The sequence below is a fragment of the Lissotriton vulgaris genome, chromosome 4_1, assembly GCF_964263255.1.
Source record: "Lissotriton vulgaris chromosome 4_1, aLisVul1.2, whole genome shotgun sequence".
NCBI classification, from domain to species: Eukaryota; Metazoa; Chordata; class Amphibia; order Caudata; family Salamandridae; genus Lissotriton; species Lissotriton vulgaris.
In genome coordinates, this window is record NC_141691.1 from 1,959,995,676 (window position 1) to 1,960,067,764 (window position 72,089).

Below are 72,089 nucleotides of genomic sequence, written 5' to 3' on the forward strand. Positions count from 1 at the left end.
GTTGTAAAGATTGTTTACCGGAAGGATTAATGGGTGATTGGATGATGATAGAACAAAGGCAAAAAATAATATATTTAAAGAGAACTACAGGTCGCTTTAATATGTAGTAAAACATTTTTATAGTCATGAGGTCACACATGATCACTCCGGACATACCCGTAATTATCCATCAAGTCACAGAGGCTTAACAATTGCAGACAATATGTATGCGTTTTATGTGGTCAGGGGGTAAAGCATGAAGGGCTCGGCGCTTTATGATTTTGCCAAGAAACTTGGGGGGCTGGTCGGTACCAGACTTCACACTATACTACTACGCCTGTATGTTGCAAGGTATGGGGATTTTACTAACCGGTAAAGGCCCAGCTAGACTAGCGGACTGCCCTTCGATTTATCAAATGATAATGGGGGTAAAAGTTAAAAACTGTCTATTCATGTACCTAGAACAAAGCTACTACAAACGCACATTTTTTAAGATAATGGAGGCGGTATATAAGGTTTGGCGAACAGTTAGGATGCTATTGGGCCTTAAGAAAATAACGTGGTACACTCTACTGTCATCGTCGTTTTTTTTACCTGTAGATGTTTCAGATAGAGTAGTATATAATTGGAGGGAGAAAGGTATCAGTGTGGTGGGTGATTTGTATGATGTTAGCTATTTTAAATCTTTTGAACAACTACGTGAACAATATCTTCTCCCTAGACAACATTTTGTGAAATATCTACAGATTCGAAACTACCTAATGTGTACGGGGAACAACTTCAAACCAAATCTTTTGATTGAGGACATCATGAAAGGGGCAAAGATTGGTGCTCTATACAATCATTTGTTAAACACTAAAAAGGATGATCTAGAACAACAGAATAGTAAATGGGGCGCTAAACTCGGCAGACAGGATATTCAAATAGAAATTTCATTAGGTATGGCTAAAGACTTATTCCTGTCTGCAGAGTTGGCGGCTCAACATTTTAAATCTATTTACAATTTATATTACACCCCAGACAAAGTGTCCAAATGGCCGGGCGATGCAGTTGGGAAATGTTTTCGCTATGGGCTTGTTTCAGCGGATGATGTCCACATTTTCTGTACATGTACTACAGTAGCACCCCTGTTGGTCCAGATAGAAAAATGTATATCGGCAATTGTGGGCGCTCAGATACAGTTATCAGTAACACAGATATTATTTGGGGTTGAAATGGGTATACCGAGTACCAACATTCTGAAGAAGCATGTCAAACTAATCTTTTTAGTGACTGCAGTTTATAGGCTGTGTATTGCTTCTGCATGGCTGCAACAGGAACCGCCTACCTTTGAAGCATGGCGGTCTCGGTTATTCGCAGTACATAACATGGAGCATAGCTTGTATGTTCTAAAGGGCTCCCGTAGGAGGAAAATTGGGGAACAGATATGGGGGTTAGTCACAAATTATTTGGAGATGTAAGGATGGACGTGCGGGAAATGTCTATAATTTACTGTGGTCTTTATTGTGGTTGCCCTGATGTAATGTATAAAATAGTTGGCTGTACTCATATTTTTTTTTGTATGTGTCTAACGTTATGCTTTGAATTTGTATGTGCCCGACAAAAGGTTTTTTTCTCTCTTTTTTTTTTGATGTTGTCCTAACCGACTCATGTGTTTCTGTATAAATAAATAAAAAATAAAAAAAAGTCACAGAGGCTTCACTATATGGTAACAGTTTCAAAGTAATTCTGCATTGTTTATAAACAAGTTGCTCATCGTATGCATGTGGCAATTTCTTACACAAATAATCACATGCATCAACCAATTTTCCCATTCATCCATCGGACGGATCAATGGATGGGAAATCGGTCTGTCCGTCCATACAACCGTCGGTCCATCCTTCTATCGATCATCCATCCTTCCATCTGTCTGTCCATCTATCCATCTGTCCGTCCATCTGTCCGTCCATCCATCCATCCCCCATCCTTACCTAGCAATGCAACAATTACCTCTTTACATGAAGAGCCTACTCACCCACCCACCTTCGGCTGCCTGCTCATTCCTCTGTGGTTCTGTCTTTCTATCCTTATATGTCTATACATTGACTTTGTATTGTCTTAGTACTACCATGAACATTAGTATTCATGTCCTTCTCGGTTGCAGAGAATAGTCTTCCTTATTAATATGGTAATGTGTTCTTCCATATGGGAATTCTCATTGGAATAAATCAGTTTTACTGCTCATTATCGTCTATGTCAGTTTCCATAATCCTATTTCTAGGTAAGGGTTTCTTCACATTTTATGAACTTTCATTTTTAGAAAGAAGTTTCTTTTTTCTATCCAAAGCAATGCTCTGTTCGTTAAACCTGAATCTTTTAAACCCTCCAAAACCATTACAACACATTCATTTTTGACTTTCCTGATAATAAAAGCAAATACTTGCAGGCTAATTTTGCTTCTAGTAGTACTTTCTGAGATATATAACACTGTTTTAAGTGTTTGTTGTGGTACTTATTACACTTACAGAGAGTCACTGTACATCAGATGAAGGGTGAAAACGGAAGGAATCACGTCTGTTTATCATCTGTGAGGATCATTCTGTATCCTTTTTCCAGCTTGATCAGAAATTGGTTTCTGATATGATTAGGCTAATTACTATACTAGGCCAGTGGGATTGGAAGGGGAATATCCTTTACTCTGATTTAATGTTGCATAATTTCATGAATTGTTATGCGAACTATCAGAAAGTATGTCATTTTGTTGTGGCAACATTTTATCTTGGATTAACAGGAACAATGCGAACTACCAGACTGTGAGCAGCTATTGTTTCTGGCACTTGTGTTTTTGCGCTATTTCTTAAACCGAAAAGGCTTCTTTGCCTATAAAGTAGACATGAGGATGCATTTCAAAGTGTACCAGTTTTGCATTTTACATAATTTTACTTAATTTCACATAACTGAAATCAGGTTCCGGGGAAAACTTAAAACTTTTCTCTTTCCACGTATATAATCCCTACTCCTTCTCCTGCCCTTTTTTGGCTCTCCCCTGTTCTTTCCTTTGAGCTATTTTGCAGTATTTAGCGCGAGGACACACTGTTTTTGGGTAACCAGGCGCTTTATAAATGGTTTTATTATTATTATTATTATTAATGACATCTACTCACCCACAAACACAAATGATGTGAACTTCGCACACACTTACTAATTATAAGGGCATTTTTAGTTCGAAATAAATATTATTAGCAGTATCCCGTCTGCCTGATGACATTTTCTATTGGTGCTCCAGGGCTAGGATATTGATGCTCTCTGATTAGCCAGTCAAGTTCCACATTTTGAGGCACTTGACTGCTTGAAACTCAAAAATCAGAACGGCATAGTAAATAGCAATAACATCAATGTTCAGTCTTTCCTTTCAAAGGACTTGTTGTAACTGCTGAGTGTGTGGTTGAAGCAAAAACATGAGTTACACAAAAACAAAAAAGGGCTATCGCCTTATGGGACCTAGAGACATTTCCAAACATTATTTTAGCATCATAGCGATAGATGCTAGGTTTCTAATAACATTGGCTCTGTGGAAATGTTACTCTATGAGGCATAGTTTGTCCCAACTCAGGAGACTTACAGAACATTTGGGTCTTGAGGTTTTATCGTGAGCTAAACTCTTGCAGAGGTCTGTGATTCTATGTGGGGAAGAGTTACAGGTTCAGGGAATCTAAACCAGTCTCTGATCTTGGTGTATCCTTGGATTACGGGTGAGCAATAAATTCCGCTCCCGCCGGCAGAGCTGGGGCAGATTTGGCCACTCCATGTTACCCATGTACAGCGAAGTTCCGGCTAAATTCCACCAACCACTGTGTAGCAGGGTTTTTTCTCGTGCGCAGCCCATCAATGGTAAGTTTGCAAGTGCAAATGAGATTTGGCGTCCCCTAGTGTAAACCTCGGTCGTTAGGGGGGCATCTGGTGAGATTTCCCCAAAGCAGGAGGTTGCAACCCTTGGCAGTCAGAAAGCTGCCACTAGAGTATAAAATCTGCTCAAGAGGCAGCAAAATCAACTTGCGAAGCAGGCAGCCTCTGGCATGCAGTTCACACACTTTTTTCAGCAAGGAATGAACTCCTGATGGTAAAAATCAGCGCAGCGTACCAAATTTTGCCCATTTGTGGAACTCCCTGAAATCTTGCAGAGTTTTCATTTAATTCCGTGCAGTGAAACTCCACATGTTGCTCCTACCCCTAAATTGGATGGCAAACTGATACCAGGGACAAACTAACAGGTATTCCCCCTTTAAACAAGAAGAGAGGAAAATGGACTAAAAATGAGTCATCCAGTTTTGGCCCAATTGCGTCTTAACCCCTGCCTCGCGGGGTTAATTCCCCAGCTGTGCTGGAGGATAGGGGGCGCGCACAGCACCGCTGTGCTCGTGACGAACTCAGCTCGTCATGCAGCACGATGGCGCTGTGCTCATGACGAGCTGATCTTGTCATGACCACGCCCGTTTCTATAGAACGCTCAGCACAGCGGGGAAATTAGCCCTGCGCGAGAGTGCTGTGCATGTCATGACAAGCTCAGCTCGTCATGAGCACAGCATGACTGTGCCTCATGACGAGCTAGCACGGAAGGGTGTTATATTTATATGTTATGTGGTTCATCACTTTATGATTATCTGGCATGAAGATGTTCAGGTCTTCCTTTGAAGAATAAATCCATTTGGAAATATTACCAGATCTACTTTATTTATATATCATAACAAAGGGGTTAATGAGTACTGATGCATCCAACGAGCTATAGGGGCTAGACAGGCGTCAGTTAGCTGCTGTTGCAGACTACTCCTCCACCAAGATGACATGGAGTGTCATTTGCATAGGACATTAGACAAAAGCCAAGAACTTTGGATCAATTTAGCCAGTGGGGATATGGAAACTTTAAAAGGAGTAGGGTTAAAAGCTGACCCTTGCGTTTAGAGTTCAAATGAGGAAGAATGACTGGTTTTCCCTATCAGTCAAGAAAGATGTTAGCTAGTTTATTGCTCTCCCTGAACACCGCCTTCTATGAAGAAAGACAGAGGCTGTGCTTGAATCCAGTAGCTATAAAGCAGCACTACTACCCTTGTCAAGCATCATCTGGACATCATCAAGGACCACCAGAAAGGCAGCCTCGGAGCGGCACATTGGGCAGAAGCTTGCCTAAAAAGTTACCCAAAATGTTGTTTACTTCAATAAAAGCAGAAAGTTGAATATTAACTTATATTTCCAGGACTTTCAATGGAAAGTAAATTAAGGAAATAAGATGGCACTTTTCATACCAAGAGGACATGTAGTTACGAAGCTTGTACCCAAGCACTGGGCTGCAGCCAGGTGGTCATAAAAGCATATATAGCAGCGAGAATGGTTTTAGGAGAGACTACTAGATGAAGTATCATAGTTTCAGCAGAATAAAAGGAGTGACATTGCAGCATCTGGGTTTGAAAGAGGGAATGGAACATCATTACAGTGCCACTCCACAAGTGACTAACTCTATCCTGCCTGAGGAAGCTAGTTCCTGAAGTATTCACAATGTCAGTCTCAGTACTACAGCTGTCATTTAAACAGGTTTCAGTTAAAGAAAATCCTCTCTTGTCACATGCAAGTGTTATATAAATCTGTTAAATACATTCTAAAATTCAAAACCCCACCTATGATCCTAGTTGATATATTGTACAATATTTAAAAATGAGTCTCTACCGCAATATTCTGCTACTTATTTTAACATTTGGATTTCAAAGAAATGCGGGCCAAAACCTTGCACTAATGTTCAGCCACAGCCCACACATCTGATTTGGTTTATCTTTTTTTTTTTTTTTTTAATTTTTACACCAGACTTGATTTTATTTGGACTTTCATCAGATACATTAATATTGGAACAATAACATTTGATTTTCATTATGTTAGCTGAATATCGAGCATGTATAACTCAGGAATGGATTAACTCAATTCCACCATCGTTCTCTATGTGGAGAGCCCGTTTTTTAGCAAAGTTTAATTTTGAATCAGCTATATATGCAACTAAGGGAAGGAAGAAGAGACAATTAGGAATGAAAATATGGGCTCCGGTACAACAATGGATTCATTTTTTATTTTTTTTAAGTATTTTTTTTTTTTTTTTTGGTTTATCTTTAGTAACATCTGGAGATGGTTTTGATGAAGTGTGAGGGGCAATGTTAGGTCAGATCAGTGTTATCTGTACTGATTGTGTTTGTGGTTCTGCTGTTCAGCTGCGTGTTGGAGATGTGGCTGTGTTGTAGTTCCGGTTGAACGACTCCTATAGGGAAGTGCTGATCATTAATGAGTAATCTGACTGAGGGAAGGCCTTTCAGCGGCGTTGAGGTGAGTTGCAGTCTATTGGGCAAAGAGACTGTGTTACTAAGGTAGATGACGGTTTCCACTGAACTACTTTGATGAGGGATAGCTTCTTGGGGGATCTGTGAGGCTTGATTGGGAATAGACATGAAGTTATACAAGCCAATGCAAGGACAGTGAAGTTAAGAGATGAGATTTAGAAAACTCGGGGGCATATTATCAAGGGGGTTTATCTCCGCTTTTTTGGCTTTAAAAGCCAAGAAAGCGGAGATGAAATTATCTCCCTATTACCTAGCTGTCGCTAACACCACTTAGCGACAGCTAGTAGGAGATAGCGACCATCTTGGGCCCAGCTTTGAATGTCAGTGATATTTATCACTAATGACATGCAAAGTGGGCGTGCCAAGATGTTAGCGACTGGAAACAGTCGCTAACATCGCTATCTCCTATTACCAACTTTTGGAGATACTCGCGCTAAGCGTGAATATCTCCAAAAGGTAACACCTGCCCTGAGCAGTTCTTAGCCATGTTATCCAATGGGAGGTGGATAACATGGCTAAGAGCATTAGCTCGGTAATGCATGAATATCGCTGACTTTTCAGCGATATTCATGCATTTCGGCCGATTTTTATCGCTTAGGAGATAAACCTTGATAATAGCAAGGTTCCTAAGCGATAAAAATCGCCGCAGCTCTGCGATAAAAAAATTGCCGCTAAACCAACATAGCGATAATTATCGCTAGTTGTTGGTAATATGCCCCTGGGTACTTCAGAGACATTATTTTAAATACTGCTATGTTATGTTATAAGAACTTGTACCGCGCATGGCTGCCCCAGCAACAGGGCGTCCCGGTGCTTGCAGAGCGGAAGGCAAGAAGGGGTTTAGCTAGATGGTTGTAAAAAGCCAGGTTTTAATCAGCCTCCAAAATGTTCAGTGATGGCAGGTGTTGCGAGCAGTCACAGGTATGGAGTTCCATAGTGCGGGGGCCTGAGCTTTAAAAAAGCATCCCCCAGCTCTGCAACGGCGAACTGATGGAGTGCACTGCAAATGTTAATCAGCGGAGCATAATGCACGCCTAGGAATATAGGCTGTGCAGATCTCCTGCAGGATTTGGGGACCCTGACCATGCAAAATCTTGTGACTGGTACAAAAGGTTTTACATTGAATTATTCTTTGTCTTATGGGCAGCCAATGGAGACGGTGTAGGAGACTTGAAGTGCGGCATAGCGTTTATGGTATTAATACTTGTTTAGCATGAACTTGCACACATGGGTGTGGGGGGGGGGCAAGGAGGGGCACTTGCCCTCCCCTTGGATCGACCCTCCTTGCCCCCCCTGCAGACGCCCATGAAAACCGTGACTTCAAGACGGTGTCCTCACTCTCTTTCCTCTCCTTTCTTTTGTTTGCTTCCCTGTGAAATGGATCCAAAAGAGAAAGATGCTTTTGCTGGAAATGTAGTATTTTTCCGACATTTTAATTCCAAAGTGCAGCATTGGGAATAAAAGGCTAAAAATATGAAAAATAGATAAATAACTAAATAAAGTAAGACAGAGCAGTAGCAAACTGGCCAAACTGATTTTATTCACACTGAAACACATTAGCGCCACTTTTACAGAGTTTGCCAGTGAAGCGCTATTTTTGTTTTCTTGTCATTGTTTTCCCTGGACTTGGAACTAGTGCACCAATCCTGGAGGTACCAAAATGCGTGGATTGGAAAACAAAATGTGTGCTGCTGCTCTGCGTCCAGGGATGTGGTCTTTTTACTATACTGCTTACGTTTTGTAAGTGATATGCAAAGGCCATTGAAATGGGTCCATTCAGGGCCCTGTAGCCGTGTCCTTAACTTTTCAGGCAAAAGCACTCACTGATTTCTGAATAGTGAGTGTAAAAGCATTAAGGTAAACATGTTGTTCCTGCTTACATTTCCCATGGTTTGCTAAATTTTGCATTCCCTATAAGTGTTTGCTTCTTCCAGGATGTTGTTCCTTTTTTTTTTGTAGGCCGCATATTGCTCTTGTCTAGTGCGTAATTTAAATTGCGCATCCAGGCGTTTATAGCGGGCAACAATTGGGTTGTAGTTGAAAACAGTGGAAGTTTTTCTCAGTGGGGCAGTACGGTGTTCAGTGGGAGAGAGGATGTGGCACTATGGTCAGAGCTGCAGAATTTGGAACTGGGAACCAGGTTCAACCTTAATTATCAGCCCACCAGACCACTCTCCTGCGAGAGCACAATCAAATGCTAGACCTTAGAAGGCTTTGCAACACCTTAAAAGTCCTGGTGTCTTCGCACCAGCAGGTGGACCCTAGCATGAAAAGTGTAGGTTAACCTTCAAGGCTTGCCCACCACTATCCATACTGAAGTTCACCTCTAGTCTTGCGGACAGGCCTATGAAGCAGCACACCCTAGAACAACAGTCACTGAGATCACAGGACCCTTGAGAAGGGCCAGCTCTAGGGCGGTGCAACCAGTGTGACCGCACCGGGTACTGACTTTAGGTGAAGGCATCATACTTGCAAGTATATTATGGGTTTAAAAACACTTGCTGCCTCCTTCCTGGCTTCCAGCAATTTTCGGCAACGACAAAAAATGTCATGATGACTCTGGTGATTAATGTTCTTCCTAGAGAGAGTTCAGAATTTTGTCTAGTGGAAGTTTTGACTCATGGAAAGGTAGCTCAGAGGATTAATGTACCGGCTGCACAGAACATGCGCCATGCAGATCACAAAGTGCACATAATGTAAATAGGTCAGTGATCTACTGCTTTTGTTAGAGATCCTTTTGTTACTTGCAGTTTATATGTTAAAATCCTAACTTAGAACAGTGAGCTATTAACTGTCATCTAAGAGCTGCATACAAACGGCAAGGTTTAAATTTGAGCGTTATGTCCCCCCCCATCCCCCAGTCTTTGATTATCCTAATGTCCCAAAAAGTGTTCTTTTGCACAGAAATCAATTCTGATTATTAAGGAGAACCCACAACCACGGTATTACGTTTCAAATTCCGGGTATTGTGTTTCTCCAGACCAATCACTATAAAACTATACAGGCTACTAGTATGGTTGTCACGCGACTCCTACACCTTGTAGTCCTTAGACTTATGTAACATTTTCTATACAGTGATTTACACACATATTTATTGTCTCTGTGTAATGTGTGTGATGTAAAGTGCCCTGACACCCTACAATGGTATGAGTGGTGCTGTAAATCAAATTAAATGCATCTGAGAGAGAGTGTTTATGGAGACTTGGGGGGCACAGGGTGGTAGTGAGCGAATCCATGGCAGAGATGGTCATTGGGGGGCACTAACAAACATTAATGCACAGGACACCACCAGTGCTATGGCTGGCCCTGCCCTTGAGGCCAGTCTGCCTCATTCAAAGGTACCTCCATTGGCCTTGTTTCAGCAGCAGAAGCTGCAATTCACCAGGGATTGGCAATGCAGGACTTGCACACAACAAACTTCAGGGCCGATTAGGATGGCGGACGGATCACCACCACCATGCCCGTCCGCCACCTATTTCCCCCTCGCCATATTACAATGGTGGTCGGGACTGCGGCGGACAGGAAGACCGGCCGCCGCTTAAGGCGACCATGTCTAATAGACACCGCCAGCCATGTTATGATGTGCTGTGGGCAATGCCTTTCCGTGGCAGCAATGCCGCCACGAAAAGGCATACGGTCTTTGCTTTGGGGGTCCGTTGCAGGCCCCCAGGGTGAAGGGTGGGTGGGGGATGCACATGGGGGGTACTTATGGTACCCCCCTGCTTTTCAAAATACAACATGGCAGGCACCGCGCGGTGCCTGTCATGTTGTGCTTTGAAACGCACAACATGCATTTTTAGCATTGCGGCGGGAGGTGCTTTCAGCGCCGCCCGCCGCAATGTTACAAATGCGGGATGCACCTAATTCGAGACACGGGACCTCCGTCCCTGTGGCGGACGGTCCCGTCCCCCGACGTTAGCAAACTTCACAGTCTCCCTGCTTCATTCACAAGCACTTTTAACATGTGCTGCCTGCTGTGGGGCTACTGGAATTAAGTATGCAGCAAAGGATGACAACATTATGCCGTAGTGTTGACTAAATTATGCGGCTGCAGAGTAATGCAGTACATTTTCAGATATTTTATTATTTTGATGTATGTACACATGCTATCAGTCTATGGAAAGATTTTGCCTTATTAGTACCAGTGTAACATACAAATGCAGCAGTGAGAAAGGTGACCAGTCAAACTTTACAATAGGCCATCCACTCCGCAGCAACACAAGTCACATTTTGTATTAACTTTTGATATGTTTGAGCTACAAACAATTTATTAGTTTAAATGGTCAGATCATGCAGCAGATCTTGCATTATGAGGCAAATATGGTAGAGCCATAATTTTAGAGAAAACATTTTCAAATTATGATATTTTACCATTCATGTTTGAACTGCTGTTGTTGAAAAAGGGTGAAGTGCTGATGACAGAAACTCCATGGCTCGGAGACAATTGGCTTGTGTTTCCGCATTTTATCGTATTTGGTACATTCTGTGATTAGAAGCATATCCCACTTTATGAATATATTTTAATGTCAATAACTAATTATAACCTTTAATAATCATGTGTATCCATTGGTTGAATAAACTGGGCAGTGAAAGGCCAAACAAATACTAAAAATTGGGATGTCTGCGCATTCTAGCCTCACCTCTGGCTCCACCCCAGATCCAATCCTTGGGTTATTCCTGCCCTCTGATTCTTCGGCCACTGTTCCCCTACTTTTTTTCCCCCACTTCGACCACTGTGTAAGACTCAGCATCCCTGGACCTGTGATGTGGCGCAGCTGCGGGCGCCGCATGTACCACACATTTACGGTGCCGGGCTTCTGCATAAGCGAGCTGGTCATTATTGTATCCCTAAGCGTGCGCACGATGTCAGTTTGACATTGACTACACGTAGAGGGACTCTAAGTTTCTTTTAAAAGATATAGCTAATGGTTGGACCTATACATTTTATTTAGTATAAATTAATTGAATGTGTGTAAAATTTAGCAATGCCCGAGGAATTCTAGTAAAGGGAGCACCCACTGTGAAATCACTAGCGTGTGTGATTGCTGCATTATTTAATACTAACTTTGACGTTGTGCTTTAACTTTGGGTAAAAGTCATCATGAATTCTAGCACCAAGAAGCCAATTTTTGTAAATATGTGTGCTACAAATAATCCCTAAAATACACCGTGCATACAGTATATTTAATCTGGTGCTTTAATCATCGGCTGTTTTAAAGTATTCTGATAAAAATTGATTCGTGCTGAAGACAGCCTTGATTGGTGTTGGATCGATGACCCAGAAGTCTGCACACGTAGCAGACAGAGATAAAGCACCTGTCAGAAAGTTTAGCGTTTTCCCTACAGGTGGTGTTTGCCGGCCCGTGGCAGGGTCAGTCACATGTCCAGGATTCCTGGCATTTAATAGAGTCTATCCTAGTTCTGCGCCTCAGTGTTTCATGAGCCCCACCTGGCACACATCATGTCGGAGGATGGTGATGACGTTAACAATTTGCCCCCCCCTGGAAAAATGTCTGCGGACACCCATGCTTGCACAGCTCAGGCTCCTATGGGTCTGCTACATAATTTCAAGGAAGGTGGAAATCGCCTGGCCTCTACATTGTGCATTGTGCTTCCTCTGAGTCTTTGTTTGCACACATTTCTCCAGGAGACACATTGTAAAATTTGTACAGCTGAAAGAGTGCAAAAAGAGGAATATTGTGGGGTGATTGATGTAGCAAACACTGTTATCTAAAACAGCTTTGGCTAAAGCCACCCAGAAGGGATTGAAAACTATTCTGAAAAATGCAGAACGGTTTTTGGCAAAGCCTGGCCTGTGAGCTGGCCAGTGAGTATGCAAATAAGTAAAACATACCATGCCAGCGTAATTTATAGCAATATATTTGGATTGGAATTGACAACCAGTCTCGTTAAATACAGAATTCATCACTTTCATTTCCTGGAATATCTTTGTGCCACGCCTCTGTGCCAAAGCAGGAATTAAATACCTTCCATCCTAAACACTATTCAACGTATTCATCAAAATCTCTAGAGACCACTAGAGAAACAAGCAGATGGAAACTTTAAAGGTTACAACCCAAAAGGATACTTAAACATAAACGTTAAGTTCAACATAAATATTGGCAAGGGTAAAACGTCTAGGATTTTAGCTTAGTAGGCATATTTTTAATCCTGGTGGCCTTTGTTCACATGTCTGACCTTCACCTCAGCCTAATAGCATATCTTTGTATCATTTTCACTTTTGTGTTTGAGAGCAGCTTAGGCTTCCCTTTCTACATCAGTGTAAATGAGAAGCATACACACAGATGGAGCACAATAACAACAACTCTAAGTAAAGGGATGGTAAAGCCCATACGTTTCACCTAACACATAAGGACTCACAGACAAGTCTTTATATATTCAGACAGCAGCCAGGTAACAAGATATACAATGTTGCTGTGCTAAATTAGTCACTAGCTATGAATGAATGGCTATCACTGGCCCATAAAGAATCGCCACTGAGCAATCATTAAAAGCATCATGTACACTGAAAGCCAATAAAGTGCCATAGATATGATTCCAAGACCCATATTTACAAAGGCTGATGCAATACTGAGTTGCATAGTGTAGAGTGTAGCATCCTCCCCAGCCTAGTAGCATTCAAATGACCATGTCACATACTGAGCTCTGTTGTGCATGTTCTCATTCTTCAGAGTGCAACCGCTAACTACATGCACTGCGTCATAAACTTTATTAACCACACTGAGATATACCCCACTATCATTCTCCTATGGCGTCCATCAGGGACCAGAAGTATCCTGCTATTCATATTCACGAGACACTAAGGGCCCCATTAGGATGGCAGGCGGATTGCCCCAGCTGGGCTGGCGGTAGTCACTGCAGGCCCGGCAAGGGCGATCCGCTCGCCATCCTTGCAGCAAAGATATCCCCCCATATTACTAAGTCGACTGGGCAGAAAAGGGTTCAATATGGTGGCGGTGTCTAACTAAAACAATAAATATTGGATAGCATAGAGGTTAAAATTACTGTTCCAACTCCAGAGGGTGCAACATTAGGGAATGTCTCCAGTTCCGGTTTTTGATTGATGCCCCACCCACTGCAGGGAAGACCGTAGTGAAGGGTGGAATGGTGGACTGCTCCGGGACGTGCAGAACGCGGAGCTAGAAGCTAGGAGCTAGGGGGTCGCAAGCCGGGACTTTTCAATGAATTTATAATTATTGCAGCAAGTTGATGCAGTGGCAACGGGAGCCTAGCTGGGATGCTGTTTTGTTCCAATTTCGTCCTGAGCAGCTGTGAATCTCTCATGTAATTGCTGTTAAACGCGGAGACCGGATTGCCGCAAATTAAGGAAGAACAGGAGGCGGAAGGCTGATGGAGAGCTGAAGGCTGCTGGCAACAATGCATCTGAGCTCGCAAAGTTACAGATGCCCCACCAGGAAAACCCCAATTGAGACTAAAAGAGCCTGTAGCAGTAAGCGGGACCTGCGAGAAGAGTCAAGACGGCAGGGAGAACAGACAACTGGCCTCAGGTGATTTCAGAAGTGGGAGATATAACCTGGTTCTACAGCTGTGATGACCCAGAATACCTCTTCACAGGTTTTTTTAAAGGGTTGCTAATAAAGCCATGCGGCCTCCAGTACTTTAGGACTATTATATTGCTGTTGTGCTCCCTGGTGATTCATAGAAACCCTGTAAAGTAGTGAAATAATACCACCAAAAAACATATGGTCAAACGGAAAAAGCCATTTTTGAACAACTAGGACCTGGCACCGGACGTTGTTTGGAAACGATCTTTTAGAACTAACGAAGTGACTGGCTATCACCCAGATCTCTGTAAGACAGTGAGCTGACTAATGTTCTTTATCCCCCCCAAAGTGGGAGTGAGACCGTTTTCCTTTTATAAGATGGTGTCTTGATTAGCATTATTCAATTTTCTTTTATAAGTTTGATTTTATAGGATCTATTGCTGGTATTCTAACTGTATATAAATTGTGCCCAGCCCTTTTATGATGTCGAGACGAAATTGTAAAAAAAAAAAAAAACGGATCTACTTTCGATTCTTATTTAGTAAAGGCTGTAAGTGTAATTAATGTAGAGATAGATAGGGCAGAGCGTAGCGTAGTTTATCACTAGGAGTAGGAGCGGTGATAGGAGAAGTCGTAGGGCGGGATGAAGAGCTGGTCCTAAGTAATGTTATTACTGTGATTCCTGACCCAGCCTCAGCCCAATCCTTATCACCTGAGGCCCTATCAGCCCAATCCCATTGCGATCCACCTACGCCAAAAAAGAAAAGGAGTTGCAGGAAAAGCCAATCAAAAGTAGGGACTACCCACAAAAAAAGGGCCCCCAGTTAACACAGCTGGAAAACCATTGGAGAAACCCTCTGACCCAGGTTATTTGTCTGACGAACTAAAACACCTCGTAATGCTTTTAACACATAAAATAAAAGCTAATATTAAACCTCTATACGATAAACTTGATATACTCATAGAGAGGTTGATAAATTGAGTAACCTGATCAGACATATTAGTAAAAACCCGTAGGAAATTGTAAAGGGGACCCAGGTGGGTCAATATGAGTCCTCTAAGCAAGGTATAAATATTGCTGCAACCTCAACTAATACCTTAAATACCATCAGTATGAATAATAAGGAATCTGAGGATCAAGGTCCTAATCCCCCAGTACCGAAATCTGGTGCAAATAATATTTTAATGGGCCCCAGACATTCTGCAGTAAATGCATGAAAAGAGGTAGTTAGAACTCCTAACATGTTAAGGGAGAGTACGGAAATAGATGAAAGTACCAGGATGTCGGTTAATCTTCCACCTGAATGCTGCCATTATGTGGCAGTTCTGGTAAATGTACCCCAACTAGAGCCTGGTAAAAAGGAACCATATGATTCTTTAAAAAATAAAGTAGTGTATTGGCTTAAACAAAACTGCGGGTTTCCTGCGAATCATGCCGAACAGATACTCTTGACGAGAAGAGGGAATTGGATTGGGCCTTTAAGGAAATCATTGCGGGGGGACTGTGTTATCATTAATTTTAGGAGTTCTAACTAGGCCAGGACCTCTTTGGATAGAGCGACTCCCTTTTTACAGAGTGATCCCAATGTATCACTCCTGCCTTTAGGGTTCTTTTATAGACACTTAAGGCCCGCACCCAATAAGGAGGGAGAATGGGGGTGGTGCAGAAGTAATCCAGTTGTGATGCCCCAGTCCCAGCCCCTGCCCCATTTTTTATTACCCACGACTAATAGGTTTTTAGCTCTCAGTTCACTTGATACCAACAACTGACAGGGCACCGTCCGTCTACCCGTTAGGAAATCTGTAGGAAACGGGTTGACGGCCGTTCAACCATCTGTAGATTATGAATGCAATTTGGATAGGTCTGTACCCAATTCAACTAGTCCTGAGGACTCATTTAGTGTCACGAATCTGCCTGCACTAAACATCTTGAGCAAAAAAATAGATGCCCATATAGGGGGACACTGTCCCGGAGATGAAGGGCAAATATTAGAAGAGGTTATTGAACCACTGATACAGAGCCCCAGCCAGGGAACTGGAGTGGACAATAATCCTATCAATAGCCAACTTACTGAAACTATAAGACCAACCCCACCCTGTGGGTATACCATTGCCAGCTGGAATATAGCGGGATTGGCAAATAAAAAGGATGCGCTGGGTTGGAAAGACTTTGTCAACAAACATGATATAATCTGCCTACAGGAAATGTGGAGTATCGATTGTGTATTTATCGAAGGATTTGCCTCCTATAATATACCCGCAATCCTCTCCACATCTGGAACAGCAAAGGGCGGGTTACTAACCCTTCTGAAAAATACCCTGCCTCTAAAAATTAAAAAGGTTATTAACATCGGGCATTATTCACAGATATTGTGGTTATACCACAAAGACGGTCGGGATGTTTTATTGATAAATTTTGAGAAGAACGTATTTGATTTAACTCGTTATAAAATAGTCCACGAACTAGAGAAAGAGGTAGATAATTTGATCATGATAGATAACAAACATTTTGCTATCATTTGGGTTGGAGATTTTAACACCCCAGCCTGTACCCTTGCGAAGACCAAAGTCTGTGGGTTCAGTAGTAACATTGGAGATATTTGCATTCATTTTCCTCATAATAGCTACGGAGATTCCCTAAATACCGCCATGGCTAAATTTGACCTTGAGGTCATGTTATGCGCGCAGGACGGATGTGGGAAAGATATACCAACTTTTATAGGAAGAAATGCATCCAGTATTATCGGCTACATAATAGTCTCTGCTAACATTGTGCACTTATGTTCCGCCCCATGGATTGATGAGTTGGCATTGAGCGATCATAACTGCATTGTCATGCCATTATTTGTGTGGGGAAGTAAAACATCAACGGAACAAACAATTATTAATAATATCACCCCATGCAGACCAAATGGGACAAGAATGAGGTGGAATGGTGAAATTAACGATTGTTTAGGAAATAAGGTTGAACCTGTTAAGATATTAAGTGATTTTTGTAAAATCAATGACACTATTAATAAAATATTAACCGCACCTCCACATTGGAAATTTTTGCCGAACAGGGGCTGGTTCAATCATTGTAGTACTAATTCATTGAACCAGCTGGAACGAGCACTTTCTAGCAGACCTGGGGACAAGGTGCTAATTCACAAATTAAGATTAGAATATAATGTAAATTTAAAACAGAGGAAGAGGGAACTCCAGTAGGAGTGGAATAACCTTGTACTTGCCGCTGATACTTCTAATAACAGATTATTTTGGGAAACAGTTCATTCAGCATTCCTAAAAAATGATTCCTACCCGGAACTCATTTCTCTTCCATATTTAATCCATGTGACTGTAATTCTGTGACCGCCTCAAGTTCAAGCAAATGGCCAGTCATCCGGCTAAACTTTACTCTAGAAGAGGTAGAGCTGGGTATTGGTAGTAGCAAAGGGGGTAAAGCACAGGGCCCGGATGAGGTACCCATAGATATATATAAAACTGTGTTGGATCTGTGGGGCCCAATCCTTACCAGGGTTTTCAATGTTGCTGTAACCGAAGGAGCCCCTATTACTTGGGGTGAATCCATTATTATTCCCATTTTTAAAAAGGGGAATAAATCAGAAGCAAAGAATTACAGGCCGATTTCCCTTTTGGATTCTGCTGTTAAGGTCATGAGAAGGGTCCATTTAGTAAGATTGGAAGAGTGGGTCGCAGAAAATGGGATACTGACGCAAGCACAATATGGTTTTAGAAAGGGGTTGGGCACGATTGAACAATGTAAACATTTGGAACTTTTAATTGGTAAATATACTCAAGCTAAGCAAGGGGGGCTCTTTCTATGTTTCGCTGATCTGAGCAGCGCATTCGATCTTGTGGACCACAATATACTCTGGCAAGTTCTGCTTAATCTAGGAGCCCCAGAGCCCATCATTTACTTTTTAGCAAGGCTGTATGAGAAATTAATGACCAGAGTACAGTTAGGCCAAAGGGGGGAGTGTACACCTAATTTTAAAGTGAAACGTGGCATCCGCCTGGGCTGTGTCCTAGCACCCCTGCTTTTTACTCTATTTATTAATGAAGTCAACACAATCCTCAAAACGATTCAGGCAGACGCCCCCAAGCCTAGGGTCAGGAAGTACCAGCTCTGCTGTACGCGGACGACGCTGTGCTTTTCTCCTGAACAACGAGAGGCCTCCAGCGATTAATTGATGGGTTCACAAATTTTGTTAATGGAAGAAAGCTTGTGATTAATAAGGCTAAAACCTACACAATGGCCTGTGGCCCCAAATCAAGGGATATTAAATCATTTTATATAGACGGAAAGAGAATCCAGAACATTGATACTTTCTGTTATTTGGGGTTATGTTTCTCTGGCGATGGCAAATAGGGGAATGAAATGTCAAATGTCCGGGCCAAAATGACAAAAGCGTGTTTGGGGTTTTTAGGTTTGCATCTAAGTTGGGGGGTCGCCGCATCAAAGATATGATCAATATCTATAAAGCTAGATGCACATCAATCGCATTGTATGGTGCAGGGGTCTGGGGTCATCAGCCTAGCTAAGATATGCAAATAGAGGAGAATTCTTTTAAAAAAAAGCTTTTATGTTTGCCTGCCTCAGCATCGACCGAACTGATTCATTGTGAGGTAGGGCTCAAATATTTGTGGGATCTGATTGCACTTAGACCCCTACTATTGTGGAGGTCAATATGGGCAAAGGCTACCACCTTAAAAAAACGAATATTAAGGATTGCCTCTGATTAGACAATTGCCTTAAGATCCCTCAAATATATAGATATGGTATATAGAGACATAAACAATATGCCAATCGTGGAAAACCCAAATGTTGTAGTGGGATTGCCTTAACAGGAGATTAAGAACAGGTTATTGCACCATAAGAGGGAAAAAGGCTGAGAACTGTAGAGATGCAACCCACATACCAGCTTTACCATCAGCACATTGGAATTGATGGTTTTCAAGGCTATTTAACTCTAGTCACAAGACCATACCACCGCTTTGTTTTACCAAGGATGAGACTTGGCCTCGTTCATCACCTAGTACATTTCCCTATTATGAAACACAGATCAGCCTCCCCGTGCCCATGTGATGGGCGCACTAAACAGAGCACATTGCACTTCTTACTTTTATGCGATTTGTACCGGAACTTGAGAATTGCCTACCTCAAACCACTGTTTAAGAAAAATAATGTAGTTGCTATTAATGCTGCTATGAGTCTTTTGTTTACATTAAGAGAGCCCGAGATCTGTTATTATACTGCTACATACATTTTAAAATCAATTTACGCCAGGAAAAGTATGGTGTTTTAATGATATTATAAAGTGATTGAATCTTCAAAATGTTGTTGTGCTTAACTTTCTAAGATCAATTTGTGCTCGAATTTATATATTGCTTTTAATGTCAATAAGTTTTGTGACTGCATTTTATGTTTTTTTCATTTGAATTTAATAATTGTGTAAGTATACCTGCTTTTATGGTTGATATTTCTTAAACAAATAAAGCTTATTGAACTGAACTAAACAGTAGTGAAAGTGTTGGATAGCGTAGGGTTTAAAATTACTATTCCAATTTCAGAGGGTGCAACAGTAGGGAAAGTGTTGGATAGCATAGGGGTAAAAATTACTATTCCAACTCCAGAGGGTGCAACAGTAGAAAAAGTGTTGGATAGCATAGGGGTTAAAATTACTATTCCAACTCCAAAGGGTGCAACTTTGGGGAAAGTGAAAATAATAATTACCAATTCATAATTAATAAACAATTCAAATAAATACAATTAAATAATCAATATTAAAAATTACAAATAATAAGAAACGAAAAAAGAAAAGAAAATCAATACCAAAATACAATAATTAAAAAAAAACATTTAGCAATTAATAAATGATTAACAATAATTTATTGATTAACACAAATATATTTAAAAAAACAAGTACCAATTAATAATCAATAAACAATTCATTGAAAAATGGAATAATTATTAAACATGTATTACCAATTGATAATTGATTAACACAAATGTAATTATCAATACTCAACACTAAAAAAATATTTACTTAATTACAGTTAAATTACTTCCCACCTTATTACCCTATAGCCTCACAACACACTTCAATAATAAATTAATATACTTAATATAATTACCAATTAATCAATTAGTAACAATTAATTACCAATGATTAATAATTAATTAACAATTAATAAAAGTTAATTACCAATTTATAATTAATTAACATAAAAATATTCATCAATACGAATAAATAAAAATTACATATTTACTTAATTACAATTGAATGACTTCCCACCCTATTCCCCTACAAAACCCACAACCTGCTACGGTACTAAAACAGATAATTTACTTAAATACATTATTACTAACTTCTAAAAATGTAATACATATATTTTAAAATGAGTACAATAATTAACAAAAATTATAAAAACAAACATATAAAATAAAATACATAACACTAATATTAATATCAATATTAGTAACATCGATATTTTTGCTATCGATATTATTAACTTTGATATTAACAAAAACGATATTTTTTACCTTCAGGTCGATATTCTGGTCTCGATATTCTTGATTTTGATATTCTGTCCCTCCGAAATTATTGACTCAATATTATTGCCTGTCGATATAAAAGAATCGATATTTAGACTGTTTACCATCAGGAGCATCAGACTTGTATTTTTGTTTGACCAGTATTCGGTCTCCATCCCCGAAAACCGTGTCACCAGTACATTGGTGTTTGCCAGCATAGGTCTTCATTCTGGATTTGTGAAAGGAATTTGTTGTACGGATCTCGTCATCATCTGCTGACATACTAGTGGACCATTGTGGCAAATTTGTGCCTATGGCTCTCCCAAACATCAGGGTGGTGGGGCTTTTTCCTGTTGTTGAGCTGTTTGCATCAAGGGCTGAACATACAGCTTACTTGAGGTCACTTCCTTCTAGTGCAAAGCGCTAAATTACTCTCTTTAGGGTGCCCATGAACCGTTCAACAACACCATTTGCCTGTGGCCAGAGAGATGTACTTTTCTGATGTTTATCATTCATATGGATGAGAAAGTCCTTAAACTCCCGGGTATTGAAAGGTGGGCCACTGTCAGGCTTAAGCATAAAGTGAACACTCCATGTTGCAGAAACGCTAGTGAATGTCCCAATGATTTTGTTATGAGTGGTTGATGATAGGTCTTCTACAAGGGGAAATTGAGTACTCAGCTATGATTACTACGAAATGAAGTGCATTGTTGAGGGGTCCAATGAAATCAATTGCAATCCTCTCATACACTTGCTTTGAAATATTAGACATAACTAGTGGCTGCTGTGTTGTTTTAGGAGATAAGCAGTTCTTGAATGACAGGCCTTTAATTCTCTTTCACGTCTCTTATCAAGGCAAAGAAACCACACTCGGTCTCAAAGAGCTTTCTTAGTGGCGAATATACCACTATGACCCTAGTGCGCTAGTTCAATGACTTGTTGTCTCAGACTCTCTGAAACAACAATTCTCAAACCTCGTAATATAATGCCTTCTTAAATAACAGAAAGTTCCACTCTCATATTTTTGATGTTTTGTCATCCGTAAGAGTCCGAGTATTTTTCCTCAAGGATTGCTGTGCAATAATGTCCTTGATGGCAAGCCTATGCACAATTGTGTAATCATGACCTTGCAGTAGCAAACGCCACCTCTCGATACGAGGGGGCATCTTGGTTTTTGGCTTTCCGAAAATGGTGAGCAATGCCTGGTGACACAGGTGTAGTGCTTTCCATAGAGAAACAAATGAAAGTGTTAACAAGCCCACTCTATAGCTAGGATTTCTGAGGTTGGGAATAAGCAGGTTCCGTCTGCGAGAGATGAATAGTCGCAAAGCCACAATGTGTCTCTGACCATTATCGTGTCCATTGTCCTGGGTGAAGGACTGGGTACTTTAAGACCCAGCGGTGCCAGGGGACAACACCTGAAACCTTCGTGGGTTACCTGTTCCGGCGTACGAATGACAGAGACACGGGACACTTCCTTGGGCGTCAAAGATTCAAGGGTTTATTTACTGCAGGGAACACAGAAGTCACGACAAGTACAACACGTGCAACTTGGGGAGACTGCTTCAAATTGGTTCTGTGGATCGCTCCTTTTATACAGATTTTACCCATAGGACAACATGACACACAAAGGTTTACAACCCGGTTCCCATAATTATCCCCCAGAGGGGTCGCTTTGGTCACTTTGATACACACAACGTCCGGAACATAAGTGTGGAAACATTTGGCGGTTCCCAACTGTAAAACCCGTCTTCCCAACATTAGTGCATTCCAATCGGCAGTAAAACAGATCGAAATAGGAATAAGGACAGGTGCAGAGGAAGACGGAGACAGTGGGGAAATCGGAAAGGGTGTAAAAGGGGAGGTATCGGGAAACATGAGATACAGGCATCAAAGGGACGTGCCTAATGAGATGCACGGCTGAGACAATAAGTCCGTGCGGCAAGATGGGCCTCAAGCGGCGCCATCTGCCTTACAGTATCATAAAGACACTTATAAAGAACATGTGTCTTCCGCAAATCTCTTGAGAGTCCCAGGGTCGCGACGCGGACAGCATCCGTTCGTTGGCTACTTGAGGGCAAGAGACAAAATGGATGCCGTATCTAAGATGGAACCCGTGGGTACAGATGAAAAACCCACATAACAAACGAACGGTTTAAGTTAGCACAGCGAAACTGCGCACACTTACCAAACTCGTCATTTGCGGTTCATAGATACCAGACTCGACCATATTCGTGCGAGTCGAAAACACCACTTATAATTGTCACGGAACCTCAGACGCTCCTTTTGCCCTCATGTAGGCAAGCACTAGTCAGAATCATATTCGATATTCATCAGACCATTGAGATGTTGTTGTAGCATAGCTCTGTCCAACCGAGTCCCCCTAGTAGCAGGTGACTGTCTCATACACGTTGTAGCACAGAGGCCACATAAGGCAGGACCACACTGCACACAAAGGCAACACGTGAACAGGAACGCCACAACGACTCAGATGATCGTCAGAATCTTCCAACCCCAAGTCGACATCAGGCCCCAAAACCACCCAAGTAGCGTCCAATCCCCTACATCCACGTGTATGGATTCGGAGATCTTATGCAACTTCGAGATGGCTTGATAGACAGTTGGAGCGTTATCTGGAATGAAAATGCAGCAGCTCGAATGGATCACCTTACATACCCCACCTCGATCTGCTAAGATGACATCTAAAACCATACGGTTTTGTAACGTCATAAGCCTATCCGCCTGAAGTTCAGTGGTGATATTACCAAGGGCACTGGCAGTAATATTAGCTGTCGATTCTACCACTCGAGTCAACTGTCTCAGGTTCCTACTATTAACCATAGGTCCCCAAAACGGGAGGAAACCCTTGAAAAAGTCTCCTGCCTCTTGACCGGCAGTATCCTCTTCGCTAATTACGCCTCTCACAACTCTAGTCTTGTGATAATCTGCATCTACAGTAAACGTCGGAGGCAACAAGTTTGCGATAAAACATGAGCCCATGAAGTCAGAGGGCAACCATGCATACGCACGATCATGACAGATAAAGTATGTACCCTTGGCAGCCAAAAACACAGGGGACGAGACCATCGGCAGAATGTAATTTTCAGTGCAAGCACTCTCTCCAAGTCGGGCTTTTGATCTTCGGCCACGACCTATTAGACAAAAATTACCAATGTGGGGTACGACCCATATCGGAGGCGAGCTTTTAAGCTGTTTTTCACCAGTGAACACACTATATTCGCCTCTACTTAGGACCCTATAGGCTTGTACCTCTTCTTCAGGAATAAGCGAGGGATCATAGATATCGCTATCTAAATCCTCTATTGCTATAGACAAAGGTTTTTGGTACGAGGTAGGACCAGAGTAGGGGGAACGTGGTTCTCGAATGGGGTGGAAACCCAGTGCGCTTCGAAACATTGTTTGAAATGCTCGAGCAGACCCTTGGGAACTATACGGTAACACCAGATATGGAATTCCCTTATCCGTAGTATGTGGCATCAACCCACACACCCAACAATTAGTAGTGTTAACCACTAACTGATGCTGGTGAAGGAGCTGAATAAAGGAATTGTTGCGGAATTCTGCACGTCTAGCCTGTTCGTGTTCAGGTAAGATATGAAAAGAATGAGGAGATACAGTGGAGGTAAGTTTAGGGTCAGGGGTAGGAGTGGGTGTAACAGAAGGTAAGAAGTAAAACATCGTGTAATACACCCCACCCGCCAGTAATGCAGAAACAGTCAAAAACAATACAAATATTTGGAATTTAAAACATTTGGTACGACTGAGTTGCCGCAGCTTGAATCTTTGCTCTTGAGCTCCTTCCAAGTCCGTCAGCTTCGAAAATGTCATTCCCTATGACCGTCCGTCTTGACGCACTTCGTTCTGTGTAGCAGTAGTCAATCCCTAGGAGTTCCCAGGAACCGACGGTCTTTAACCTAGTGTCAAGACCTACTAACCAGAAGGAAGTACGCGCGCGGCCCTACGGTCTTTATTTCACAAATACATATATATATGCGAAAACAATGTCTCTCAGCTGTGGAAGCAAAAATATGAGGAACGAAACTCAATGAATATATATACAAAATAATTACAGTAATACGAGTGTTCAAACTGATCGTGGAAAACGGGATAATGCAATTGTCAGGGGACAGAACAGGATCTTTTATTAGTCTCTGGTGCTAGATCGCAAAAAGTATCGGGTTTTCCCAGGACGTGTCTGTTCGTCAAACAAAGGATCGGTTGAAGGGACAACGTCCTGTTGATCAGCTGAATGTTCTGGTCTTGAGTCTTTTGCTGTCAAATGTTCAACAGTGTCTTTCTGCTGCGCTGAGGATTCTCCGACAGGTTGTGCGTCACTGAAAGGTACAAACGCCGGCAATCCTTCGGTTTCAGTTGATGCAATGCCTTTCCTCACCCACGAGTCTGCTGGCAACGGGATAGGGACTTTCTTCGTGTGGGTGGCGTGCACCCAATTCTTCCGCCCCTCAAGACGAACTGCAGTTCTCGTGGCAAGGAGGACCTGGTAGGGTCCAGTGAACCTCGGGTCCAAGTTGTTCTTGCGCGAAAAGTTGCGCGTCACCACCCAATCTCCGGGCTGGAGCTGGTGGCCTGGACCCTCCGTCTGCGTCGGCAATGCTTCGTGAACCTGTTGGTGAATTAACCTCAGTTTAGCAGTCAAGTCATGAAGATAATCGATCAACATTGGATACTCAAGATCACAGAAAATACCCGGTCTAGGGACCCCCCAAACATTAGCAGGACGACCGAACACTATTTCATAGGGACTGAGCCCTACTCGGGAGTGTACAGTTGCCCTTGTTGACAGTAATGCTAAGGGTAAAGCGTCAGGCCACGAGAGACCAGTCGTAGCCTGAATCTTTGCTAGTTTTAGTTTAAGAGTGCCGTTATACCCTTCAACCAAACCAGCTGACTGGGGATGATTGGCGCTATGGAATTTCTGATTAATTCCAAGGCCCTTACACACACTCTTCATCACACTACCCACAAACTCACTTCCGTTATCTGACCACACGACTCTAGGCATTCCATACCGAGGAAAATATTCCTTCAGTAGGATTTTCGCAGTAGACAAAGCAGTATTGTCTTTGAGAGGATAAGCCTCGATCCATCGGGAGAATGCGCAAACCACAACTAAGACGTATTTCAGGTTATTGCATCGCTCCATATGGATGAAGTCCAATTGGATCACTTCAAAGGGACATGAAGGGGGAGCAAAACTGCCAGGAGGAGTTGGGGTTCCCTTACCAGGATTGTACAACATACATACCATACAATTCTTAACCAAGCGTTCAGCACATTTCGTAATACCCTCATTCTTCCACACAGGAGACAGTAATTTACAAATACCTTTCGCACTAATATGTGCTACCCCATGCGCCATAGTCACAACAGCCAACACATACGCATCCGGTAACATCCATCTTTTCTGATCAGACAAATCAATCCAACAACCATTCGTATCCAACTTTCCCGTACTTTCTTTCCACTTCGTCTTTTCAGTCTCGGTGGCCTCATTCTGAATTGCTTTCACACTCTCGATAGTGTCCTCACACATACTTGATTCTGTAGGCCACCTAACCAAACTCGTCACATACATTCGTGTGCTAAGGTTCCGGGCAGTCTCCTTAGCAGTCTCATCCGCAAAAGCATTACCACGACCAACATCATCCGTCACCTTACGATGCGCACTACATTTAACAATTGCCACTTGTTTAGGCAACGTAAGCGCATCCAAAAGGTCATTCACGAGCTGGCCATGCTGAATCTTCGTACCATGCGATGTTAGAAAACCTCTCTCTCTCCACAACCGTCCAAAACTATGTGCGACGCCAAAGGCATATTGGCTATCGGTAAACACATTCACACGTTTCCCTTTTGCTAACGCACATGCTCTAGTAAGAGCGATCAGCTCTGCAGCTTGGGCAGAATTCTGACTTAATATCGCAGTCTCAACAACAGTATTCAACGTTACAACAGCATATGCAGTAGTCACATCGCCATTCGGCAACTTGAAACATGAACCATCCACATACAGTGTACCGTCTGGGTCTTCCAATGGGGTGTTTTTAAGGTCCACTCGACCTTTTGTTTCCTCCTCTGTCCTCAAATAACAATCGTGTTCTGTTATTTCATCTGACTCTGAGCTAATTGGTAACAAAGTTGCCGGGTTCAGAACATTACAACGTTTTATTCGAATGTGGCTCGTACCCAGACAACCTCGCACTCGTCAAGTGCTGAGTTTTCGTACGATTTAAAAGAGTATCGACTGCATGCGGAACCATCACCGTAAGCATATTATCCATGACCAACCCTGCTGATTGTCGGATGGAGACCGCGGCTGCCGCCGTCGCTCGCAAACAACTCGGCAATGCTCTAGCTACCGGGTCCAAAGTCGAGGAAAAATATGCACATGGACGTTGCTTACCACCAAAAGGTTGCGTTAAAACACTCAACGCACAACCTTCCCTCTCGTGAACATATAATGTGAACGGCTTGTTATAGTCAGGAGTACCCAACACAGGAGCCGAACACAATGAATCACGTAATTCAGAAAAACTTTTCTGACATTCTTCCGTCCATGGTAAAGGAGTCGAAACATCGTTGCACGTAAGAGCCACTAATGGTTTCGCTAGCAATGAAAAATTAGGAATCCACTGCCTGCAGTACGACGTAATACCTAAAAAGGCACGCACATCTCTTTGGGTTGTTGGCACAGCCATTCGCGCAATCGCCGCAATTCTCTCTGGGGTCAACCTCCTTCCCTCCTTCGACAATAAGTGACCTAAATAGGTTACTTCTTGACAACAATATTGGAGTTTAGAAGACGACACCTTGTGATTTAACTCGCAGAGATGTTGTAGCAGCGATACTGTAGCAATTTTGCAAATGTCCTGAGTATCGGCAGCTACCAATAGGTCATCGACGTATTGGATTAAGGCCGCACCAACCGGCAGCGTAAACGCATCCAGTTGGCCCTTCAAGGCTTGACTGTAAATCGATGGACTTTCACAGTAGCCCTGAGGAGCGCGTTTAAACCGGAAGCTGCGTCCACCAAGAGAGAAACCGAAAAGGTCTCTACTCTCTTCTGCAATCGGGATGCTGAAGAACGCATTCTTCAAGTCAATCACCGAAAACCACGATGCAGAAGCTGGAATCAGAGTCAGTAGCGCCGTGATGTCAGGCACAACAGGGAACTGAGGAATCACAATTTTATTCACCTCCCGTAAATCGATAACAAAACGATAAACAGGTGGTTTCGAAGGATCAGTACGTTTGAGAATGGGAAGTACAGGGCTGTTGCACACGTTTCCCCGTGTTTCCTCAATAACGTCTTTCTCGATCAAATCATAGATGATCGCTAACAGCGCTCGTTCACCATCAAGAGAGATACGATACTGGGGAATACGTGGCAACCGCACATTAGATTTCAACTGAACAACATATGGTGAGATATCAAGCAGGCCCACATCATTGGGACCTGTTGCCCACAAAGACGCAGGAAGAGAACTCAATTCCGGTGGAAGCTTATCGAGAGACAAGTACATAGGAGAGACAACCCTCTCTCCCAACGTAAGCTTTACACCCGCAGGAGAACAATGCAAAGTCGCATACAAACGTTTAAGCAAATCCAGGCCCAAAAGATTTTCACCACAACCCGTTGTTAGAATCAACGGAGCTTCGAGCTCACGAGGCCCAATTTTAAGGGGCAAAGGGCGCGAAACTGGATTGCTAACGGGGGCGCCAGAGAATCCAACGGAAACATTTGTTAAGCCAGACAAAGGTGCGCCAGGGAGTTTCGAATGCTTTATGGAACTTTTCGCTGCACCAGTGTCCAACAGAAAAGGCTCAACGACGCCCGATGTAGCAACTGCGACGTAAGGCCCTCTCTGATCAACCGGAACTGATACCACTCCCTCTCCTTGTCTTTGGCTGTCCTAGTAATTACTGTCGTCAGTTCCCTGATCGACGTAATAATCGTCTACATTGTATTGCGCAGATCGTCCTTGCGACGATCCACGTTGATCAAAACAATTATCGGAGTTGGATGAATTATCCGAGCGATCATTCTGAGCCTGCTGCGAACCACCACGACCTCCCCTAGATGGATTACTACTATTACGTTCATTTAGAACAGGACAATTGAATTTGATATGTCCCTCCTGTCTACAATAAGCACATTGATTGTACCCTAACGAGGATCTTTGGGAGGAAGAGTCATTGCGAGATTGTGATCGGTTCGATTGCGGCTGCGATCGATTTTGTTGCGAAGTAATCTGATTGGAACGTGGAGGATACGCTTGCTGAAGCAACACTTTAGCTTTAAGCTCTTTCGTCTTTTTATCAACACGGTCGTTCTCTTCTTTCTCTCTGTTCTCATAATATTGTGCCGTGGCCAATATCTGAGCTGAAGTAGAAACGGCCCATGCACTTTCTGAATTCTTCAATTTATTGCTCAAATCGGGCAGTAAGTTCGAAACGAATTTATCTACGAACAACCTTTGACCACCCTCAGTGCCCATATCCTGACCACTATGATCAATGAATGACTCCTCAAACCTAGTAAAGTAGTCGGAAACACTCTCGTCCTTCTTTTGCTTACAAGCTGACAATTTGTCCCAGTTCACCCTCATAGCTGGCATAAGAGTTTTCATTAATGTTATAATTCTTTGAGGAAGGTCAACAATCAGCTGCTCGGGTTTAGCACCACCAACTTGTCGAGTATCCGCCGCTACAATGGCAGCCCAAGCACCACCTAATTCATTCGGATGATTCTCCTGACGAATCTTAGCCCATACCGGTTGCGGTACGACATTACCAAACAACATATCAATATCGGCAAGATTCATTATCGTAGCATCTACGAGCTGCGATAATTCCTTATAATACCCTGCAGGATTTTTGCGAGGGTCAGGCAAAGATTGCTTCACTTGCAACACTTCTGATCGTTTCCATGGGAGATGTATCCATACCCTCTGAAAGAACGGCAAAATCGGAGGTTGCGCTGCAGCATTACCTGGCATCCACACTGGTGGAACTTCTCGCATAGGAAACTGACCAGACTCATCTGGCAGCCTTTCGACATCCTCAACAAACAAGGCTTGAGGTATAGGGGAGGAACGAAAAGATAGCAACCGCTCAACAGCACGTCGAACATTGGTATCCACTATCAGTCCAGTTGAGAACTGAAGTTGCAAATCAGACAACGCGGTCAGCACCTCGTCAGGTGCATCGGCCGATATCTGATCACGAAGAACCTTACACATTTCCTCGAACACAAATCTCTGGGTTGGTATATTGAATTGACAAAACGTGTCGAGTACAACACGGGGTGGATTTCTAAGGGGGTGCGTCATCCAACCCATCGCCATATTATATAGCGAAGCACGTTCCCTATTACCTGGAAGCTGGCTACGTCTCTGAGGACCATCTGAACCAGCGGACCCAAGAACAGGTCCGAGCGAATGAAAGAAGCTAGCCGCAAGAGGAGAATTACGACTACGAGTAGAGGGAGAAGTATAGGACACAGGACTAACAAGTGAAGGAGTAGAAACAGAAGCAACAGCAGGAGTTAACAGAGCAGGAGCAGTAGCATGAGCAGGAGTATGTGGAAGCGGAGAAGCAGTAGGGATAGCAACAGACAAAGAAGCAGGAACAGTCGGAAAAACGGGTGCAGGTTGAGGAACAGGCGGAGGAAGAATAGGTGCAGGAACAGGTACAGGGGGAATCACAGGGGCTGTGGTACCCTGTACGTACGGAGGTGGCGACTTCATAAGATAGGACATTAAGGAATCCTCAACTGACTCATCCTTCTTTTCCGACTCCGTAGGCAAAGTAGGATAGCATTTATCTATAGTCATACGCTGTAATCTGTCAAACACTTCCTTTTCCCTAATCTCCTTATCATGCTGAAACTGCTCTGCTTTCTTTACAATGGTACCAGCACTATCTCTCTGATTTCGCTTAGTCTGTCTGATTTCTTTCTGTCGGGCTTCTTTGCGCCACAACCGAAAGGCATCAAACATGGCCGGCCTTGACTTTTTCGCAAACAATTTAACCTCTAGATTATCTAAGATCGGGGCCTCGAAGCTACCATGTGGTGGCCAACGAAGGTCACCATCTTTCTTTGTGTATTTGATCCAGTATTCATTAAAGGTAATCGGGCCTAGCCCATGTTTACTGTACAGTTCATAAGTCGGGGTTCCAACCGGAGGTATCGGACACGAGTCCTCCAGTCGGGAATCCGTACCACAAGGTCTGAAACAACTAAACAAAGTACTGCGACCGGGCATCTTGCACACTAGCCGAGTTTCACAAACTTCAAGGGTTACGGGATTTACCAAGTCCCAGCAAAGAACAAAACCCTCGGTTTTTGGCGGCTGCAGTCGTCAAATAACACAACAAAGTACGCTAGCAAAGTGTCACCGACAAAAACACTCACACAGCGTTAACAACAAAAACACCTGCTAAAGTGGGAGCGACCCACAAATACTTAACTCAAAGATCGATGGCGTCACCAGGAAGGCCCGTCAATCGTCTCGCTATACCAAGGTCTACGCCAGGCGCCAAAACAGGTCTACAGTCAGGGCAGCAGTCCGTCGCAGCCGTCAGGAGGCGGGAATCTTCGCGGGAAAAGTCTTCGGGCCACTTGTTTCGACAACAGGATCGATGAAGCGGAGTGCACTTTCCCTCGGAGATTTCACACGAAGTTCCTCACGATCGTCGGGCTTGGACCGGTACCACTGATGCAGCCCCACGTTGGGCGCCAACTGAAGGACTGGGTACTTTAAGACCCAGCGGTGCCAGGGGACAACACCTGAAACCTTCGTGGGTTACCTGTTTCGGCGTACGAATGACAGAGACACGGGACACTTCCTTGGGCGTCAAAGATTCAAGGGTTTATTTACTGCAGGGAACACAGAAGTCACGACAAGTACAACACGTGCAACTTGGGGAGACTGCTTCAAATTGGTTCTGTGGATCGCTCCTTTTATACAGATTTTACCCATAGGACAACATGACACACAAAGGTTTACAACCCGGTTCCCATAATTATCCCCCAGAGGGGTCGCTTTGGTCACTTTGATACACACAACGTCCGGAACATAAGTGTGGAAACATTTGGCGGTTCCCAACTGTAAAACCCGTCTTCCCAACATTAGTGCATTCCAATCGGCAGTAAAACAGATCGAAATAGGAATAAGGACAGGTGCAGAAGAAGACGGAGACAGTGGGGAAATCGGAAAGGGTGTAAAAGGGGAGGTATCTGGAAACATGAGATACAGGCATCAAAGGGACGTGCCTAATGAGATGCACGGCTGAGACAATAAGTCTGTGCGGCAAGATGGGCCTCGAGCGGCGCCATCTGCCTTACAGTATCATAAAGACACTTATAAAGAACATGTGTCTTCCGCAAATCTCTTGAGAGTCCCAGGGTCGCGACGCGGACAGCATCCGTTCGCTGGCTACTTGAGGGCAAGAGACAAAATGGATGCCGTATCTAAGATGGAACCCGTGGGTACAGATGAAAAACCCACATAACAAACGAACGGTTTAAGTTAGCACAGCGAAACTGCGCACACTTACCAAACTCGTCATTTGCGGTTCATAGATACCAGACTCGACCATATTCGTGCGAGTCGAAAACACCACTTATAATTGTCACGGAACCTCATGGGCAAGGATCACATCCAGCCCTACTTGGCTGGTATCTAACACAATCTTAGTATGTCGTTTTGGATCAAAATGGGTCATTTCAGTCACGTTCTAAATTGCATGTTTTATCTTCTTAAAGGTCTCATTCATGTGACCACTTGAACACAGCATTCTGTTTTGTTAAATCTCTCCACAGAGCACTCGCTGTGGCAAAATTACAGATGTACCTGGAACAGTAACTGGCCATACTGAGGAAAGATCACAGCATGGTCACATCCTGTGAGGATAAGTGCATGATAAGACTTGTAAGGCTTGCACGTTAACCGGATCTGATGTCATCCCCTTTTCAGAGAAAATATGCCCGAACAACTTGAGTTTAGTTTTGTGAAACTCACACTTTTCTGCGTTCAAAGTGAGACCTGCATCAGCAAGTAAATGGCATGCTTGTGTAAGATTTTTTTCATGTTACATTCGAGTGGCCACAAATACCAATACATTCATCACTGTAATTAAAAGCATGTGTGGCAGAATATATTACGCGGCAAATTACATCCTGAAAAATTCTGCAGCTGACAACATCCCAAAACATCGTTTTTTATATCTCAACAAACCAAAATAGATCAAAAAGGTAGTCTTATACCTGCCGTTTTCTTCTAGTACAAGCTGATTTTACCCCTTGTTCAGATCAAGGCTGGAAAAGACTTTGGTGCCATTCAGGTGCGTAATCATGTCTGCAATGTGGAGAACTGAATGACGTTCTCTTTTGATTGCCTTGTTAGCTTGGCGCATATCAACACAAATGTGCACAGCACCTCCACTGTCCTTTTTTGGCACTACCACTATCGGTGAAACCCAAGGAATTGGACCAGTAGAATGTTCAGTAAAATGTTCAATGATATCATGATTCAGCAGAGTTTTGCTTTCTTTTTCAACAGCTTCCTGTAGTTGAAAAGCAATTCATTGATGTAGTTGAGCAACAGGACGAATGTCCTCCTTAAGGTGAGGATGCACTTTCATTGTTTTAAGCTTTCCTCGTCCATGAAACAACGACAGGGACTGACACAATATGTCAGCATGTGCATTCAGGTTACAATTGATAGAGATCAGCCCCATGTCAACAGACGTACTGAAACTGAGTAAACATGCAAGTACCGTGAAGACCATGAATTGGCGCTTGTACTTCTTGGGTCACATATTTGCTACAAATGTTCCTTGACTTTGCAATGGTGTAGAGTAGCCCACTTGTATGCCTTTGTCTTCGATGGTGTGAGACTGGGCATCAGAGACAGTTCGTTGGATTTCTTTGCCAGCATGATGTTAATCAATGCAACACTATTGATGATAAAAGGTATGGAGCAACCATTCACCCTTAGTGTGATCTTAAGACACTGTCCAAATTAATTTGGTTATTTCACATGGCGGTCTCACTTGGACATGGGCTCTTCTCTGAATGCAGCAAACCCTACATGTGCACGTCGTTTAGCGGTTGACATCATCATCGCAAATGGATTGTTTTGCTGTTTCCACGTACTTAAGATTTGTATGCAATCATTTCTGATTTTTGATTATGTACCCTTACATTTGAATACAAAATATAAATAATTTTTTCCATGAAAAATATCTGTTCGTGTTGCTTTCCATTGTTATTCCGTGATTCATTCAGTGAACAAAACTAGATTGATCAACGTAATTTCATAATCTCTAGGGGGCTAGTGTGGTAGCCTTCGTAGGGTGTTTGATTTATTGAACAATCCAAGTTGAGCAGTATCTGATTCAATCGCTCTTCAAGCCTTAATAATAAAGGCTGTATCTCACTGCAGCAAATCAGTACCTCTAAATAAATCCCTTGTTGGCATCTTTCTTATAACAATCATCATCGCACAGCACTCTTCTTCACTGTCTCTTAACAATGAAGTTGAAGATCCTTTAGACAATGACTTTGATGTCGATCGACTTTGTTTAGTTTCCACTTGCGTCAATTGATGTCACTATTTGGCCTTGTTGGCATGGATAGAGTGCTTCTGGAATTTTCTGGCTTCCATTGTCTCATCTCAACATGATGCAGTTGGTTTCTCTTTTGCTTTGCAAACCATTATGAAATGGCTTCCTTCCCACAGGCTTATCATACTTGTATAATGGTGGAATATTTTCCTTCATGTGGGAAGCAGAAGCCACATCAGAAACACAACTTCGTTTTCCTCAAAGACATCACTTATGGCCCTGGACCTTGTGTCTTTGCTTACTTTTCATGTTCAATTCTGATTTGCCCTGGGCTATTCCAGCTTCCATATACGCAGATTTTTGATCTGTACATTCCTCTGCTCTCACAGCCATTAGTACCTTCTCTAGACTGAGCATCTCTCTCTGCATAAGTGGTCTGAAGGAGTTGGACAGACAACCATTGATTACTAATACATATTACTTCTTCATCATTGAATTTGTTGATCATCCATCGTTTCACCAGCTTGCTGTTTTGCCTGGTAGAAAAAGTACATGTCATAGTCGACCTTCAGCATTGGGTTGAACTTTGTTTCTAATGCCTCCTTAACTTGACTGTAAGATGTTTAATCAGCTTGGAGAATTTTCTTTATCACAATGTCATCTGCACGGTTCTTTAAGTATTTGATGGTCGTTTTGCCATCAGCTTCTTCTAGCGCATCAATAAAGTCATTGAATGTGCCATAAGCCACCTACCTGGATCCCTGAAAATTCCAATGGGGTGGCAATGCTAGTTCCCGAATCCTCCAGAGACTTGGCCTTGGTTTACAGGAGTAGACACTGCTCCGGTGGCAAATCCCAGGGGGAAGTGGTTGGAATGCAGAGAGCTTGTGGAATCAAAGATGCTGTGGCTCGTCAACTCAACAGCAACACTACAGGAGGCATTCACACCAGTCTGATGAATGGTACCAGAAGATATGGTACCCATAAATAAACAAATAATAAGGCTTTATTCTAGTGTTGACTCTTTCTCTTATGGTATCACCTCACAAAAGCTTTTTAAATCTCAACCAAACTTTAGTTTTGTTGTTGTTTCGTTTTCATTTAGATTGTCCATAGAGGTCCTTTCATCAAAGTTCTCAAAACTGCAGTGAGTATGATTTCAGCATCAAACATTTGGACGGGGTTAGCTTCACCCAAGTTTTCCCTTGCAGAGCCCTGCCAACAGTATGTACAAGTTGAACAAAAACACAGGTTACCTTTGTTTGCAGCATGTTGTTGTGACTGAGCACAGCGCATATTAAGATCAAGTCTGTAAAGGTGTCTTTCCTTTTCTTCTTCTTTTTTCCATCCTGGTGCAAGACAAATGAGGGATGTTCTTTGCAGTGAGGTTGAATCGAGAGGATCAAGGGAGCTGGCAAAACAGAGTCCTGGAAACCAGGAAACAGGTTAGTGGCAGGCGAGGAGGCTAAGCAAAGGGGGAGTGTGGGTTGTCTTTAAATAAGGCTGCTTTAGACCATTCATAAAGGTTACATTCTAATTGTTTGTAACAATGATAATAATAATAATAATAATAAGGTAGTTTATAAAGTGCCTGGCGACGCCATCTCGGCGTGTTCCAGCGCTGTGGAGATCCAGATTAGCAAGCAACATTTAGCACCCCCCCCCCGCCCACGCAATACATTATAGAGTATACAAGTGGGTTTTTAAAAGACTCCTGAACTTGGCCTCTGATTTTTCCAGCCTAAGGCATATTGGGAGTCTGTTCCAGTTTTGAGCCACTACTACTCTGAAAGAGCGACCTCCCATTTTTGCTCTTTTTACACGGGGAATAGTCAGCTGGCCCGTCCCTTCTGAGCCTAGAGCTCTGTTAGGTTCATACCTGTGTACTAGGTCTTGAAGATAGGATGGAGCTTTATGCCAGGGAATCCTGTGGCATATTAACAAAGATTTAAAAATAACTCTCTTCCTGACCGGTAGCCAGTGTAGAACCGCTTGAGCAGGTTTAGATGCTGCTCTTTTAGGGAGTCTCAGGACAAGATGAGCGGCTGTGTTTTGAATAACTTGCAGACGCCCCATGCTTTTTTCTGAGGCGCCTAAAAACAGGACGTTTCTGTAATCCATGCGGGACGTCACCAGTGCCTGAGTCATGATGCGTCTGGCGTCCAGAGGAAGTAAATCTAAGGTGTGATTGAGTGTTTTCAATACCCCATAACACTTTCCCACTAGGCGACGAATGTGGCCTTCATAGGACAGGGTGAGATCCACCCATATTCCCAAATTCTTTGCCTCCTTACAGGGAACAGGCATAGGACCCAGACATGATGGCCACCAGTCCGTTGTCCAGCTCAAGTTGACCCCACCCATCACCATTACCTCCGTTTTGGAGCCATTTAGCTTCAAACAATGCAAGTCCATCCATACTGCCAGAGCCTGCATACAGGCCTTGAAGTTGGATGTCGCCGTTGAAGGTGATTGAGACAAAGAGATCAGCAGTTGGGTGTCATCAGCGTAGGAGACTAACTCTACACCATACGCTTGCACCACTTCGGCCAGAGGGGCCATGTATAGATTGAATAAAGTTGGACTCAGAGCACAGCCCTGAGGCACCCCCTGTTCTAAAGCCATCTCTGATGATCTAAAGGAGCCTCGTTGAACCTGAAAGCTTCGGCCTATGAGGAAGGATTTCACCAGCCCAGCGCGGAGTCCGTGACACCCGCTTTGTTTAGACACTGCAGCAAGATTGAATGAGCTACAGTGTCAAACGCCGCACTGAGGTCCAACATCACCAATTCCATGGTGTGTCCAGCATCCGCCCCACGTCTCAGGGTCTCAGTCGCTCTCAAAAGGGCCGTCTCAGTCGAAAAACCCGACTGGAAGCCTGATTGAGAGGGTTGCAGGATGTTCGCTTTCTATAAGTTTGCCATCAGTTGAGAGTTAGCCACTTTCTCCGCCACTTTGGCTATTTAAGGGAGTAGGGAGATTGGTCTCAGATTTTCAAGTACTTCATGGCTCACATTGGGTCTCTTCTTTATAGGAAGAACTACCGCTTTCTTCCAATCTTCCGGCAGCGTTTTAGAGAAGAATGAGATCTGAAGTATATGCTTGATGTAAGGCTCCAGAACTAGGAGGCTCTCTCCCATCACCCTAGGGGGTGCCGGGTCCTGACTGAAGCTTCAGGTTCTTTACTGTATTACATACCCCCGTGACTACCTCCGAATTAAAAGTCCGATTTCAGGTTTGTTGGAAAAGGTTGCATAAATATCCCTGACCTTTCCTGCAAAGTATTCAGCTACTCTATTACACTCTGCCACCGAGTCATTATCTGGTGCGTTAGAACTTGCTACCAAAGAGATCTCATTGAATATCTTAAAAAGTTCTTTCGAGTGATCAAGTGCAGATAATTACATTGATGAGGCTGACTTCCAGAAGGTGCTTTAAAATGTTCTCAAAGGTTTTGTTCTAATTGGTTAATATAAGGAACAGGTAAAGGGGATTAATTTGATGAAGGCTGTCTTCCGGAAGGTTCACTTTGAGGTCATCCCTGCTGGTCACTTGATGCTTTTTCTGGGTGATTTTCTGGATGTTTCCGTGGTGCCTAAAACCTGGCCTTGCATATGCATTGTAAAACATTTGTAAAGCTATAAAGCCTTTTCAAACAAACCGGGGAGCACCAGCTGCAGCTACCTATTACTAACAGCATGTAATATGGTCAAATGTCAGGGTACAAGATGTTTGTTCATTCATAAGTGTTGGGAGGAATGATATGAGTCATGCTGGTATATTGTGATAGGCAACAGAGGTGAGCTTTGGCAGGAATCCTTACAGTTGCCCCACCCAAATGCAGTCTTACAGGTCATGGTTTGGTGGGGTGGAGGGTATGAAAACGTTTCACTAGCTGGGGGGGGGGGGTGTTCACCGAGGAGGCCAGTTCCCGGGAACGCTCTTAAACCTTCCAATCTATAAGGTAATATAGATTTCCCCGAGATCATTTACAGTCCAGGATAGGGTGAACTCAGTACTCTTGTTTGCCATTAATTAGAACAGGTGGGGCGTGGGTATCTTTTTGTGTGGTGGGTGGTATGGCTTGATCATTGAAATGTGTAACACTGGGTAGATAGTGTATTCAGGATGATGCCGTAGCTTGAAGGTGACAGCATTAATAATCTTGATAATGCCTTACGAACCTATAAACTATGGTCATAGATTCCTTGGGCCTTCTAGTGGTAGGTGTTGTGTTGATAATCATACCCTGTCTCCTTCCTTGTATATAAGTGCTGGGGATCTATGCTTGTCAGCTTGTGCCTTCTTGATCAATTTGACTTTTGAATTTCCTTGACATTTGTTGGAGTTGGCCAATTGGTAATGACTTTCACCTTTTTGGTTTTGGCACTCTTTGTAATACTGTTTGTGGTGTCTGCTGCATTTCCAATATCCATTATGCTGACTGCTTATTGAATTTGAATCACTCTGGGGTGCTCTGGGGAGTGGACAAGCCCCACCTGGACTGGAAGAAGACTTCGGGTTAGGGATGACTAGAGATGCCCCTTTGAGTCTGGGCATGCTCTAGTCATCGAGGGGCGAATGCTGATTAAAGCACTCGCTGTACGGGCGCACCACTGACGTGCTGAAGCACCCCTAAGGCAAGCCAGCCGTCCGTGCCTGTCAGCATCCCGGAAGCAGGCAACGCAAGCCACGCTGCCCGTTTTGAGTGTTTCAGTAAGTCGCCTTTGTTAACCTACAGCAGAAAGAACACAGGACAGGAGGGCTGCGTACTTCCAGGGGCGCGGGCAGCGTGCCAGCGGCCCCGGGCCTGGCCACCACAGTACCTACAGGCCCTGATCACGAGAGCCAGCCAGAGCCAGCCAGCCAGGAGACGAGGACCGGAGCGCCGAGCGGCCAGTCCACCATCATTTAATTTATTGTACTGTGGTGGCTAGGCCCGGGGCCGCTGGCACGCTGCCCGCGCCCCTGGAAGTACGCAGCCCTCCTGTCCTGTGTCTGTCTGCCACCAACACAGCGCGGCCCCCGACCAGAACGTGGTCAGAGTGATGGCGTGACGACCCGACCGTGAATATTGTGAGATTCCATCTCCCTTCAACACCGTGACGCTGAGATTTACGTCCGGTCACCGCGTTTTGAATACAATTCACTGATTCTACTCTACCGTCGGTTCGCCTGATTGCCTATGACTACTTCATGTTTTGAATCCCCATGATGGTTCCACCGTAAGCTGTATGCGCTGTAGAACGCTATTAACTGATTCAACTCAATCGCCGGTCTCTCTGACCCCTGAACTCCAAGTGGTGAATATTTTACGCATAAAAGAACGGTCGTCCGCCCCGTCCTCCTGTCCTGATGAAGACCCTACTGCAAGGATACAACTAAATCCTGCGTAATTCTTAAGGGTCGAAACGTCGACAACCACTTGTTTTTGTATGTCAACTTCACGCCCTAATGTTTCATAAATTGAACAATGTGAAGTATGTCTTACTTGAAAACTGACTACTAAGTCTTGTGTTTTGTACATGATGTGTAACTTTATCAATTTAAGGATTTCTATTGGTTGATTGTTTGTCACCTTTAAATCATTCCTGCTCTCCTGCACTACGTCCTCACACAATCACAACCCTCACCCCCACCTCCCTTTCTTTTGGGGCACTACCTGCAACTACGTATTTGATGTACCAATTCTTGTATATTCATTGTTTATTCCCATTGTGATTAAAACAATGTGGATTGATTGATTGTCTGTGTGATTTATACTTTCACTGTTCCCAAGTCCTGTCCTTCCTTACTGGGACCCCTTCCTCTTAATACTTAGTCCACCCAGGTCCCAGTGACCATACTTGGGTAAAACCCCCTAATTGATATACAGCCCCAAGGAGCAGCGCATTACAATAGTCTAACCTGGCCAGGATGGTAGATTGAACTATCATCTGACGCAGGTGTGAGTCAAAAAGTCCTAAGATGGGCTTTAAGCCCCCTAAAAGTCTGAAGCAAATGCCTGCTGCTGAATTATCCTGGGCATCAAAGGATAGGGAACTGCCGGCCCAGACACCCAAGTTCTTGACAACTGTTTTAGGCTGCAGGGTGAGCCTAGCACGTGAGGTCACCAGTGATTGCCCCGTAGATGGATATCCCTTCCTAGAAAGAGAATTTAGGATTTAGTAGAATTCAATTGTAGGCAGTTGGCAGCCACCCATTCAGAGTTGACAATCAAATCTTCTTGGAATTTCACAGGATCCTGTCTAAGATCATTGAAAAAGGAAAATACCAGCTGCGTGCCATCGGCATATGACACCAAGGTGATGTTGTGAGTTTTTGCACCCAGTGCCAACATCCGGATATAAATATTAAGCAGAGTCGGCTCAAGGCAAAGCCCTGGGGGACCCCATATCATATCATTTGGGTGTGGGAATGATAGGGCAGAGAAAATGACTTGAAAAGTTCTGTCAACCAGAAAAGACGTAAACCAGAAAAGAGCTTTACCACCGATATGGGTATCTCGCAACTGGTGCAGCAAGATCTTATGAGACATAGTGTTGAATGCTGCACTCATATCAAGCAAAATCAGTACCAAAGACCTTCCATTCATCCAGGGAGGCACGAAGCAGCTCTGAGACAGCTAGCGGAGCAGATTCCGTGCTGTGCTGGGGTCTAAAAATGTTTTGGGTGGGGTCCAGGATCAAACTGGATTCCAGGAACTGAGTTAGAGTAGCTGATATATCGCGGGGTCTCTAGTTGGTAGAGATAGGTACCAATATCCAAATAGGGACCCTTGCTTCTAGTCAGGGTAAGGGTGATACACTCTTTGGATAACCCCTGCTCACCCCCTTGGTAGCTTGGCGCAAGCAGACAGGCTTATAAAAGGCAATGTGTAAAGAATTTGTACCAACACTCACGGTAACACAGTGAAACACCTCAAATGGGCTCCACACCAGTTTGGAAAAATAAAGTATCTTTATCTAAACTACACAAAACCAAAAAAACAAAAATCCACCATACACAGTTCAAGAATATGATTTCAAAAGAGTTCTAGGGTTTGCGTCAGAATAATCCGCAGTTGGGTCAGTTTTAGTCCAAAGTTGATGTAGATGCGACAAAAGTTCCTAATGGCACCGGCAGCATCAAAAAACAAGCAATGCATCACGCCTGAGACCCTGGGGAGGCGATGTGACAACCCTGCTGCATGCAGCAGGCATGTTGTGACAAATCCGATCTGTATGGGGAGCGATGAAATACCTTGTTTGGATTCCGGGGTGCAGGTTCTCCAGTAGAAGCGCCTCGCACATGCACGATGTGACAATCTTCGAGATGGCGACGATCTTCGGTGTGGCGACGATGCCCGGCGCAGAGTTGATCCTCTTCTGTCGCAGGCTTAAGGCGTTGGACTCGGCGAGGATGTTAGCAGCGACGTGATGCGGTCCGCTAGCAAGCGGTGTTACGATTCTCACAGCGACGACAGGCTCTGTGACGATATTCGCAGCAACAGAAATCTTCCCGCACCGGGGCGATGCGCTCCACAAGCCAACGATGCGTCAATTCATGCAGCGGCAACAGGCAATGCGACGATCTTCGCGGCAATGGGTATTTTCTTGCACTGTCGACGATGCCCTCTGCAAGCGAGCGATGCGCGCAAATTGTAGACTTTCTTCTCTTCTTCTTTTCCAGCTCCCCACACAGCAGGAAACAACCTCCAGAGGCCTCACAAATGGAGCAAGCACTCTAGGCATGTCCGAACTCGCACAGCAGAGTTCAGGGGGGAAGCTGGGGGTGAAGTCCTTTTGTTCCTGGGACTTCTTAACAGGAGGCCAGCTCTTCTCAGGCCCTTGGAGATCTCTTCAAGCAGGGGACACAGCAACATCAAAGTCCTTCCCCTCTCCTTGGCAGAATAGCAACTGCAGGTCAGCCCACAAACACAAAGCAGGGCAGTCCTTCCTCTTCAGTCTTCCAGCTTTTCTCCTTGGCAGAGGTTCCTTCTTGATTCCAGGATGATCTAATTTTCTGAGGTCTGGGTGTCCAATATTCTCTTTGTTTTCTGAGGGCAGAGAGGCCTTGGCGTAGTCCAAACCAGTTTTGGTCAGTCCTGGAGCACTTTGTTTACCTAACTCCTTTTTTCCTTTGAGAGAGAGGGGCAGGGTCGTCAGCCACCCACCAGGAGGTGGAGCCAGCATTGTGGAAAACAGGCACAGGTGCTATCCCCTCCCAACTCTCAAGATGCAGATGAAGCTATTCAGCCTAGGGCTGACTCACTCAGCCTCTGGGAGCCACCCCAGCCCCTGTCACTCACAAACCAGACAGTCAATTCACAAGTGATGTTTTAAAACACAGGATTTAAAAACCATCCTTCCTAACAATTGTGTTATTAAATTCTGAGTTCAGGGATACCAAACTTTAATTTTCTATCTTGCTCCTATGGGAAGATATGCAGGTAAACATTATACACAGTGTTCTTCATTATAGCCTATGGGCAAGATAGCCTTTCCATAGTGAAAAACGAAATTGGCAGTATTTCACTATCAGAGCATGTCACCTACATTAGTACATGCTCTACCTTTCACATACACTGCACCCTGCTCGGGGGGGTCCCTGGGGCCTTTCATAGGGGTGTCCAATGTGCATAGGAAGGGAAGAGTTAGGCCTGGCCAGTGGGGACACTGGTCAGGTCAGCATGGCAGTTAGCAACTGCGCACAGGCCTGAGACACCATTTTAGGGCTACTCATGTGGGTGGCACAATCAGTGCTGCAGGCCCACTAGTAGCATTTAAATCACCAGCTCCGGCACACTCAGTGCACTTTACTAGGGACTTACTGGTTAAACAAATATGCCAATCATGGATAACCAATCAGAATACCAATTTACCCAGTGAGCACTTGCACTTTGACACTGATCAGCAGTGGCAAAGTACCTAAAGCATCTAAACCAGCAAAAAAGAAATCCAGCACAGCATCAAAAAAATACAGGAGATAGAGGCAAAAAGTCAGGGGAAACCACGCCAAGGATGCCAGGTCTAAGAGTAGCATTGACATATGATTTCGTCATTTTAGCAAGGAAAGGGAGCAGAGAAATAGGACAGAAGTTGTCAGGCCTAGAAACATCCAGCATAGGTTTTTTAGCATAAGAATAACGTTTGCATGTTTCCATGAATCAGGTCCTAAAGCTGAAGACAGAGACAGATTGGTCAGTTTTAAACACCCAGGAAGCAGACAGTCCTGAAACTTTATGAAGAGTTCTGTTTTGAGGGGATCATCCGGAGACCGCGACTTTACCTTGGCAAACAGATCTAAAAGAGCTTCAGAGGAGGTGGGGGAAAGAAGAGAAGAGAAGGATTACTTAAGGCTCACATATGGATCAGAGTCCTTGCTATCGGGACCAAAGATGTCATAGATATGCTCAACTTTCCCAATGAAAAACATGCCCAATTCCTCACACTTAGAGTTACTGGATATATATGCTCTCTGAAACTGGTAGGGGTTTCACCATGTCCTTTAGGAGAGAAAAGATGGTTTTGGTTGGATTACTGCTATTTTTTATTTTATTCACAAATTATTTGAAACATGACTTTCTGAGAGTTCTAGTCCACTGATTGATATGGCTATCCCTGATGACTACCAAATCTTTAGGGGGATCAGAAGTATGGGGCGTGGTGGGGGTGTAGCAATTGTGATAAGGTAACACTGGAATTGCCAATGAAATATGCCAGTGGAACTTGTGGGAGCTGAAGCATTGGGATTCTGTATTAATATTTCCCCATGCCTTAGGTGGAGTTCTAATTTATAGGTCCCCTGGTCCAGCAGGCGTGTTTCTAAAAGCCCTGGTCAATGTCATTATCCCTCAGGCGTTACACTATTCTCATTTTATTATCTTTGGAGACCTTAATATTTATGTGGACAACCGAGAAGCAGGGACTATGCTGGAATTTCTTGACACCTTGAAACAAGCACACCTTAAACAATGGGTTACGGTCCCACTCATCAACATGAACATATCTTGGATCTAGTGTGTTCGAACAGACCACTATTAATGAAGGATACGATCCAGTGATCTGGTTGGACCACTTCCTGATTCAATTTGCTTGGCAAATACTCAACAATCTGATAGAGGCCACTAAGACCAACAGGTGCAGGGGAGTGCTCTCAATCAGATGCACCCCCAGGAATTTAAAAAGGTGATTGCTGGATCTACTCCTGTGTTGGAGGAAATCGAGGAGGTAGTTGTAATAGCTGGGTAAATTATGCGGTTGAACAAATCCCCCCCCAGCTCAGGTTTAGAGGCCGTAGGAAATCCCTTCAGAAGCCCTGGTGCTCCAGACACCTGAAACTGGAAAGACAAAACTTTATGAACTTATAACGCAAGTGGAGGAAGAATTAAAGCCAAGAGGATAAAGAGATTTTCAAAAGGAGTATTATGCCTCTATTCTTAAAGCTAAAAGTCTCTATTATGAGGAGTACATTACCTACTCAGGCAACAATTCCAAAGACATCTTTGCAATTGTGAAGGGTTTTCTCACCCCCAAAGCTGAGATTCGTGCCAAAACGGTCTCGCAGGAATAGTGTGATAAATTGGCAGCCTACTTTACTGATAAGGTTAGATCTATTCAAGCTAACTTCGGTGATGCTGATAGCCAGAAGACGGTGGTAGACACATCTGTTGTAAGCAACTTTGACCCACAACATTAAAGGATTCCCGTGCACCATTAAAAATACTTAAATCTGGCGCTCCTAATGATCCTTGCCCAACCAAACTACTTTCCACTGAGATCATCAATCCCGTAATTAACACTCTACTCAATCTATCATTATCCTCAGCCAGGGTACCCTCGACTTGGAAGCTGGCCATGATTATTCCCTTGCTCAAGAAATCCTAATTGGATCCTTCATTGCCCTCTAATTACTGCCCCATCTTTCTTCTCCCAGAAGTGGCTGAAGTACTTGAAAAGCAGGTTAACATCAATTGTCTGGTTTTGTTGAACGGTACTCAATCAGGCTTCAGATCTATGGACAGCATGGAAACAGCACTGACTGAAATATCTGAAGCTATACAGGGGTCCCTACCTACAGGATGCAGGGTAGCCCTGGTCCTTTTGGACCTATCAGCGGCATTCGATATGGTCCTCCATTCCTTGCTATTGAGCCACCTTCAGTGACTTGGTGTGGACGGGTCATCCTGGAACTGGTTTAAATCTTACCTGGAAGACAGATCCCAACAAATCTGGATTCTGCCATTCTCAACCACCCTCCAGAAACTGGTCACAGGGGTCCCTCAGGGCTCAGTACTGAATCCTTTGTTGTTTAACATCTACCTCACTCCCAATATCCAGTTAGCAGAGGATCTCGGAGCCAAAGTCATCTCATATGCAGATGACAAACAGCTGCTTTTCTTCTGGAATAAAGATAGTGAGGCTAACTGTACACATGTCAAGATCTTCCTCACTGCAATATTCAACATGCTAGCAAAAGCACAACTGCAATGCAAAGAGGAAAAGGCAGAGATTCTTTTCTTCAGAAATGTTCCCCTGCAGTTCTGGCATTCCTTTGGGTCAGATGAGTTCCCTATGCCGTCACCCCACAGCGGTCCCGTAAAAAAGGGATATGGTTTGATGAAAAACTATGCTTTGGTCCTCAGATCAAAAGGCTATCTGGAACATGCTTTTGTATCCTGAAATCTTTAAAAAGTTTTTTTACCATTGCTCCCCACTAATGCAAGGAAAACCGTAATCCAAGCCCGGATTGTGTCACGCATTGATTATGCCATTGCGCTATATGTTGGTCTGCGTGCTTGACTTCTCAATAACCTTCAGGTGATTCAGAATGCTGCTCCTATATTACTACTTAACCTCCCTCAGAGAGCAAAGGTTAGGCTGTATTTCCATGATTTGCATTGGTTGCCGGTGGTAGAGAAGGTGAAGTTCAAATCCCTGGTAATGGTGCACTCGGCCCTCTAAAGCGATGGTCCGGCCTACTTAAGTTCAAGATTTAGTTTCTGCTCACCAACCAGGAAGCTTTATTCCTCAAACAAGCTAAAGGCATGTGTCCCTAGGGTGATCAAACAGAGGGCTGGTGGCAGCTCCCTGTCACAACTAGGGGCTGTGGCCTGGAACAAATCCCGGTGGAGCTGCTTGCTGTCCGTGACCCGATTTCATTTAGGAAGAAACTGAAAAAACGTCTTTTTAAATAGACCTCCTTGACCCGTTTAACTACCTTGCAAGGCACGCGCCGGGACACTCCATGGAGTAGTTGTGCATGCCATAAGTGCTATTAACCTAACATAACATACTGATGCCTATCAGAGATAAGTGATACCCCAACACGGAAAGAACATTTGTCTAATTTAGCCACTAGAGCATTTTCCCTAAGGTGCTGCAAGATGACCATACATGCTGTACATAATCTTGTTCTGAGTTTGAGTAAATCAGAATGGCATTTATGTCGTTGATTGCACAAACATTCAAAAACGTCCTCAAGACCTTGTTAATGAAATATTGAAATGCTTCTGGAGCATTACATAGCCCGAAGGAAATAACAGTCTATTGAAACTGCCTGAACTTAGTCCTAAAGTTTGTTTCCCCTTCATTGCCTTCTCGTTCATGGATTATGTGCTAAAATCCCATAAATCTAGTTTTGTTTTGTGTAAATGGTGGCATTTCTGAGCTGGTCAAGTAGTACTGAAGTTAATAGGAGAGGATTTTAATAATCACCTTATTGACCGCAGTATAGTGCAAACAAGCCCTCAACTCCCCATTCTTCTTGGGTACAAAGAAGAGTGGGGAAGACACAGGCAATGTGGAGGGGTGAATAAAACCTATCTCTTGTAGGTCATCCAAATATTTGCATAGATATTGAGTTTCAGATTCTATCAACACGTAAACTCTAATGCAGGGCAGAGTTGCTCCTGGGAGGAGATCTATGAGGCAATCAAAATCTCTGTGTGAGGGCAGTCGGGTGGTTTTCACAGGGTCAAAAGCATCTTGAAAGTCCTGGTATTCTTTGGGTAGTTTAAAGTTTATGTTCCTTGGAATAAGGCGCAATGCAGAGGTATTCCCACCTCTGGAGCCTCTTGGTAGCAGGTATTAGTGCAGAATGGTCAGTCCAATGTTATTGTGCAGTGTTCCCAATCAATTTTTGGATTATGGTGTTCTAGCCATTGTTATCCCAAAACTACCTGAAAGGTGGGAGTGTCTATTAGATCAAAGACAAGTACTTCAGTATGCCCATTATCGCACACTAAGGTTAGATCCCACGTCTGGAAACAAATTAGTCTAGAATACAATTCTGAACCATCTTCTGCTCACACAGGCTCAGGTTTTTCTTTGAGAACATTTGTGAGTCCGAGCTGTGCAGCTAGGGTCAGATCAAAGAAATTGCCTGTGGTCCCTGAGTCACTAAGCATGGATATTATGTGCCTCCACTGTGGGGATAGGATTACTGTGACTCGATAGTCAGATGTTGTGGTTTTGTGTTCCAACATTGGTCAGATATTGTGAGATCTGTAGGTCTTCTCTCAATGGTCGAAAGCCTTAGTTTAGACTATTTATGATTGATCTCTAAACTAGCCACAGCCTCAGTCTTTTTTGGTTTTGCAGAACATTCCCTAGCGAAATAACGAGCTTTGCCACAATAATGACATAGATTTAGTTTGCAGCAGGGTTCCTTTCCCTAATTAGATAGTGGACCTCTTATACATCCTATATACATAGGTTCAGTATCAAGAGTCTTACTGTCTGACTCTTTATTCTCGGTTTTGAGAACAATTACTCTGGAGTCACTGCAAGATTGGTCACCCTTTTGCTCACCCAATCGATGATCTAGCTTAACCACAAGATCAATAAATTCTGCACAATCGTCAGGCAGATTAACAATGTGCGACAGGAAGTCGTTAAGGTCATCTCTGAAACCTCAATCGAATAAAGATGTTCTTTTCTCTTCCGGACAGCGAGTTTCTGGCACCAGTCAATTGAAAGTAGTGATAGAAGTCAGCAGGTTCTTATAACCTTCTCGTAGGTTTTATAACTCATTGTCATTTGCTTTGATAAAAACATGTTTTGACAAAAACGTAGTTGTAGCAGCATTAAAAGCAAAATAGTTGTACAAAAAGGAATTGTTTGTTTCTATGAAAGGAATTGCCGAGTTAGCGGATACACTTCCCAATTACAAGATTGCAAATGCTACTTTAGCAGCGTCATTAGGGAATTGCATTGGAAATGTAATTGGCATTGACTAATTAAGGCTGAAAATGTAGTACTGCCACCATGAAAGTGTTCTGGAGCAACTAAGGGCACAGGACTGGGTGTAGAGACTGATACATGCAGATACTGGTCAGTAGTTGTACACACCCCTCTCTGAAATGGTTCGCCAAACACAGGCTGTGTCAAAACTGGGTAACTATCCTTGGGTTCAGTAGCCTTCCATTGCGTGAAAAGTGTCCCCTCTTTTGCAACACTTGCTTAAATGTTGTATTATCTGCTTTTGACCTATTCTAGTAGCAACTGCTGCATTAACTCAGACAGATTGTTAGTGTCATCGAACTCCCCTGATAAGGCACGTGCTAGATCGTCCATCTATATTTGGCCTTGAGTGGTCATGGCACAGCCCAAAAGGAATGTTGGGTGTGTGGCTTAGCCATCTGTCATAAGTCACCTACCTGGATCCCAGATGATTCCAATAAGGAGGCAACGCTAGATCCTGAATCCTCCTGAAACTTGCCCTCAGTTTTCAGTAGGAGGCACTGCTCAAGTGGCAAATCTCAGGGTGAAGGGGGTTGGGATGGAGAGAGCATATGGAATCAAACATGATGTGGTTTGTCTACTAAATAGTAACACTGCAGCAGGCATTTACACAAGTCTGATGAATGGATCGAACAGATATGGTACTTATAAACAAACAAATAACAAGTCTTTCAACTAGCGTTAACTCTATCTCTTAAGGTATCACCTCATGAAAGGTTTTTAAATCACAACCAACATTAATTTTGTTGCTGTTTTGTTGTCATTTAGATTATCCCTAGAGGTCCCTTCATCAAACATTTCGAAACTGTAGTGAGTATTATTTCAGCATCAAACCCACAAGCAAATTTGGAGGGAATTAGCTTCACCCAAGTCCTCTCTGGCAGAGCCCTGTCAACAGTATGTACAAGTTGAACACAAACACTGGTTACCCTTGTCTGCAGCACAATGTTGTGACTGAGCCCAGCGCATATCAAAATGATGTATGTTAATGCATCTCTCCTTTTCTTCTTGTTCTTTTTTGCCATCCAGGTGCGAGACAATTGTGTGACTTTCGTTGCAGAGAGATCGAAGCCGGAGGATCACGGGGGCTGGAAAGACGGAGTCCTGGAAGCCGGGAAACAGGTAAGTGGCAGGCAAGGAGGCTAAGTGTACCCTGCCATTACCAAGTCTACTCAAGAGGAACCCAACCCTTCAGGGCCATGATCTCCCCCATTCACAATGCCTCAACTTCTTCCACAACCTGTGTTAAGTAAGTCTCAGCTAGGCCTACTTAGTGCAAGGGGTTCACCCTTCTCTGCACAGAGTCCTCAGACCGTAGGAAGAAGTTGGCAATTAAACTACAAAATACAAAAGCAAAGTTCATTAAACCTTTAAAGGTGGTACTACAGTCCACACAACACCCTTCAGTATTGTATAGAGTAGCACCCCAAACTAAAGCACATGGCCCCTTTTATACACAATAAGGGGACTCAAAAGAAGGCAGTACAGAACACAAGAGCAGTTTCTTGACCATACAAGGACATATTGGAAGGCACAATCAATAAGTGGGCGGAGTTAACAGTCTTCGGAAACTAGTAAACACATTCCTATCTGGAACTAATTAGTAACAGCTGCAGACCCTACTGAGCATGTCTGAGCATGCTAGAAGTGGGGGCTGCTAAATATAGCCTGTTGCCGGGAAGACTTCAGGCACAGTTAAGAAGAAGGTAGGATAAAGCACATGATGAGCACATGGCGATGTATGGCATACAATATGGCCACCACAAATACAAAATGGAGTCGGTACGTTTGCTACGATAATGGTCAAATACAGCATGTCTTCTGCTAATGCTTAACCCAATCGCCGTTGATTTACAACAAACCTTTCAAAATGCTTGGAAACATGCCACTGTCCTCCCATTGCTGTAGAAACCTGTTACAGATCCTTCAACATTCACAAGCCATAGACTAATCTTCCTGCTACCTTTTCCGGACCAAGCTCTGAGGGGAAATCAGACACTTCACCAAATGCCTCAATGACAATCAAATCCTTGACCAATTAGCCCTAATGGCCGCCACGGATGACATCTTCAAGATTTTCAAGACTCTGTACTGAGGAGACATGGAAGCTCTCATCCTCCCAAATCTCTGCGCAACTTTTGACACAGTCTCCCACCCCATCTTCATTTTATGCCTACAAGACATTAGAAACCATGGACATGCACTCCAATGGATTTGCACGTTCCTGACTGGAAGAACCCAGACAGTCAGTTTGGCACTGAACACCTCAGAGGACTGCAATGTCATTTGCGGAGTTCTGCAGGGAACCTGCCTTAGCCCAACCCTCTTCAACACATACATGATCCCTTTAGCCAGCGTCATTCACTTTCACAACATCAAAGTCCTCTCCTACGCTGATAACACACAACTCACTCTCTCCCTCATGGACAAGATGTCCAGTACCCGGATCAAGTTCAATGACTGCATGACATAAATCGCCCACTGGATGAAGACCAACTGTCTAAACTTGAACATCTTCAAACCAAAATCGTGATATTTGAGAAGAGCACATAACTGTGGGACTCCACCTGGTGGGAAACAGAGCTAGGATCAACACCCACTCCCACCACCTATGCCAAGAATCTCAGGGTCATTATAGACAGAAAATTTGACATGACCACCTAAGTCAATGCTATCATCACATCATGTTCAATACCCTGAAGATGCAGAGAAAGATACTCAAATGGCTGCCAATCAGCACCCGGAAAATTGTGACACACTCCCTGTCATAAGCAAGATGGACTACAAGAATACCCTTTATTGCACGATCAACAAAAACTCACCAGAAGGCTGCAGGCCAATAAGAAATCGGCTGCCATAATCATTCTCAATATCCCATGCTATACACCCATCACAACACAACTGAAGGCGTTCAACTGGCTCCCCTTTCACAAATAGGCATAATTCAAACTCCTCACCCACACTTTCAAGGCACTACATAACACTGGCCCACCATATCTCAGCAATCACATCTGCTCTCACAAAACTTTCAAACACCCCTGCTCATCTGGTCTACAGAAATCCAATGCATAAAGGAAGCCAGTTCCACCAGTTGTGGCTTCTCCTACATAGCTCCTAAAGTATCAAAGACCCTACCAAAACACATAAGAGCTTCCACTTCCATTCTTGAATTTGCAAGAAGCTTAATACCTGGCTTTTTGAGTAGTCCCAAGAGGCCTAATTGTGGCTAGACTTTCACCTGTTCAGTGCCAAGATACCCTCTTGGATGACAGTGCACTCTACAAATCTGCATGATATGAAATCGTTGTCTCTTTACTGTGCTATACTAGTAATATGTATACACATGTTCCTAGAACTTAGAAGACATATTGTGCTTATATGATTATGTCTGTGTAATATATCCTAAATTTCCAATGACCTCAACAACACACACTTTACAGGCTTAGGTTATTATAACTTATTCTGGTCACAGATGTTTGGTCTGCATCATGTCAGGCAAGGTTCCATCTGTTGTTTCAAAGCTTTACTGTGACCATATGTTTGTAATTAATTTAATACTTGTTTTCCTGAACAACATTTAAATAATTAAAAATAATTTGAATATCAAATCACTAGTAATGACACATATTTTTACATTACAGTGCTCACCAAGAATGTGGAAATAAATAATGAAAGGGTCGCTTGGGGTGCTGCATTGCAACACCATCCTTTTTTGGATTAATCTTTTAGTCATTGAGTAAGCTATAAATCAACATAGGTGGAAAAAGGTCATACCTAGCTCTGTCTGACAGTTTCTAACTTTCACATGTAGGTTCGTAATTCCAAATAAGTGGTCCAACACTGTGGAGGAAGATACAATGGTGCGTTGTGCCATCTGCAGCGAGCAGAACTGTGACATTTCCTAACAAAATTGTTGCAGTCCTCTTCTCTCTATCCGGTATTGGATTTGGTGCTGCCTTACCCAAATATGATACCCTTCAGCTACCAAACAAGGCTGAAGGGTATCAGGTGGTCATACATCTTTAAGGGCTGGAAGAGTTCCCTTCCTGCACCAACATTATCTTTAGTAAGTTTTTCTGCTATGTATGTTTACATCACAATGCAGCACACATCAAAAGAGGAAATAGCATTTACTTTTTCAAATACATTGGCAGGGTTACCACAGCCACAGGCAGGCATACGTTTTTGTCTCTAATCTATGTTTTTGCCAATATAAATGTGAGTCTGCATGAACGTGTGCATGCACATGAACATCCATGCACCATCCATGATATGCCCCCCAGGTAAGGTAAGGCAAGGCAGCACAATGCCATTTGTTTGTGTCTGTTACGAACTATATGGTAAAGAAAGAACAAAAACATTTGCAAATGTGTTCTCTAATGTTATCTCTGGTCATTTTATTTTGTTGTATTGTCATTTATTTGCAAATTATGACTTTTTTAGCTTAACTCTTGAATGGTTTCAGAATATATGAAAACAGGACATTTTGATTTTGTTTAGTCTATATATAAAAACTGTTCTGATAATTTAGGGTAATCCAAACATAATTATTTAAATTTTTGTGTTTCAGGTGATGAACAACATTTTCCTGATGAGAGGCTTATCAGTCGAGTGTCCTGACCTCAATTGCAACCTGCTCCTTTGGGACAGTGATTCATTCATTCTCCAAGTGAACCAACTCAGATTTCTTCCCATTAAACATCTGCTCACCTGTTCCTATAGACAAATAAGAGCCTGAAGTATCTTTTGAGCACTCGATCTACAGGATGAGGGTGAGGTTAAGCTATAATGGGGACATTGACGGATACTCTAGAAGGAGTCTGAACATGTCTGAGCCCCAATAAGACTTTGGCTCAGGTTTTAAAGACACCCATTCTTGGCTCCATGAGGTTGATAAGTCTTTAGCTGACAATGCTAAAGTCATGAAGAAGAAGAGCAAACAACTCCAGTCTTTTATTTCTGTTACAAGTGACATAGCAAACCAGTTAGAGCTCATTAATTCCGCTATCCAAGATTTCCACCATGGAATGGAGGCCAAGATTGAGGCATTAATTTCTACCACAAATGTCCGCTGTTGTACAAGTTCAGCCTTCAATATGCTCACTACATCTTTGCTCTTTAAGTCATTAGTCACACGCGTGCCCATGTCTGTTCCTCGAGCAAACCATGAGTAGCATGCTGAATCTTCAGAGTACAAAGATGCAGGTATCACTGTTGTGTGCTGCAAGGTAGCTAAATAAACATTATTGAGGGAGTTTCTCTCACTAAATTGATTACCTTGTCCTGATTTTGTCATCACACCATCTGTTTGCATTTCATCTGCAGGCCAGTGTTGGTTTTAGGGTGTTAGAAAGGGGGTTTCTGGTAGGGTATTAACCTAAGCCAGGTAGATCCCACCACTCTAGTCAGGACAAGTCTGTGACACACCTAAGATCATCTGTGCTCACCCTCTGGTAGCTTGGCGCAGAGCAGTCAGCCTTATCATTAGAGGCAATATGTAAAGTGTTTGTACAACACACTCACACAGAAACACAATAAATACACCACAAATGGGACTCCACACAAGAGTGTATAAGAATATAATGTATTGTACATAACATAGACCACAACAACATGAATCATAGTACTGTGCATATCATGTAAATACTGAAAAAGTTCCTGTTATTCTAAACAATGCAAGAATAAATTTGACATACAATATAACATCAAAGCATGAAAGGCTAAGTAGAGTGGAGGAAAACACATACACCACCATGGAGCTACAGAGCACTGCGCACCTGAGATCCTATTCAGCTCTATATTGTAATTAGGTACTAAACACAGGGCCCAGCGGCTGTTACACATTACATGGTAAGTTACAGTTTTCAAAAGATAACCAGCTCCAAATTGAGGGCCTCGTTTTGTACAGTCAAGGAACAGGGACCCCCAGGTATGGCCCCCCTAAAGCATATACTCCTTCTGGTTGAGGCCAGAATCATTCTCTGCAACATAGGTGATCCCAGAGCCGTCCATGAGCATCAGGTCATGTCCTCACTGATTGGAGAAAGTAGCACCCCCGTGGGGCGGCAGTAATTATGGGTACCTCAATGAGGGAAAAGAAGTAGGTATTCCCCCTGCACGAAAAGTATCATGCTGCAGTTCTAGGATAGCTCAGGAGGTCAAACAAGAGGGTGATTTACTTACGGTTGTGAGTGTAGTAAGCCGCCAATGTACTCATGGGGTCTGCGTTGATCCCTGGGTTGTGAGACTCCTCAGGATTGTAGGGCACAACATTCAACTGCACAGGCCACATAGGTGATACCCTTCAGTGTTGCTCTGCTCCTGGCCCAGCCACTCAATGAAAAGGGAAGGAGGGCCACATTGAGGGAGGTTCTTGAGATGCGACTGCATGGGGGAGTTCGAACAGCTGTTACTCTTCCTTGGAAGCTGGGAATTTCATGTCAATGGTCACGTCTTCCCCTTTCTGGGGAAGAGTGAGACAGAGGCTGTGCTAGAGATTCTTCCCGCCGGGCACACAAGGAAGTAAACGGAGACCTTGACCGGCCAGGCACCAGTCAATGGGTGCTTAGAAACACAGCCAGAACCTCGGCAGCAAAAGCACCACACTCGCTTCTCCACACTCAAGGTAATAATCTGGTGCACTCTCCCCAAAAGTAGTGAAGGGGCAGTTAAACGGTATAATGAGCCACAAGCAGGTACTTACAGCGAGGTCTTTGATAAGCCTGAGACAGACCTTTGAAGAGTAAGAGGCAAGCCAGCATGCCCTTGGGTGGCACAAGCAGGTCAGCACAACAAGGCAAGTAGTCTAAATGGCAGTTTCTCATGGCAATGTGCAAATTTTAGAGCAAGCAGCATCTGGTACACATCTCACCCATTGTCTGGTTAGACCAGCATCAGGGAGCAGCAGGGCAACAAGCAGAAAAGCAGTCAGTTGAGCACTTTAAGCAACACAGCAGCTAGCAGGGCAAAAAACTGAAACCAGTCCAGATGATTTTTTTAGCAGCACAGCACTCCTGACAGAGGTTCAGTTACAAATACAAAAGTACTTTACCCACATGGGGTTAGAGCCTCTTTACGCATACTCAGAAATGTATTTGTTCAAGGGGTGACTTCACAAGAAACCCTTGAAGTGTGCAATAAACCCTTTTAATCCAGCGCTGGCTGCAAACATAAGTAGGGGGTAAATCAGCCCTTTGTGTGAGGACAGGACACAGCCTATACACATGTAAAGTGTGAATGCCCACTCCTTTTCCCAGCCCAGAAAGACCATCAGTATGCAGATGATTGCAGATGTAATTAATCTCTGTCACACCCAGCCCTTCCTGTATTGTAGCTGTCTGGAAAGTATGCACCAAATGTCGCAGTCACCCAGCCCTATACATGGATTGGAGTCAGGCTGCAAAGCACCAAGAGTCATAAGCACAGAGAAATTCCCACTTTCTAAAAGTGACATTTCTAAAATAATAATGTAAAATCCAGCTACAACAGTAAGCAGGATGTATCACCACTATTCTAAACATCCCAAACACATAACAGCACCACTCCTTTCTGATGAGTAATTGATACTTAAAAATATATAAAGGTATTTCCAATGCTAGCCTATGAGAGGAGTAGGCCTCACAGCAGTGAGAAACAAAATAGGATTTTTATCATCCCCAGAACATGCCACACATAAAGGCACTTATTCTACTTTTACTTACAAAGCACCCCGTCCATAGGGCCATCCTTAGAGGTGACCTATGTGTAATAAAAGGAGAGTTTAAGGTTTTGCAATCAGTTTTAAATGGCAAGTTAAAGTGGCAGTAAACTGTGCTTGGAGGTCCTGCAGTGGCCGGCTGGAGACAGGTTTGAGAGGCTATGTCTGTGGGAGAAACAAGCAGTGCTGCAGGCTTAGTAGTAGCATTACAATTTACAGGCCATGGATATATAGGATATAACTTTACAAGTGACTGTCATGTAAATCAAATAGGCTAAATAGATGTGTTTAGGGGAGAGAGCACATGCACTTTAGCAATGGTTAGCAGTGGTAAGTGCCCAGAGTCCTAAAGCCAACAAAAAAAATGTCAGAAAAATAGGCGGAGGAAGGCAAACAGTTTGGGGCTGACCCTGCAAAATGGGCTCAGCCCTACATATGGCTTGTATCTTATCCAGAAATTGTTCACATAAATCTTTCTTCTTGGATAATGGTAATTCAAAAATAATGATTTATGTGAATTGTTTTAGCATGTTTTTCCAAAAATAATTTATCTTTAAATGTGTTACTCTTCTGTAAGTTAACTGTTATTTATGCATTAAACATGACAATTATTATAACCTTGTTGAAAGTAAAATAAAATAATTTTTAACACACTATTTGTTTCAGTGTCTTCATTTGAACGGTATTGTTGCTTGCATTTTACAGTCATCAATGACTGTTCATTTTTAGGTTGTACCTAGAGGCAGTGTGCAAGTGCTGCTCTGGTGAAGATCTACTGTAGTTCAGTATGTGAGGGAATCGCCGCTCACTCCCCCGCCCATATTTTTCATTGGCTTGTGTCTTTGACCTTCGTAAATGCTGCCTTCAGATTTATTTATAGGCTTGTTAGTCCCTCCATATCACAGCCATGTCGTCATTAGTATCCTCCCATGGCTATTGGCCCCTTTACTTTGAGTGTTACATGGTACATGTTATTTAGACTTTGAGTACTATTTGCTTTAATGAGGTTGTCCTACTACCAATTCTACTCCCCTCTCCCTCCCATTGTCCGTGCCTTCTCACCCCTCCCCCGCCCGCACTCCCATTGTCTGTGCCTTCTCGCCCCCTTCTCCTCCTCCTCACCCGCATTCCTGTTGTCCATGCCTTCAGCCTACCTCATTCCAGTTGTCCGTGACTCCTGCCCACCCTCTGACCTCCCTCCTTCCCGTTGTCCATGATGACTATCATTTGCAATGCAATAGGTCTAGCGTAAATGCGAGTCCTATTGCATTGCAAATGCTTGTTTTTAATCTTATCAATTTCTAACGTCTAGGTCGGACGGAGCGTTGACTATTTTTTTTAAAGATGAAAGGAAATCCCTCCACCACAGAAGCCACCGTGACGCGGTTCAGCACACTCTCACAGGTTTAAAAGCCCATCTGCATGCGCATGCATAGTACTGTTCTTGTATTTGCTGTCAGTCATACCTTTTTTTGTTTGGACTCTGCTGGGGCAGATCTTTTTTATTGCACTTTTTTTCCCTCAGCCTGTTATCAGCATGGTGAGGAAGATCAAAAGTGTGGTAAGTCTCTTGTTAAATCTGGACGGTCTTTCGGCTGTTCTTGTCCACTCGTAAGCCTGCCTCTGACCCTACAGCCTAGCTGGCGAGAGATCTGGAGGAGGGCTATGAGTAATAGTGTTCGAACGTTCAAAAAGAGAAACATCCATGAACGCGAGAGGGACATAAGTGCTCAATTGGCCAGAGTCCCCTTAGAAGTGGGGGTGTTCATGTAAAATGCTCGAAGTTCACACTAAATAAAAACTCCAGAAACAGACACGAAGGTAAAAGCAAAACCTTAACATCATGAGATAAATGGATGCCCTTTTACTGGCTGGTTACTCCAAGTTGAAACCAGAAAACAAACTAAACAAATCACGGCTCCCCCGCTTAATTTGTGTGATCTTATGCAACATTTCGTTTACTTACGCATATGAAATCGCTTTGAAACAGGTGGGTTCCGAACAACAATTGTACATGAACTATTGTTTGATTTGATAAAGCTATCACGTCCTTGTATAGTCGGGCCAAGCACAGGGTTTACATGACGAGTGACCTGGCTTAGTATTTAAACATGATCCATTAGATAATTATTACTTTTATTAAGTACGCATTAGTGCAGTGTTATGCAACTTATTTATTTCAAAACTTGCACATGTTGAAGTAGACTATTTGAATTTTGAAAAGACTTTATCATATTTTTCGTGATGGTTGTTGTCTGATTTATATAGCAAACCTTTTCAGGGCTCGACTCATGCTCGTAGATCGGAGCCAGACCCTTGGGTTGACTCTCCCTGTTAATGTGTTGCCCCGCCCATCTCTATAGGACCCAGTTTCTCCAGGCATGCAACTAGTTTCAGCTTTTTAGACCGATGGGGGAGTAAGCAGGGATTTTTGGTGCCTGTGCTTAATGTTAAAAGCAATACCATCAACTTCATAATCCAACGTGGTGTTTACTGATCGAGTAAATATTAACAATTGTAATTAAAAGTTCATCCATTGAAATGAATGTAAGTGTTTATTTTTAACCTCACCTGTGGTGATGCAGTGTGATTAGCCATAGAGCAACACAGTCACACTTGCGATATGGTATTTTAATATTTTAATATTTCCCTTGCACTATGGATGAAATGAGTGCAGAGCAGTTTTTTTTGGTTTATAAATTGCCATTAATGTCCATTATTAATTGAATATTAATTGAATATATGTATTTATGTGTCCTATATAACACAGGACTTCAAATCATGTTGAACCTGTGTAAGGTGCTCAGCAGGCAACCCTAACCTTAGGTCAACATAGTAGTGCACAATGTTAGACACTTGTAAATGATGTTTATGATGTAAAAATTGTCGATAAGTAATACTACTGATGTTTTCCTCCTGTCTTTTCGAAACCAGTGAGATTGCCTCTGTTCAAAATCCTGCTGGAGCTGGTGAGTTTTATTTCTACTGTTAACTTTGTTTAACAAAATATATTTTTTTATACTTGGGTTGCTTGAGCAGTCCTATAATCATGTACTATTCACAGAGAGAAATTTTGTAATACATTTTAGAACTGTCTTGATATGTTTTCAAACGTAATCATATCTATGTTAATATATTAGAAAGTGTCTACATGGCAAATAGGGTGAGTTTACATTTACATTCTTTGTTTTACTCACAACTGGACTGTGATTCTGACACCTGGATTACACACTTTCCGGGCCCTTTGGTATTGCCAGGCTGCCAGATGCTGGAGCCTAGGCTCCTGGGCATTTTTTGAAAAAATAATGGGGTGTATTGTTCCATCACACTGCATTAACACATTTTGAGTGCCTACCATGATCACAAAACCGAGATGCACAGGCAGCATGGCAGTTTATCTCTCTTAAAACACAGTCATTTTATTAAAACATTTACAGGAACTGAAGTGATTTTCTGTCTCAATCTTGCATCTGTGGCTTGGCATTGCTGCCTCATTTCACAGGAGCACTCATCTGTCCTGCCAATAATAGCAGATGCAATCTCAGCAACTATCACCTTGCTAGACACCTAACACAGGCCACAGGAGTGAGTAGACCATCACACATCAATGTCATGCTCAATGATGAATGCCAATTCAAAGGTTACTTAGGACACTGCCCTAGTTATCAAAATGTTCTGTTTTTGCATTGGTTACATTATCAGGACCATATTGTTAATAACAAGTCATTTTCAAGTGCACTGAGGGTGCTGTGTTTTTATTCCCCAAGTGTATGTTCAACGCAGATTTCATGAATGAGGGGATTTGGAAATCTATCTGGGGTGGATCCTGCACCTCTCCAAGCATTACCTGGGCCTTTGTTATGAAATATATTGAAAAGATAGGCCTACTACATGTACTGTACTACAAACAGACACATATACATCATGTCATAAGTATTCTGTACAGCGGTACATACCAACATGATTTAGATGGAATGGGAGTTAAGTATAGAGCTGCAGAAAATAACATATTTGTGTGAGATGGCACCACTCCGGTGGCCCACGTGCAAATGACTGCTCACAATACTGTTCATTGTTACTAGTAAACTTTCTACCCTCCACCATGCTCATGGTAATTAAGTAGCTCATTCAGCAAAGGGCAGGCCAGTATGAGTACATGATCAGAATTTTATGAATTTATGACATTACAATGCAAACGATTACAACGCATACCTTTACAACGTGGTCAATACAACGCAGCTTCCATTACGATGCATGCCATTACAACGCAAGCCATTAAAATGCATATTCCATTACAATGAAAATTACTATTCTAACACCGCCGGGTGCTTACCTTGGTAAAGGTGCTGGTCAGTGAGGGCTACGCATTGTAAAGGCATGCGTTGTAATGGATCCTGGGTGTATTGACCACCTTGTAAAGACATGCCGTTGTAGTGCCTGCGTTGTAATGGATGTTTCCTGTATTTTATATCAATGATAAACTCATCAGTACAATGCAAAGCTGAGCGCCACTATTTTGAAAATAAATTATGCCTCACCATATTTCCTCAGCTTACTTTTATCCTTTGAAAACTAACAAAGGTACCTATATGGATAACACTTTATACAAATGAATAAATATAAATAGTTGTGAATCAAACCACTTTACGTGAATATTGGATTGGGAAAGGTAACAAATAATGCAATACAAATTTTAGTTTTAGGACACACTGTTCTTAGAAACAGTCAACAATGCTGGGTGTGTTGGTGAATGTCTTGTCCATGTGTGAAGACATAGTTATGCTCTCTCCCTTTCACTCAACCCAGCTGAGCAAATTCTTTTTTTAAGCTGCTTTGCAAGAAATATTAGTAAATCCTGGCACCATTTTAAAATGAATATAGGGTTCTACTACCTTTACACAGTTTTTTTAGACTATCAGAATAGGATATGAAGTATGGACCATGAATACTTATCATTATAAGACTACATGCTTCAGAGTAAAACTCTTAAAGCCTACTGGAGTTTGTGGCCACAATAAAATGTTGATACGTGGAAAGTAAGAAAACCCCATATGTTTATGCATGTCCACTTGTTTGGAGCGTGAGCAATTTCTAAACATCAGCATAGCTTTCAATATCAAAGCTATAATGCTGTATATATTTCTTACATTTCATATCATGCAGAAAAATGCAACCAAATGTACATTTATGACTACAAATAAATGTTGAGAGATGCCTCTTTTTTTCTGTGTTTAACGTTCACATTTGCAGTAGGTGTCATAGATATACTGACCTCATTAATAGAAGGACATGCTCCATAGAGCATGTCTGGAGGTCTGACTGAGGACAATAAGGTAAACAGCCTTGGAGGATATGTTGCATCTGTTTGCTTGAATTTAATTTTGAGTAAAGAACATAATATGCAGAGTGTACATTTAAATCTACTAAAGTTGCACTGTACTTATAAAAATATAGGTACAACATTTAAGTAAGGAGAAGGAAAGCACAGAAACATTGCACAAAGGGCCTAATTACGATGTCGGTCAGAGGCTTTTCAACCGACATGGTGAGTTTAAAGTCCGACCAACGTATTAGGATGGTGGGGGTCAGAGTTTAAACTGGCTGGAGAACCAGTCTTGGTTCAGATGACCTCAAGCAGCCCATCGGTCAGTCGGAAAGACCTTATAATCCCTTACGGAAAACGTTTCTGCCATCACATTTATGATGTCGGTTTCTGACAGCCAATCCATGTCGGCCTTTCCAACCTGGAAAGGCCGTCAGAAAGCGACACTAGGGAACCCTAACAGGGCCACCGTCCCTCCACGGCCTCCACATTTGGACAAAAACAATCAATGAAGGCAATTTCCTCTTTCTATGTGTGCTGCTGAATGCAGCACACATAGAAAGAGGAAAAAAAGAGGAGAAATAATGTTGTTTTTCCCTTGTTTTGCCTCCCTACGGCATAGGCTTTAGATGCATTTCCAAGTTTACAGCTTGTTGCAAATCTGAGAATGTGTAACATGCCATGAGTACTAAGTGGAAACACCAGCCGTATTGCACATGGCACGCCTCCCCATCGTAGTGTGAGGCAACGCAGTAACTTGCACTGCGTTGCCTCAATACATATCTACAAGGCCATGAAAAGCCACGCAGTGTGAGTTTACATGGCCTTGTAGATATGGTTAAGTCCTGAGAGCTACCGGAACAGCACAAAAAGTAACATCCCAGTGGCGCACAGGGCTTGTATATATGCCCCTGGGTGTACAATATAGGTGTCTCACTCCTGATTGGCCCGAGCATCTAATTCAAAATTTGAGAATTTGTTTGTCCATCAGCCTAGGGACTGGGAAACGGATTCATTAACAAAGCCAGAAGCAAATATACTTGCTCACCTAACAAGATTTTTTTAACATTATGTTTGAAAATTGTAATCTATACATAACATATGGCAAAGAGAACATATGATAGTCTTTAAAGTCTTATCAGGTTTGAGTGTTAAATCAATCAATCAATAACTTTATTTCGATCTTTAGATCATTAAAGTGCACAGTTGTATAAAAAAATAAATAAACAGGTCATGATTCCATACCACAGTTAGCGATAGTCACAATAATTTGGATCAGGGTATACTATTAAGATCAAGTAATTCATTAATACAATAAATAGATTAAAAAAAATTAAAAACCCTTCATAAAATCTTTAAGAGACAAAAGAAAACGTATAGACACTTATCTCATAAATTATTTGTCAATGACATACAATATCTAATTCTCCACAGAGAAGGAAGTTCATTATTAAATTGATTGAGCGACTTGCAAACTTTAAAACAAAGCAGCACAATACATTTCTTAGTAAGTACTGGAATTTTAGGATGATTGTTACAATTTTCATCCGTTTTTAGCTCTGATATACATCACACAAGAGAGGAATCTCGATACACGAAAAACTACCAGTTGCGTAGTTTCGGACCTTGATGCAGAGTGATTTTATCCATCTCTTTCTTGGTGTATCATACAATGGGCAAAAAGAGTATATGTGCATCATCTTCCTTCACCTCACTACAGTGTTTACAAAATGTGCATTTATCATAATCCTTATCGGCCCTGTTACAACCCCATTTGGATTTATTTCCATTGGTTTGCAGTACCCCATACCTAAATTTAAGGTACAGTGATTTAGCAATTTGTGGGTATACCTCATCCAATAAGGGCTGAAATGAGGCTGTGTCTTTAAACAGGAGAAAGGAAGTGGATAGAGAACCTAGATTAGAATCATGTAGAAAACAACTGTTCATATAACTCGAAAAGGATAGCTTTACAATCTTATTACATGTTCTAGTCAGGTTTGAAGGCTCATCCCAGTAGTGAGATAATCCTACTTTAATAAACCATGAGGATACATGTTGCAACCACGGGATGGCCTTTGAGGAGCCCACTCTCATTATCTCCTGAAGACCTTTTTTATAATGTATTAGTTCTGTTGTTGCCCAAATTCTTACCCAGAATAGATGGGGATGCAATACTGCGAGGTTGTCAGTGCGTTTTAGATCGAGGTCGAGTATTACAGGAGGCATCGGGGTCCTATTAGGTAGAGACAGTAAATTACGAATAAATTTGTTTTCACCAATTTCAAAGTTACGTTTGCAATAGGGGCCCCAGAGTTCTGCCCCATATAAGGCGGCCGACTGAGCCTTAAATTAGTAGACTCTTATGGCAGGTGAAACTGCCTTTGAGGTGCTCCCTCCATGTTTCTTTGCAATGGGAACACAATTTTGGATGAGAACTTATTTACTTTTTTCCAATTGTGGCTTCCACGTTAGTTTAGAATCAAGTGTAATGCCTATGTAGTTAAAGCTATGTACATATTCCAATCTTTGGCAATTTAATTCCAGTTTCTTTTTTAAAGATTTGTGGGCGTTAATGGACATATATTTGGTCTTGCTTGCGTTAATTTCCAAACCCTTATTAATGCAATATGAGTGAAAGGAGTTCAGCAAATTCTGGAGCCCACTGGGGGTTTGCGAGATTAAGATGGTTTTATCTGCAAAAAGTAAAGCTGGAATTGTTTCCCCAGCTAGCTTAGGGGAGTCATTTTTACAACCCTCTAGAAAACTTGGGATATCGTTTACATACAATGTGAATAAGGTAGGCGCCAAGTGACAGCCTTGGTGCGCGCCCCTACTCACATGTATTTCCCTGGTAAGTTCACCCCTAGGGCCCCATCTCACTTTTGCATAATTCCCCTCATGCAACCTGATTATCTGGACCAATAATTCGATAGGTACCCCCAGGTCCTTCAGGCAAGCCCAGAGGAGTCTTCTGGGTACCAAATCGAACGCAGCCCACAAGTCAACGAAAGTTATGTATAAGCTACCTTGTCTAAGTGTTATATATTTCCTGCAAAGACACAAAAATCTGAAGACCCTGCTTGATATTTAGAAAGCAACCCGACTTCTTCAAGCCAGTCCGATACCGTGATAATAAGTGCTTGGCGTACAGTTTCTGTGGGATATCTATCAAACTGATAGGGTGATAATTCGCCGGATCGTGTCTATTACCCTTTTTAAAATTTTTAACTATTTCTGCCCCCTTCCAAGTGTTTGGTATTGTTTCAAATTTAGCTATCGCATTGCACAAGTGGTTAATGTAAGGACCTCAGACAGTAAAATCATGCTTTAAAAGATCACCAGGGATTTTGTCCGGCCCAGGCGCTCTACCGGATTTGACAGATCCCAATATTGAGATCGTTTCATTTAAAGTAACATTTAGGTTCGCTGCCTTTGCATTATTTATCATTTCTTCAGTTAGAACAAAATGATTACCATTGGATTCTGAGTATAATGTAGAAAAGTGATCTACCCAGGTATTTTCATCTAGAAATAAATCTCTTTGTGATCTTCCTGACCTGTTGTCTTTGGCCATCAGATTCCAGAATCCCGCTTGATCCTTATCTTTGGCTGCACGTATTAGGTCTGCCCAAATCCCTTCGTCCCAAGACCACTATGCTACTTCGATAGTCTGTTTGTATGTTCGTCTTTTATCCCTTATTTTATCTATCTGATCACTCTTAATGGCCTTAGTTAGCTCTTGCTTTGCTGTTCGGCAATCCCCGTTGAACCACGGGTTGCCTAGACTAGTCCTGGCTGAGACTCCTGCCTTTTTTTCTTGGACCGCTTTAGTTAAAACGGGTCCTAGGGATCTAACCAATCTAGCATGGAGTTCTGTCCGGTTGGTCCCTCGGATTCTCTATGAAAGGTGCCATGGTCTCTGCAAAGATTGAAAAAATGCTAGCCATTGCTCTTGTATTCCCTGAGATAGATGGCCATTTTATGGCTCTATTGTTTCCCTTTTGTGAAATTTCGTTATCCAGACAACCAATCTCTTCTGAATTCAGGTTTAATGAACGAAAGAAACCAGGGAGTATTATTAAACTCAGGGGCCGGTGATCACTTTCAGCTCTATCATCTATTTTTAGGTCAACCAAATGACTCCAGAATCCTAGTGACACTATAATGTAATCAATATTGCTCCTTGATTTGCCTCTGCTAAAAGTATGGGCATTGGGTCTATCTGATGGGAGGCGCCCATTACAGGCTCCAAGGCTATGGGACATCGTTAATCTTAATAGTTGGGTCACAGCAACAGTGCCCTTAGCTTCTTTGTTACTTTCTAATTCTGGGATATTAAACGACAGGTCTTCGACCTCCATTAAATTGCCGAATCCCAGTACAGGCTCAAAGTTACAGTTGAGATCACCTCCAACTATAATGTTATTTTCATGTCCTAGACTATCAAGGAATAACTCGAGCTGGAAAATTACTGGTGACTCACGATGCACAGGGCAGTGTCTATTATAGATATTCAATAGGTACACAACCACGCCATCTTTTGTGACCAGTTTTAGGCCCAATATATCTCTAGACGGGATATCCAAAGGCACAATTCGTAATTTCAAGGGAGACCCGTATCCAGATCACCAGTCCCCCCGCAGGTCTACCCCTTGGTGAGGGGCTTGCCTCCACACTGAATGTTTTGTAGCCAACTCTGTGGGGTATGTCTAGGGGCCAGGTCTCCTGTAGGAGTATCACATCGCCAGACTCAATGTAGCTATTCCACAAAGGGTCCGGCAAGTTCCTCCATAGACCTGCGATATTCCATGAGATCACCTGTATATTTTATATAATTCTAGATGCCCTAGATTGCAAAACATCATCATAACCTGAGGTCCCATTAATGCTATCGGAGTCAGTATAAATATTGTGTTGAGTGGTTAGAAGTGTCACTGTTGTTTTCACCTGATATGGGCTAAAACTGACTCCTGTCCCATGGGTAGGTACTTCCACCTTATCTATATAAGAAGTCATCCCGGGAACAATAGGTATTTTCTGCCCACATAATGTAGACTTTGGATGTCAATCCAGGTCATATAGGGTTGACAGTACCCCGAAACAGTTATTCAAGGGGATTTTTGGGTCATCATTAGCTGAAACGCCTATCTCCGTTGGTCTATAAAAATATCCAAGCGCTAAAGCACTAATATTGGTGGTCCCCGGTTCAAACATCTCGTTGTGCGATAGAATGGCCCTAACCATGTGTGGCCGCCTAAAATTAACTACCACACAATCCCCACTTATGTTCTTCCTAGTTTCACCCACCCAGCCCACCCTACGTACCATTAAGATGTCGGTTTCCCTCAATGGGTTGAATTTTCAAAATTTTGCCAACCAACCAACTACTTTGTTTTTCAAGTTAGACCAATTCTCTTTCTGATCTCTCCTTAGCACCGGTACCCCTGCCAGAATTAGGGTGTAGGGGCAAGAGGCGGGCAGCAGCTTTAACATGTCCTCGTTGGGAATTAGGTCTGTGCAAAATTCCACGGGCTCGACAATTCTCGCTCTGGTGCCTACTCAACTCACGGGGTCACACTCTGCGACTCTGGGCAATAGCTTGCTTAATCTCCACTACGGCCCCTCGCGGCGGGATGCCTGGATTTCACCTTGTGGACACCCTGCCGTGGTTTCTCACAGGGGAATACCAGGACGGGTTCCCTAAGCAAGCCCCGGGACGCTTACGGGCAGCTGTGCGCTTTACAAGTCCAGCACATTTACATTTACATTTACATTTACATGTGGTTCATGCCTATCGCCAGCTGTGGAGCCATGTTGGCAATTTCCTACCTCCCGTTGTGGTTCGATACCAGCTCTTGCTGCGCTTACCATAGTTCTTACTCTACTTTCAGTTGTTAGACTATCTTGGGGTCTATGGGTGTCTGATGTCTTCTGTCGGCATATAGTTATATCTGGTTCAAGTGGGATGTGATTGTTTGCAGCCTGGGCACTTGTTTTGGGTAGAGCTCCCTGTGTTTTCCCAGTTCCTCCCGTAAGAACCCGATAACCTGATGGAAGGCTGCCCAAACTCAACTGACCCATTGTGTTTTGCAATTGTCCCAGCTTCTCTTCCAGGGGTTTTAAGGCCTTAGAGATATAGTTGACTATATCGGCTAACATGCTATCCCTCGCAGAATCCAGTGATCTCTTTACAATAGACTCGAGTCCCCCAAGATAGATAGCCCTAGCTTGATCATTTAAATCTTCAGAAGACTCTGTTTACGTTGACACACTCATCCCAGAAGCTCTACTAGTCTCTGAGAATTGCTTGTTTTTCCCGCCTAGTGCCAAACCCCCTGCGACCCTTGCTCTCGCTTTCCTGGGTGCTGGGGCTTTCTTTTTTACACACTTAATTACCAGTTTTTTTGGTACCAATGTTTGATTTTTATTTCTTAATCTAGATCCTACATTAGAGATATCATTGCTCTTTGTAGGGCTAGCTAGGATAGAACCGGTTGAAGCCAGTTCGTCCTCTTCATCTTTTTCCGAGGAACCCATGGGAAGAATCTGAGGAGTGCCAGAAAGCCTGGGTAAATCTCTCTGCGTGTAAATTGGATTGAGGGACAACCTCCTTTCAGCAATTTGAATCTCATGGTTTAGGAGGTATTCGGCCCTGATTATAAATGCATCTAAAGTGGCTGCAGGATCTTTGCGTTTGCTCATGGCGCGGCCCCTTGTCGCGAAAAGAAAAAAAAGAAAAGATGTAACAAGAGGACAATACTAACGCTCCAATGTGATTAGTATAGTAGGGAAGATAACCAGCTTCTTCAGTAATTAAAGCTTACCCACAGCTTATAAATTTATCAAAGGCCAGATGTCAGCAGGGTGGCCCAGTCCAGTCTCCGTCAGGCTACGACGGGCGCGGACGGGCCCGCCCTTGACCCGGGCTTCGCCTGTGCGCGTCCCGTGCTGCAGGAGTGAGCAGCTGAATTTGAGGGCCTCGGTCGCCCTGTGCGCTCGTCACTGTGGTGCGCGGCGCAAGGCCCCCTGGGAATTGGAGTCCGGGGCCTCGCGTGTCACAGCGCACCACTCGCCACTCGTGCCCCCACCAGCGAGGAAGAACAAAGCCCCACAAGGTCTGGGCAGGAAGGTCACCACAGTGTTCAGGTAAGGCAAAAGGAATACTGGTAGCAATGTCCAACAGCGTCCCGCGCTGCGGGAGTGAGTAGCCGATTTTGAGGGCCTCGGTCGCCCTGTGCGCTCGTCACTGTGGTGCGCGCCGCAAGGCCCCCTGGGAGTTGGAGTCCGGGGCCTCACGTGTCACAGCGCACCACTCGCCACTCGTGCCCCCACCAGCGAGGAAGAACAAAGCCCCACAAGGTCCGGGTAGGAAGGTCACCACAGTGTTCAGGTAAGGCAAAAGGAATCCTGGTAGCAATGTCCAACAGCGTCCCACGCTGCGGGAGTGAGCAGCCGATTTTGAGTGCATCGGTCGCCCTGTGCGCTCGTCACTGTGGTGTGCACAGCAAGGCCCCCTCGGAGTTGGAGTCCGGGGCCTCGAGTGTCACAGCGCACCACTCACCACTCGTGCCCCCACCAGCGAGGAAGAACAAAGCCCCACAAGGTCCGGGCAGGAAGGTCACCACAGTGTTCAGGTAAGGCAAAAGGAATCCTGGTAGCAATGTCCAACAGCGTCCCGCGCTGCGGGATTGAGCAGCTGATTTTGAGGGCCTCGGTCGCCCTGTGCGCTCGTCACTGTGGTGCGTGCCGCAAGGCCCCCTAGGAGTTGGAGTCCGGGGCCTCGCGTGTCACAGCGCACCACTCGCCACTCGTGCCCCCACCAGCGAGGAAGAACAAAGCCCCACAAGGTCTGGGCAGGAAGGTCACCACAGTGTTCAGGTAAGGCAAAAGAAATCCTGGTAGCAATGTCCAACAGTGTCCCCTGTCAGAGTGTTAAATGATATGGAGGGAATATTATGCAGAGCATATTGAGCTAGCAAAAAATACCACAAAGAACTTATTCCAGGTCGTGAAGCAACTGTCCTCTTTGGAACGTTTAACTACTACACCTCCTGCTTCTGCCGATCACTGCACAGGTTGCAGATAATTTTATGGGTAATATAGATAAAATCTATGCCACCTTCCTGGAAAGCAGCAGGAATTTTGTCCCCACTCCTGTTGTGGAGGCACCCTGGACTGAGGATAAGTTTGTGTTATATTCCCCTACGGAAAAAGAGAGTATTAAACTGATGGAGTCTGTTAAATCAGGATCACCATTGGATACCCCCAAATTTTTGCAGCTGGGAAAGAGAGCTATTGCCCCGGTTCTTACTATGCTTCTTAATATGTCCTTAAGTATGGGGCAGGTTCCCAGTAATTGGAAACACGCGATGGTGGTTCCATTGCTGAAGAAACCGTCTTTAGATCCCGCTCTCCCTGAAAACCTGAGACCTATCTCTTTGCTCCCCTATATTGCGAAAATTGTGGAGAAACATCTAAGTGGCCAACTGTCTATGTTCCTGGAAGAGAGACGAGTTCTTTATGATTCCCAGTCTGGATTCAGGCCCTGTCATAGTACGAAGTCTGCCCTTCTCCTGGCAACAGAAACGTTGAGAATTGCAGTCAATAACGGAAGGACAACTGCTAGGATCCTTTTAGACTTAAGTGCTACGTTTCACACGGTCTCCCACAGCCTTCTGTTACATAGGCTGCAGGAGGCCGGGGTCGATGGTGGCACTTGGGAATGGATGAAAAACATTTTGCAGAACAGATCTTTTCAGGTTCTGCAACAACCATTTTCTTCCAGAGTTTGTCCTCTGTCTCAGGGGGTGCCATAGGGTACGGCTCTCAGCCCAACCCTGTTTAATATATATATGCGCCCTCTGGAAGATATTGTATTAAGGCCTGACATAAAGCTGGTGTCATATGCTGATGACACCCAGCTGATTGTTATGCTGGAGCAAAAGGAGTCCGGTATGGCATCTGATTTTAAAATTTGCATGGGAGAGCTTGCAGACTGGATGAAATACAGCTGCCTCCAGCTGAATGCAGAGAAGACGGAGGTGATGGTTGTTGATAAACTGCCCTCCCTTTAGTCACAGTGATGGTGGCCTGTGGTACTGGGACCCACGCTGGTGCCAAAAGCAAATGTTGAAAAATCTGGGAGTTTGGTTCGATGATAATCTGTCTTTCTCTGAGGAAATAACGGCAGTGGCTGGAGCCTGCTTTGGCATTCTTAAAATGGTCCTAAAGATTATGGACCTACTCCCCCCCCCTGAAGCCAAGAGAACTATTGTTCAGGCTCATGTTACTTCATGCTTTGACTACTGGAACATACTGTGTTTAGGGGTGTCTGTCATAAATTTGAACCTCTTGCAGAATGTTCAAAATGCTGCATCTCGCCTGATCCTGAATATCGCTAGGCGGGTCTCTGTGGGGGGAGCTTTGAAGAAACTTCACTGGCTTCCTATTAAGACCAGAGTTACCTTTAAAGCCCTGTGTTTTGGTCACATGATCCTTGATCAGTAGGGGCCACGATTATTGCTTCCCCTTCTTACGGCTTACCAACCAACACAGGATCTGAGGTCGTTGGGCTCAGCCAAGGTGACTGTAGCCAGGGTGCGGAAGGCTTGAGCTGGAGAGAGATACTTAGGCTTCCTGACAGATAAGGCATGGAACAATCTATCTATGGATCTTAGGACCTGCCTGTCGGAGTCCTTGTTCCGTAAAAATGACACCCTCTTGGTAGCCGGTATTAATACTCCTTCACCTATTGGTCTTCTAGCTTATACGCAGGGTAGGTGGTGGCTCAGGACAGTGGCTGGGCATTGATGGTGTTCTAGCTCGGGGACACTCCGTTGGAGTAACCAAGCGCTTTATAAACTAAATAATAATAATAATAATAATAATAATAATAATAATAATATTAATAATAATAATTTAACATTATTTATCCCTAAATGTGGATTAACACCAGGATGACCTTTAGAGAAAATATATATACAATGTATCCACTCATTAGAACAACAGTAATTTTTAAAATTAGAAAAATATGCACATGATGGAAATGTATTATTATTTTTAAAACAATTTTGCAGAAACAAAATGCAAGGTTATTCACAACACATATATGTGGAAGACTTAGAACTTCCAAAAAAAAAATATATATTTATATGAAAGTTCTCATTACCCAATTACCTAAACAATTTGACATAAAACAATATAGAAAACATTTAACATTAACCTCAGCAAGTTTTTTTCCGCTACTGGACTACAGCAGCACTGCATTTTTTCTCCCTAAGCAGCTTACATGGCAATTTTCAAAAGTCAACAGAAGTTATCAAAATGGTACATTTTCTCTAAAACCTTATCATTCTCCATTTTTATAAACTTTCTTTTTGGCTATATATCTGGTCAAAATGACTGCGAGCATCCTTTGTTAATGCTTTTATTATCACAATACAAAAAACAACAGCCTTTTGGCTGATGATATCCATTCAGTATGGGGTAACAATACAATTGGGATAAAACACAGATCATCACTTACATGTGTCTAGTCATATACAGGCAGGCATTTAAATTAGTCACACAGAGGCCAAGAAGATTAGTGGCAACCACGTATACCTGCCTACACCCAGGATAACCAAAAGCCTGTTAGTTAACTCAACACTACTCCACTACCATATAATTACATTATTATCCTGGTGTATGAATATAAGGCAATTAGCTGTGCAAGAGTTGACCAGAAATGGCTAAATCATAGTCATAGTACTGGTTACATTTGTTGTCAACAAACAATAAAATTAAAAGATACCATTCTTTAGGGTAATATATTTTACAGCCCATATGCTCAG